This window comes from Watersipora subatra, chromosome 8 (assembly GCF_963576615.1).
Source record: "Watersipora subatra chromosome 8, tzWatSuba1.1, whole genome shotgun sequence".
NCBI lineage: Eukaryota > Metazoa > Bryozoa > Gymnolaemata > Cheilostomatida > Watersiporidae > Watersipora > Watersipora subatra.
The window spans coordinates 32,805,536-32,877,624 of record NC_088715.1 but is presented as its reverse complement, the minus strand read 5'-3'; the positions used below and the strand labels follow the sequence as shown (position 1 = coordinate 32,877,624).

Below are 72,089 nucleotides of genomic sequence, written 5' to 3'. Positions count from 1 at the left end.
GAGAATTCCATAGGCAAGCCTAGGAAAACAGTCAGGTCGAATGCCAAGGCGCTTGTCCACACGACAGCCTGAACACAGCGACACTCAACGAACTTAATCGCGAGTAGCCGGCTAACAGAATTCTAGCTGAAGCATACAAGCCTTATGGTATCAACGCTCGATTGCCCCAAAATCTCAATCTGTATATAAGTAGGCATCAGGAGCAGGACTAAGTGATGAAAAGGAAAATTACACTGAGCAAGCTTCTTATACGGGATATTGAAGAATAGTGGCGTATCCAACAGAATCAATGAAGCGAAAATAGTAAACAGATTTTCGCGAAATTGAATTTCGCGAAAGTGAATTTCGCGAAATTACACATTATATATATTATATAGTCAACTTTCGCGAAATTGAATTTCGCGAAAGTGAATTTCGCAAAAATTACACATTATATATATTATATAGTCAACTTTCGCTAAATTGAATTTCGCGAAAGTGAATTTCGCGAAATTCAATTTCGCGAAATTACACATTATATATATTATATAGTCAACTTTCGCGAAATTGAATTTCGCGAAATTAAATTTCGCGAAAGTGAATTTCGCGAAATTACACATTATATATATTATATAGTCAACTTTCGCGAAATTGAATTTCGCGAAAGTGAATTTCGCAAAAATTACACATTATATATATTATATACCCTAGGACACTTATATTTCGCTAGTATTTAGTTTCGTGAGTAGCACACAGACTAAAATTTCGCTGCAACTTAATTTCGCAGCTCTGATGAGTGCGAAAATATAGTGATGTGAAAATAAATACAGTGGAACAAACAAATTAGATTCCTCAGGTCCGGTCCTCTAGTAAAAAAAGTTTTTATATTTGCGACTAGTTTGTATTTGTAACCCGCAGGTATAAATGTATGGCAGAAATCGATAATTCAACGTGATCGCTTGCTGCCATTTGTTTCTTGGACTATCAATGACGTCTCGGCCCTTTCCGTCGTGACCGATATGGTACCGATATTATATCTCAAGTATTTATAGCAAGCGATGGCCATGGCACGTTTTGAGTTCACAATATTTCAAATTTAAAAAAATCAAATACAGTACATGTCTCATAAAAAAGAAAATAGATAACAACCAACATCACAACCAGAACTGTATAACATGGTTGGACCTGGTGAGGGTTGTTATCGTTTTTGGTTGGCAGTAAAATTCATCACTACAATAAGTATTATTTAATTGTATGACTTCACCTACCAGACTTTCATCCTCATCAGTTACAAATTCGGTGACTAAACTGATATCATCATCTTCTTCGTTTGTCTTGGCTTTTCCAAAAAAACTTGTTATCTTAATTTGCTTTGCCATGCTGCTCATTCGGTGTATTAACGAATTTACTAGAAATTTCCCAATGAGCTCAATCACACACAAAATTATCTGCATTTCTAATATCACGATTTTGTTGTGGATATCAATGAACTACAGGGCCGTATTCCCTTGGACAGCTGGCCGGCTAAGACGCCCCAACTTTTTAGGAATTTCATAGTCCAACGGCTATAGAAAGGTTTTTATCGCTGTAGAATATCACTTTATTCGAAGCCATAGATACAAACATCAACTTTTAGTAGTTCTTAGGCGTCATTATTATCTTCATCAGCGGCAAAATATTCTTGTTAACGACTTTTATAAAGGTTTGCAAAATATCAAGTTTTAGCAAACATCTGCTTGCCCATATCCTACTTAATGAACTTAAAATAAAATCGGCAAAAATGATCTTTGTTAAAACGCTTAAAAGAAAAATATGTCTTCTTTCTCAGCTTTTTAACTGCATACAAGTTTTGCCTGTTTTAATTTTAAAATGTTTTGTCAGTCACATCAGCTAAAACAAAGCAAATCTCAAAAAATAGAAAAATGTTGATACTTGCCAATAAAATTTTTTAAAACTTCACATGAGAGGCCCGGCTGAGGCCCTACATAAGAGAAACCTGTTGGGAGCTTACAGCACCCCCCTCCTTCTCCACACCCCAGACGTTCATAACTAGTCGTCTAACATTAGCCCCCCAACTTGCAACCAGTGAATACAGGCCTGTGTAGAACATAGCTATTTAATTTCGAATTTTCGCTAGTTCGTTATGATAGTTTAGTTTCGCGCATGAATTTTTCGCGTGATGATGACTCCGCGAAAACGCGAAAGTTAGATGCCGCGAATACTTAAGTGTCCTAGGGTAGTCAACTTTCGCGAAATTGAATTTCGCGAAAGTGAATTTCGCGAAATTGAATTTCGCGAAATCTGTTTATATATATCATTAGGTCACAAAATTAATGAACCACAGATATTCTAATTGATTTCAAATTATTCTACAGAGGAGAATTATGTGGATATAACTCTACTCTTTCAATGTTGCAATGTCCTCCAGGATCGAATTTTCAAGATATTGACTTTATCTGTAATCTTCAGCCTATTTCAAATTCTACTACACCTAAAGATACCTTCATATATGATAATATTGGAAATAATGAAGGATTAGATTTGTTACTTCCTGTTCAGTTTCTCAATTCTTTGGGAAAATCAACTCTTATTTTAGTTCTTCGATGTGACACAGAAATTGATGAAAGATGTATTCCAAAACTTTCCTTTTTAAAACGAATGACAGAATGATTTTGAATTTTTTGTAACATTTATAGTTTATATTTTATAATAAAAACTTATCTCTCATTCAACCAAATATATAACATTCTCCGGAAAATCAACCCCTCGGTGTCCCAGATATTAACCCCCTCACTCATCCGGTAATCTCTCGCTCTCCTCGATAATCCACGAGATCCACTCCGGAAAACCAACCAGCCCTCGATGTCCCAGATATTCACCCCCACTAATCCACCGATAATCCGCGACGATTCGGCCGACTAATCCGCAACGATTCCCCCGACTAATCCCGCGATAATCCACGTTTAATCGGATGACTCATCCTCCACTAATCGGATGACTCATCCACAGATAATCCGCCGATTACGCCAGGAGCGGATCCATACCCCCTCGAATTCAACCCCCTACTCTACACCACAATTTCCCCCCAAACCCCAACATCTCATTCAACTCCACGCAATTCAATCTACACCCCTAGCCAATTTAATTCGCAGCCCCCTTTTTCTATCCCCCCGCTGGATCCGTCACTTTTTTGTGTAGATCTGCTCTCTACATACTACTACCGAATATGATTTTTTTCACTAATAAACACTGATAGGAAATTGAATAACTTGCTACTGATGTATCTAAGTGACATCATTTCATACAAATACTCTTGGATTTCTATTCTCTTCATTCAAAAAGTATTAAAATGTAACCCGGATGCTTTGATGAATAACTTTGTCATTATGTTAAACACTACAATTAGTCCAACTTGCAACTCCTGCACTATAGTTAAATGTCTTTGTAAAAGAGTGTACAACTCTCAAGTTTATTGCTTATTAGTACTATTTCTCTAAATCAGAACTACAATAACTAAAACATTAGATATTAAAATAATTAAACATATTTATTATTGGTAAATAAACACAAATATACACTGCTTTTGTGAATAAACAGTTGTTTTTTGAAGTTTGTTCGTTAAAACTCTGAGAAAATACAGTACATTTATATAAATAAAAGTCAAAGTCATACAGTGGGATAAACTTGGGAAAAAATTTAACTTAGCGTACATTTTAGCAGAAAAATGCATTCTTTGAGAAGCTGTGACTGTATATCAGTATTTATATATAAATAAATGTTTCTTTTCGCATTGTCTTTTATTCAAATCATTGTTTGATATCACGTCTGCTAGCTGTGGGTGCCGCCTGTCTCCTGGTGGAAATCTTACCGATAGTCAGTCCTTGGTATACTAACACCGCTGGCGCTTGCCAAATACTGGTCATCGTCAACCTAAAGAAAATAAATTGCATTTTAAATTAACAGGAAAAAGATCTTTGCACAGCAAGATCGCTTGCTTGTATGTTGAGAGCTTCACAAAAGTATTTGCTCTATGAATGTTTCTCTGAATTTTGCCAAAATCATAATGGAAATGCTGCTCAAGCTCATTTTGATATTGATTTATCAAATTATCACAGTGATCATGCGCTGCAGTTTTTTTTATCTAGTATTGTATGAAGCTCATTGATATATGCAGCGCGAGGTGGATGTAAAAAGATTAGCATAGCTGCAGAATTGAACATTCACCTACAGCTATGAGACTTAGAAGCTATACTTGTCTATATGTGGGAAAAATCATATAAAATGCACATTATATCGATTTGGTTGTCACTGATTTTTAGATATCCAGATTTCTTTGGATAAAAAAAATAATTGAGACAAAAATAAACAATGACAGTGCTGAATTTTTCTAAAGACAAGAATTCAAACCATTGTAGGAATATTTACTTTGTGCAATGTGAGAAAACTCCAACACACGGATATGTACTTTTTGCATGAAGATAAAATCCACAAATCGGCCTATTAGGGGATGAAGAGGGTCAGTTTGGCACCATTAGACATAACGCTTACATTATTGGCACTACTTACGCTTACAACCTGGCACTAGGATCCCAAGCTACATCCATGCTTGCCCCAAAACCCGGTAGAAGACAACAGGTAAAGTAAACTAAGATTAAGAAATCGATTTGGGAAACTAACACCGCTCAAGATTTCTATAAATATTGAGGTCATTCATAGGCCTTTTTTGGCTGCATGATTTGATTACAACTTTTTGTTCTACCAAAATGGAGACAAGCAAGCCAATTTAGGGCTGGCGTATTATTTTATCAGCTTTTGCGGAGGAGTTGTCTGTAAAACTGGATGAGGGGTTGATACAATTTTGTCACCTTAGGATTTTGCTGTCAATGGTAGTCGATGTTTTTAAATGAAGGATGACTGTATGTACTTCATGTGTTCAGTTCTGTTCAAGCGCATAAGCACTTGTTAGCAGTGTCATTTACCACTGCATTATTATTTTCAAAACCAAAGCAATGTTAACTTATCAAGATAACTTACATAGGCTGGGTTTCTTCCGTCTGATGGTACGGGTACTTCGGGAGCATAGGCTAGGGCATAGGTCAATTGGCGGCCATTTGACTTTATCGGATCGGCAACCGGTCGGATATTTTGACGATCAATATTCTTGGCCCGAGGAATCCTCTAAAAAACACAAGTAAAGTTATTCTGTTGTATTAAACAACGACCCATAACAGAATATACCGTATCCTACTTGCAACCGTTTGTCATTAGATCTTTCTTCTGACTAAATGTGTGCATTTAACCTTGTTAGTTGGAGGCTGTGAGCCTCCATTGTCGGTGGTTCCTAGTTGTTAGCCTTCATCCTAGTTGTTAGCCTCCATTAAAGTTGGTGTAAGTCATGTATAAGTGTGTTATTAACATTGCTAGTAGCATAATATGCTACTAGCATAATTATGCCTACTAACACTAATTTACACTATATATGCTGACTGTAAGTACATATATTACTAACATTGCTAGTAGCATATGTCTACTAACACTATATATATACTGTCTGTAAGTATGTTACTAACATTGCTAGTAACATATGTCTTCTAGCGCTATATATACTGTCCAACAATCGAATGAACCACTCTGTAAATTAAGATATGCTCTGCATGACCAGCTATGTAATACGTATATATAGACTAGCTGTGCTACTCGGCGTTGCCCGAGTAATAAAAAGTTTTTGGACAGAAAATTGATTTGTATTTAAAATATACACTATAATAACATTTGGCATTCTAACTTTCAAACTACATATCATGAAAGAAGTGTTTTGTATAGTTGAAATATATTAGGATAGAAAATGAAAACAACTGAAAAGGTTTTAAAACTTTGTCAAACAACAGTAATTTTTAAACTTCAAGTCATGAGGAAATAATTTTGTGCAGGACAGGATCTTTTCTTTGGAGGCATTAGACAATGTGTAACTTTTGAGAATACATGTGCTTAACAGATTAATAAAAAAATATGGTAGTATTTTGTAGTTGAAATTTTATTAGAATGATGTCTGCCAAAAATGGTTGAACGAAAAAGTAATATTAATAATAAAGAATGGAAACTAAGTAATAATAACCGTGATAGAAAAATAAATAATGTTTAAACTTCAAACACGATACTCAAATTATGTTTAACAAATGCAAGTTGAAATAAAAACGAAAATGCGACAAACTTTAAAAACTTAATTACTAATTGGCTAGGTTTAGAAGAAAATATGTAAATGGTAATACACAAAGGGAGCACTGATAGGAACATACAAACAAAGTTGTTTTAATTTGAACTAAAAGAAATAACATAAATAGATTTTTTAAACGAACAAAATCTTTGTTCGTATTTAATGATTGTGGAACACAAGGTACCAAATCAGAATAAAAAACATACTGTAGCTGGAAAAAGTCTTCTGAGCAGCTGGAATAACTTGGTAGAGAACTAAATGTAGATGTAAAATAAATAGCAAGTATGTAAACTACGAAATGTCGATGCAATGTATATATTTTGGTAATGTTTATAATCAGTACCAAAATCGCCAAATTTCAAGTTGGAGATAAATTCTTAGCTATAACGAAAAAAGACGAAGAAGCATCGCGATGCATATACTTTGGTCTCAAAATATTTCAATGTAATTGTCCGCACGAGAAGAATTGGCCTTGACCCCAGATATATAGTAATTGAACCATATGAAAAATAATTCTTAACAGGGGCTTCGTAACGAGTGGCCCCATCGGTAAAATAATCAGCGGGGGCTATATCTATAGCGCTATCTGGACGCACACACCAACACTTAGAAATTAACATATGATCTGCATGACCAGTTATGTTATATATATAAATAACGAGCATTCACAAGCCTTACACTAAACTACTAACCCTTTGGTAATATCAAATTGCTTATAATTCAATTCGTGACTATATTTATTAATGGCTGTAACAGTTGATTTATCATAACAGTTAGTTATGGTTTCCAGCGATTACAAATTTTATTGGTTAGAAACATTGATATAAAACTGCATGTACTCCCATGTGCACTTTGAAATCTCCCAGACTTTGTGCCCTTTAAAAAGCTTTAACATTCTGTAGTTGACTATCGAAAGTAATAAATATCTATTTAAAATATTTTACAAGGACAAACCCTCTTTTAGTAAATGCCAGTTTTGTATTTACAATTTTTTACCGTGTAAAGCTCTACAGTTTTCTACCGTGTAAAGGTCTACAGTTTTCTACCGTGTAAAGCTCTACAGTTTTCTACCGTGTAAAGCTCTACAGTTTTCTACCGTGTAAAGCTCTACAGTTTGCTACCGTGTGAAGCTCTACAGTTTTCTACAGTGTAAAGCTCTACAGTTTTCTACCGTGTAAAGCTCTACAGTTTGCTACAGTGTAAAGCTCTACAGTTTTCTACCGTGTAAAGCTCTACAGTTTTCTACAGTGTGAAGCTCTACAGTTTTTTACCGTGTAAAGCTCTACAGTTTCCTACCGTGTAAAGCTTTGGGAATATCTAATAGGAATTAATAGTCCAATCAACTTGAACTTTTAAAATTATGTAAAATCATGAGACCGATTGGTTTGTGCAGAATGTTTTCAGCATAAGTAGGCAGTACAGAAGTGCAAAAAGAGTTGGTGTTCTTTTGGCAACCAATTTTAATTTTTCATTTGGATAGAAGTGTCGTCGGTATTTTGCTATATCTCAGGAACTGACAGTCCAACGGACTTTGAATTTTGCTAAAATCTTATATCCCACAAAGCTATCAGAATTGTTCAAGCTTCTGTGACCTGAAAGTACGTACAAAGAAATGAAACTACGAGTCGGAGTTTATTCGGGTGGATATTCAGATGAAAAAACATATGGGTCGCGATCTCAGAAACCATGGTCAAGTCGCAAATCACGAAGTTGAGTTATCCGACTTTGAAGCTGCACTAACTGAATTTATAATATTGGTAACGATTTTTGCAACACATGCATCCTGACCAATCGAAGAGTGAGCTTTCTGAAACTGATGTCAGTTTAGCCAATAGAAATCTCCAGCAATCGAAAAAAAACCTTAAAACCGTCGTTACGCTAACAGGAAGTGCTGAAAATGGTGTCTGGTAAACGTAATCGATCCTTTTTTGCCGACTTTAAAGATAACTCTGATATTTTGGACACTTTGAATGAGTACTTTGAATTCCAACTGATGTCAAAATCAGTGACATCGAAGGGAGTGATGATGATATTTTCCTAAAGATTCTTATTAGATTATTATAAGATTTAATTATAAGATTAATTATTCGATTTAACAAGATCGAAGTTTATAGTTTTCGAATAATACTGTTATTATTTTCCTAAATATTCTGGTAAAGCCATAGGTGATACTATGGCTGTGCTCAAAATCGACAACACTTCTAAGCCAATATCTGCAAAATTAAAAATAAGTAATACATTTTGTGATAGATATACAGCTATTCCCATAGCAGCCAGCTGAAATCTGGTTAGATATTTGAGTTGAGCATAGTTTTTGTCTGTAAATACAAAAATCTAGATAAATATCACAAATCTTTGATATTGGTCGCTATGACGTTTTGAAATGTAAACAAAGTTGTGCATTGGTTTTCGTTTCTCAAATTTCAACACCAGTTTTCTCAGAACTTTGTTTTACCACTAATGGTGAACGTACATTCAGTTTATTGACCATAACATCTGCTATATTTAAGATAGAATCAAAAAAGATTTTTTGCAAAATAACTGAGAATTTTTTTCTTCTGCTAGTGTAGATAACTCCAAATGTTACACACCCGACTTAACCATGGTTTCTGAGATCATGACCCATATCATCAAGTTGCCTTCGGCCTAGGCTCCAGTCTTTAAAAAGATTCTTAATTTTAATAAATTCATTCTGACAATATATTTTAATGTATTAATATATTGTCTTAATTTATATATATCATTTTAATTAATATATTTTAATATATTCATTAAAACGATTCTATTTACCATATTCCTAACACACTCTACTATTGTCTTTCAATGAGTCAACTCACCACATCAAGGTCAGGAGGGAACAGCATGCTGATCCTCCTTGCATTTTTATACTCTACGCTATCAATCAGATTGAGCTCGAATGATCTCTTGGACCCCTCTTCGTCATCTTCACTCTTTTCTAAAATGTGTACAGCGTTGTTTTCTATTTATTTCTGAGAATAACCTGTAGGGACCGGCCACTTCTCTTCGCATTTGCTTCTAAATTCTGGTGTGTTGACAGGACTTCATTGAAGTTAAAATCAAGCTCTCCATTAAGGTTTGATACCATGTTACAAATTTAAATAGTTTGAATCTTTAAATGAATGTAATGGTTTTGCTATTGAGTCGTTTGAATACAATTTTAAAATATAATTTGTTCACTTCCAATATGTTGATCCAAAGAAACTTTTATGACATCAGTTCTGATCTAAGATTGAGACCTGACCGCGAAACCTAGACCTTGTTTACAAATCGTGGGCTGTACACAATTGTTCAGTCATATAAATAAAATAGCCACCGTGTTGTCACTTGATAAAACCTTGCCACCATGTGACACTTGTGTGACCTTCATAAATCAAATGCAATGCACAACTAAAAATATTTAATAGTGCAAGAAGCACAGTTGTTGGAAACATTTTGAAAACAACATTGCAAACATGGAGATGATGGGATATATCAGTATATCAGAGCCAGTGGAACAATAGCGAGCTAACTTTATGTAAATAAATTAGGATTTGTCTCCTCTATATATCAAGTCGTACACATTAATCGCTCACTACTTAACGCTCTAGATTTCATGGCTTCATTACTTTAAAGAGTAAAAAATTTTCATCAAATAAAATAAAAAATGAAAGAGAAAACTACGGTATATAACTCTAAATCTGGCCTGGTGTGATCCCTAAGTGTGCATCATTGTTATGTTTTGTGAAAGCGCAAAATACCTAAGATACGCTTTATCATGCTTTTTAACCGCTGTCGACCCTCAACATGGTCTAATGAACCTACGAATAAGAGGATAATGTTTGCGATAATTGAAAAAGTCACTTCATTAGATATGATTTTATTATTATAATATATATTATGCAGATTTTCACTTTTCGCTGGGTTGCTGCCCCGATCAGCTGCGAAAAAGGAAGATTACTGAAAATCTGATTTCAACCCACCTTTTGAACTTGTTTTGTTGCGTTGATAGGCATATATGATAGCACTTGCTATGAGTAGAACTGCCACTCCTCCACCAGCAATTGCTCCAATGACCTCGGGTGTATCATCCAGCTGGTTGCACTCAGGTCCTTTGAGCCCCCAAGGGCACCTGAAACATGGTATAATCATTACTATATGGAGTCAAATCTGGTTCTGCATCTTTAAAACCTACTTACAACTGAGAGAAAGGCTGTGAAGGTCGGTGCTTGGCACTGGCATGTTTGGCACTTGTTTCCTACAGCAACTAAACTATGTCAATGGTGTTGGTTTTTATGTGGAAGGCTTTCGCATTGCAAGAATTTTATTGGCTAGGATTATGCATGACTTGTCTCTCATTGGCTGAGACATATTTGGACTTTTTTAAAGATTGCAGAAAAACCGAGTGACTATAGTTTTAAAGGTTGACTTGCAACAAAATTCACATTACAGCTATTTGGTATCAAAAGATTCACCATGTCTTACTTTGCTGTGTTGTAGGTGCAAAATATGTGGAAATGTGATTACAAGCTCTTGAAAGCTAAAAAACGAACAGTTAATCGCCACTATCACGAAACTGCAGTAGTTCGGAATCAGGTTATTTCTCTGACGTAGTCATTCTATTTGGTTTTTGTTTTGACACGTGATGTTATCACGTAAATTGAAAGGCCAATAACAGGCTCAATATAAAACATCTCGTAGCACTAGTTTATGGCAAACACTTCGGGTTTTAATGATGACCCCTTATCAAACATAGACGTTCGCTACTTTACAGTTTTGTTTCGACTTGGTCTAATCGTCTAGTCGTAATCTGATCATGTGACCCATACTTCCTGCCAAACAGCGCGAATAGTTTCTGCAGTATTTATCGATTATCACAGGTCACCAACAGGCTCGTCATGTTTGTCAGACAATGATATGTACACCTTCGAGTTAAGGTTAAAAAATTTAACGAACTTTTAAGGTGGGTAATAAGATATCAATGCTGAAAGTGACAGCATTACAATGATGATGAAACAGACGCATAAGAACAATAGACATGGTTTTATTGAATGCTTTGAATATTTTGACGAATGAGGTTGCATGAAAGTGTAATTAAGCCATCTCGTTCATCTCTGTCTCATTTGAGTTCTTTTGGAAAGAGATTCTAATCTACGACGGTTTTGGGATGGCGACGATTAACTGTTCGTTTTTGAGTTTTTAAGAGCTTGTAGTCACATTTCCACATATTTTGCACCTACAACACAACAGAGTAAGACACAGTGAATCTTTTGATACCAAATAACTGTAATGTGAATTTTGTTGCAAGTAAACCTTTAATGTAAATAGTAAAAAAAGAACTTACTATATATGACCTTTTTATATTATATATATATATAAGAAGTTATACATAAATATTTAACTTTATAGAACACTTATAATCTAATTACAATCAACCACCCTTTATAGTAGTGCCATTTCGAAATAAAGTTCATATTCTCAAGTAAGTGTAACACCTTTAATCTTGCAAATACTTACCTGGTATATAATCTTCTTGGTATATTGCATTTATGGTATGAAATACATAGAATAAACAGGTGAATGCTTATCATGACTTAAAGCTGCGCTGATCCTGTAAAATCTGCTCAGTTGACAACTCGACATAATCCTTTCAAATTCACCAAGGTTACAGGTTTCAAAACAAGATGAAATGGAGTCAAGTTGCTAGTGGCACAAAAAACCAATCCAAACCTATTTGTATAAAAGTAAAAAATTTGTCTTCAACAAATTAACTTATGCTAATTTGGATTTGTAAATATTGTTTTATGATCGGTTCATCGAATGTCAAATTGATTTTAGACAGCCAATGCAATGGTACAACAAACTTTCCAAATAAGCTCAGAATGTGGTTTAAATACAAGTTTTTCTAGTAATAACAAAAATTTAAATGCTCAAATCATGACTTCTATGTTTACAGTGCAATACATTTAATTTTAAATGAAATTGCAAACTAAATTAAATGTTCATGCGTTTGAATAATGTTCAGAGGTTTAGTCTTTAAAAACTCTGGATCATAAAAAACTCCTACCCCAATAAATTTTGTAATTTTGTAAAAATGAAGCGAGGTTATAAATTTCAAAAATACAACAAAGTGAAGTAGTTAGTAACACTGAACATTATTAAAACTAATTAATGCATTAAATTATTAAATCCTAATAAATCTACTAATACAATATTTTTTCCTCAGTATTCATGAGTTTTGGACAAACAACGTTGCAGCTCAATAATAAAAGGCTAAAAATCTAAAATAAAAGGCTTTTTGATTAACAGTTTAACACATGAACTAGATATTTACATGGTTCTGCTCTGGTCAAAATTAAATAAAAGATTTTATCTAAATTAAACTCGATTTTAAGCTTTAGACACAATAATTCTGATCACCTGTTTGAGTAGCATGTTACATCTACAGTAATGGCTGTTAATGTAAGTAGCATTACTCATATAACCATGTTGCAGGTTATAAGATAACTTAAACAACATTTTTACCGAAAAGTATAGTCATTTTTCTATCACTTGCTATGGTTTTTGATGGTTGATGCAATCTGACTGCCAGGATGTTTTAAGATTAAAACTTGATCGTGGTTAAACTGCTCAGAAGAAAAATACGAGTTATAATGACATCACTAGTTGCGAGGCTGCTTGTCTCTCTAATTATTAATGTCGGCTATTGTGTTCAAGATGAAACATTATAAGTCTCTATTGAGTCAGTCACATTGCTGAAGCGCAACAATAGATGTAATGATCACACTTTTGTTTGAATCTGACCGTTTTACCTGCGATCAAAATTGGTAGATTTTAATCTTAAAACACGCTGGTTGCCGAGTCACCTCAAACATTAACAACAATCTTATATGATACAAAATACCAATACTTTCTGATAAATACTACTAAGATTTGGTGTAAGTTTATCTCCAAGCAATGTCAAAGTGTCAGAACCGCTACAGCTTGCTTCCACACAAAAAAGTAAGAATAAATCTGAAAGTTGATGGGTTATTGCCTTACATTTTTGTTGGGACAGCGCTTGTAGTTGTGGTCGATTCGGCTGTAGAGGTAGTAGAGGCGATAGAGGCAGTAGAGGTAGCAGCGCTGCAACACAAAGTTGTTAATTACAAAAGCGAGACATGAATCTTTCTAGAAGTTCATACATATTTAATCATTCTGATTGTCTCTGATTTAGGAGAAACATCAGAAACACTCTGCAGTTTTATTTTGTATGGACAAGAGTATTGGCATGAAAATACACAAGCTCGTAAAACAATTAAACGTGAAAGAAAACTTTGATGCTTTTTGAAAGCTAAAAGGGAAATGACGGAACAATAACATATAATTTGGTTGCAGTACTTAAGCTTCTTAGAAGAACTGTAATCTACCTTCAACTACCGTAAAACCTCTATTTGAATGCCATGACACTCGATTTTTCAAACCTTCTTTCATAGTGGCATTTAATATTAGAAGTGGGCATTCAAAGAAAGGGTGAGACCGTGTTTTTCTATTAGCTTGTCAGAATTTTATGAAGATAAATTTAACCCTTTTGTGCGCGAAGCAATGTTAATGTTGCCTAGATTTTGCACTCTCCTTCAGGCAGATCAAAATTAATGCCATCAGGCTCAGCATTTTTGCTATTTCATATACGTCGAAGAGTCAGAATGAGTTAAACAAAGAACTACTTAGATTATAAAATATTGTCGTGGTATCGTTATTATATCGATGGTGTTGCTTTCAAAGTTTTAGAGAAAAAATCATCAAGCTTCGAGTTAGAAAATATACGTAACATTTTTAATTTTAAATATGCTTTTAACGTTTTAAAGTTAGAATACACCATAATAAAGACTGCTATTACATTGTACAATAATTCTGAAAAATATTCTCTTGTTCATCAATATTCTCCAAAGACTACAAGTAAGATTATAAACCACATGGAATTAGAGTGTAGTTCTGATGATTGTGACAATCGATCTTTTGAGGTGTGCTGTCACTAAAACCATAGCAACCACTGTAGCAACAACAAAACAATAAATTATTATAATTGTTGTGACCAAGCCACTGTTAGTGTTATTTTGTAGACAGTTTCCTGCTGATCACTCACTGTTACGGCTTCGTAATAATCAAAGAATGATGTGATGTGTGTGGTGATGTTCAATTAAAGGGTGGTGCGTATTTTGCTTTTCGCTTTTGACAGAGGCTGGCCCTTCTATTAAACCATAACTATCACTTTTATCGTATTTGCTAGGTAAATCAGACACGCTGATTCCAATTTTTGTACTCAAAATAAAGATTGGTCTACTAACCTTCAAAGTCATTTAGGCTTTTTTAAAGCGTTTCAATATCCGTTTGGAAAACAACACAATCGGCATTACAAGCTCCGCCCATAAATATGTGATGAAAACTAGCTTTTTCAGGAACGGAAGTTAGGAATGTTTAGTCCAATTTAGAATAATAGAGATGGCTGTCTTAAAACCCAATATTATCTAAATCCAGCCTGTAAAATAATCGCAGTCTTTTATGAAAGGTATATAAACTATTTAAAATTGCTCGTAGCTTGTTACATGACGTTTAAATAGGCTGGACGCCGAGAAAAGTGAGCTCAAAAAGCGCGGTTTTATCACAAGCTAGCGCTGTTATCGCGCTTTTTTAAATATGCAATGCTAAATGGCTTATCTACCTTTCAGAAATGACTGAGATTATTTTTAAGGCTGAATTTAGATATTAATGGATTTTAAAACACCCATCTCTATTATTCTAAATCGATCTAAACATCCCTACGTCACTTCTGTTCCTAAAAAACTAGGCTATCTCCCGTATTTATGGGCGGAGCTTGTTGTGCCGATCGTGTTGTTTTCGAGACCGATATTAAAATGCTGTAAAAAAGCCTTCATTACTCTGAAAGTTAGTGGACTAATCTTTATTTTGAGTACAAAATCGGAATCAGCGTGTCTGATTTACCTAGTAAATACAATAAAAGTTGTACATGACAGCTATGGTTTAAGAGTGGAGCATTCAAATAGAATCTTTACAATATTTTAGTTGAGGATAAGTTTCATCCATAAATATTTCAGACAATGTCCAAGCATAACATGACAAACTAGTAATTTATATTTGTGTCAATGCATTATAATTGCTTGTTGAATTGTTGAATTGCTACTATGGGTTGAATTGCTTTAAGAATTATACTCTCCTGTCTGCACAATCGTTTAACGCAACCACGAAATATCGTTTCTTCTTTTATAGTATGATTTGTATTTAAATGAAAAGAAGTTCAATTTAGTGAAGTTTTTTTCCAATCAAATCTACTAAATTTTTGTGTAAGTTCATCTTTAAATATATTTCCAACTTACAGAAACATTGATCTAAGGCTGATGGTAACAAAAGTGACAATGAGATTGATTTGAGAGCTCTCTGTGCTTTTCACGGAGGCTAATACACAACAAAGTTAAACGTAAACAAAACTGAATCCATTTTGTTTATTCTTTTGTGAGACTGAGAAGTATGTATATCATCAGAACCTCACCTGGATGATGTGCTTTTGACCCAATTGTTAAGCGAGTCTTGGTCGATAATAAGTGGTTGTATATTATTCAAGCTGATTGTTTGACTTGTGTTCCATCCGTCAACACGATCTCCGTACTCGCCCACTCCGTTGAATATAGTTGAGTTGATCTGTCTATTCAGCTCGTCTTTAATTATCGTTGCGATGTATGTTATCCAGTCATGATCGTTTTTGGCAATCCAGTAAGAAATGACGGTACAATTATATTCTGTGTCATTAAGCGATCGGCATGTTACATTTTGGGATTCAGAAAAGTTGTTGAACGCCAATTCTAGCTGCAAAAAAAAAAACAACCAAGAACTTAATAATATGCTGCTACAAAAAATTGGAGCAGTTCTCTATTGCGGAAGTATAAAAAATAAAATCTGGTTTTTGAAATGTTTCAATCCAATACCTTTACACCTGATCAAGGACTTGTTCAGAATACTGTCAGCTTCTTGTTTGAAATTAAAAACAATTCAGGAAACAGACTAATAATTTTTCAATCTGTTTAAAGCTTAGTACAACTACAAATGAAAACTTGGTACGCAAGAAAAACTACATATAAGAGAGCAATTTTAAGAGACCATATTATGAATTGCTGTAATTAGTAAAGCAGGTATGTACAACCATGTATTACATAATTGCATTGCATTTTAGCACAGGGATACAATGGTGATAACATACCATGGTATTTTTACCATACAGTACTGTGATTATCATAGTAATGTTATGGTGCAGTACTGTTGCATACCATGGTGATGCCATAGTGCAGTACTTATGCATACCATGGTGATGCCATAGTGCAGTACTGTTGCATATCATGGCGATATGATAGTGCAATACAATAACTCACTGCAATGACACAATTGTACTATATATAATGGTTTTGAGGAATGATAAAAGCTTACCGACTTGATGATAGCCACACGGACTATAACCCATGATTTATCAGACAATTGTGATGCGTTAGTGACAAGCGATGGTATGGTGAAATGGTGACTGTTCAGTTCAGGAACATCTTGTGCAATGCTTAAGCTGGATTTTTGGGTAGTATTGTTTGGAGTCAATCCTTTCTTCTTGATATTTTGATTAATGGTATACCCAATTCTTGGAAGCAAGTTCTGATAATACTCTGCAGCGCGTCGATATCTACTGCCAGGAATTAGTGTTGAAACAATCTTTGGTGTTGAAATAACTTTCGGTGTTGAAACAACTTTGCATTCAAAATCTTCAGCGGTTAAGCTGATGCATTCAACTTCTTGAAAATTATGAGTTGTGTTCCCTTGATCAAGAGTGTCTTGAATCTGAAACACAAGCCCACAGAAATGCAGCTCTCTGTGAGAGTAACTTGATACATGTACACAATAAGGGAAAAATATGATGCCGACTTTGAATTTAAAAGTCTGTATGTATCTTCGGAAACTACCCACTGAAACTCTACTGCAGTTTTTGGCATCAACGAGAAGCAACCAACAGGTGGAATCATGTGCTGGAGATGCTACATGACAGTGACCATGACTAATGACTTCATTACATCTGTACAAGTGCTGAACATTTCCTAGCGTCTTATTTTTTAAAGTTACCTTTACCACAAACATCGTGAGAAATTTACAGATATAATTTTTAGGCTGTGTTTATAGGCTGCGCTTCTATATTTTAAACAAAATTTTAAGGTTCACAGGCACGGTTTCTACATGAGAGTTTAGGGTATGTCTAAATTGCAGGAAATCTTTCGGTATCACTTTGTCGCAAAAATATTATTTCATGACAACCAACCAATCATCTAGTGCAAACCTACTGCTATAGACTTGGTGATGATGACTTGACTCACCGATTTCAGCACTACAGCAACATAAATTTTCATAGACTTCTCATCCATTTCTTTTATTGCTATAGGTAATGTGAATTTGAAGATTTCTGATGATGTTGCCGGAGTCGTAGTTGTGGTAATTGCTGCTATCATGGCTGATTTGGCTGTAGATGCAATAGGGGTAATAGCCCTGCAACACAAAGTGGTTAGTTACAAAAGCGACACAGCAATCCTACTAGGAATTCAAACATATTTAACCATCGTAATTGTCTCTGATTTACAAGAAATATCAAAAACGCTTAGCAATTTTTTTCTTAATGGACAAGAGTGTTTGCATAAAATATACAAAATCATAATATAATTAAATATAATAAAAAAATTTGTTGCTTTTGAAGAGCCACAAAGAAATTGACGGAACAATAACATATAATTTCATTGCAGTTTTAGCAATTTTAAAATGTCAGAACTGCCACGGCTTGCTTCCACACAAAAAAAACCATTTGAAAGTTTACATGTTATTGCCTTACTTTTTGGTAGAAACAGGGGATGTGGTTGATTCGGCCATAGAGACCGCAGGGGCAGTAGCGCTGCAACACAAAGTGGTTAGTTGCAAAAGTGACACAGGAATCTTTCTAGCAATTCAAACATATTTCACCATCCTAAATGTCTCTGATTTACGAGAAATATCAGAAACACTTGGCAGTTTTATTCTGAACGGACAAAAGTATTAGTGTAAAAATATGCAAACTCATAACCTAATTAAATATGAAAAAAAATTTGTGCTTTTTGAGACCAAAAGAGAAAATGATGAAACAATAACATATAATTTCGTTGCAATACTAAAACATCCTAGTGAAGCTGTAATCTACCTCCAACCACCATAAAACCTCTATTAAAATGCCATGGCACTCGATTTTTTTTACTCTTCTTCTATTAGTAGCAGTTAATTAAAAGTGAGTGTTTAAATAAAGGGCAGCACCATATTTTTCAACTTGCTCGTCAGAATTTTGTCAAGATAAATTTAACCTTTTCACGCGCGAAGCTATGTTAATGTCGCCTAGATTTTGCATCCTCTTTTAGGTGAATCAACACTAATGCCAGGATTTTTGCTAAACAGTTTTTATATATGTCGAAGTTTTAGACCGAGTTAAACAAGGAACTACTTTGATTATAAAATGTTAGCGTAGAATCGTTATTATATTGATGGTGTCGCTTTCAAATTTTCAAAGAAAAATCGTAAAACTTAAAAGTTAGAGAATGGAAATAACATTTTTAAGGATATTTTTAACGTTTTAAAGTAAGAATACACCATAAAAAGCTGCTATTATGCTGTACACTGTTGCTGAAGTGCCATCGTTCATCCAAACCCTTCAAAGTTTACAAGTAAGACCTTATTATGGACGATTCTAAAAACAATGGATAGGATTTAGACCATAGTGAATTGGAATCAGAGTGCAGTTCTGATGATTGTAACAATCAACCTTCTTGGGTACACTGTCACTAAAACAATGGCCATTAAATTTAACTTATAAATGAAATTAAAAGCTTAGTTTAAATTAAATTTTCATGTGTTTGAATAATGTTCAGAGGTTTGGTCTTTAAAAATTCTGAATCATTAATAAATTGCTAGCCTGATAACACCATATAATTTTGTAAAAATGAAGCAAGGTTATAAATGTCAAAAATACAACAAGGTGACAAAGTGGAGTAGCTATTACGCCTAAACATTTAAAAAACTGAGTAATGCATTAAAAATTAATCAAATCTTAATTGATGCAATTATACAAATTTATCACTTTCTTTATCACCAGTATTTTAACTAATTTTGAAAAAACAACGTTTTAGCTCATAGCTAAAATAACAGGCTATTTGTTTAACAAATTAGCACATGAAGTGAATATTTACATTGTTCTGTTCTGGTCAGGCTTAAATAAAGAATTTTGTTTAAATTTAACCAAAATTTGAGCTTTAGACACAATAATGCTGATCACCTGTTTGCAGTAGCATGTGACATCTACAATACGGATACTAATAAAAGTATCATTACCCATATAGCCATGTTAGAGGCTATAAGATAACTTAAACTAAGTTTCACTAATAATCACTTTTTCTATCACTTGTTACTTTTTTAAATGTTTGATGTAATCTGACTGCCAGGATGGTTAAAGATTAAAACTTGATCGCGGTTCAACTGCTCAGAAGAAAAATACGTGCTGAAATGATGTCACAAGTTGCGAGGCTGCCTGTCTCTCTAGTTATTAATGTCAGCTATTGTGTTCAAGATGAAACGTTACGAGTCTCAATCCTGTCTGTCTGTCTGTCTGTCGAAGGGCAACTATAGATGTAATGATCACACTTTCATTTGAATCCGAGCGTTTTAACCCTGATCAAGTTTTGTTAAGTTTAATCTTAAAACATGCTGGTAGTCAGATCACTTTAAACGTTAAAAATATTCGCATATGATGAAAAATACAGATACTCTCCGGTAGAAAATACTAAAATTTTGTGTAAGTTGATTTCCAAGCAAAGTCAAAATATGAGAACTGCTAGAGCTTGCTTCTACATAAAAACTCTGAAAGTTTATGGATTATTGCCTTACTTTTTAGGGGAAACATTGTTGCTAGTGGTGGTTGATTTGGCTGTAGTTGTGCTCGGTTGTGAAGTAGTGGAGGTAGTCGGTTCAACAGTAGTTGTAGTGGGAGAAGCGGTTGTAGTGGTGGTTGAATTGGCGCTAGTTGTGCTCTGTTGTGAAGTAGTGGAGGTAGTCGGTTCAACAGTAGTTGTAGTGGGAGAAGCGGTTGTAGTGGTGGTTGAATTGGCGCTAGTTGTGCTCTGTTGTGAAGTAGTGGAGGTAGTCGGTTCAACAGTAGTTGTAGTGGGAGAAGCGGTTGTAGTGGTGGTTGATTTGGCTGCAGTTGTGCTCGGTTTTGAAGTAGTGGAGGTAGTCGGTTCAACAGTAGTTGTAGTAGGAGAAGCGGTTGTAGTGGTGGTTGATTCGGCTGCAGTTGTACTCGGTTGTGAAGTAGTGGAGGTAGTCGGTTCAACAGTAGTTGTAGTGGGAGAAGCAGTTGTAGTGGTGGTTGAATTGGCTGCAGTTGCGCTCTGTTGTGAAGTAGTCGAGGTAGTTGGTTCAACAGTAGTTGTAGTGGGAGAAGCAGTTGTAGTGGTGGTTGAATTGGCGCTAGTTGTACTCGGTTGTGAAGTAGTAGTGGTAGTCGGTTCAACAGTAGTTGTAGTGGGAGAAGCAGTTGTAGTGGTGGTTGAATTGGCTGCAGTTGCGCTCTGTTGTGAAGTAGTCGAGGTAGTTGGTTCAACAGTAGTTGTAGTGGGAGAAGCAGTTGTAGTGGTGGTTGAATTGGCTGCAGTTGCGCTCTGTTGTGAAGTAGTGGAGGTAGTCGGTTCAACAGCAGTTGTAGTGGGAGAAGCAGTTGTAGTGGTGGTTGAATTGGCTGTAGTTGTGCTCGGTTTTGAAGTAGTGGAGGTAGTCGGTTCAACAGTAGTTGTAGTGGGAGAAGCAGTTGTAGTGGTGGTTGATTTGGCTGCAGTTGTGCTCAGTTTTGAAGTAGTGGAGGTAGTCGGTTCAACAGTAGTTGTAGTGGGAGAAGCAGTTGTAGTGGTGGTTGATTTAGCTGTAGTTGTGCTCTGTTGTGAAGTAGTGGAGGTAGTCGGTTCAACAGTAGTTGTAGTGGGAGAAGCAGTTGTAGTGGTGGTTGAATTGGCGCTAGTTGTGCTCTGTTGTGAAGTAGTGGAGGTAGTCGGTTCAACAGCAGTTGTAGTGGGAGAAGCAGTTGTAGTGGTGGTTGAATTGGCTGCAGTTGTGCTCAGTTTTGAAGTAGTGGAGGTAGTCGGTTCAACAGTAGTTGTAGTGGGAGAAGCAGTTGTAGTGGTGGTTGATTTAGCTGTAGTTGTGCTCTGTTGTGAAGTAGTGGAGGTAGTCGGTTCAACAGTAGTTGTAGTGGGAGAAGCAGTTGTAGTGGTGGTTGAATTGGCGCTAGTTGTGCTCTGTTGTGAAGTAATGGAGGTAGCCGGTTCAACAGTAGTTGTAGTTAGAATGGCGGTTGAGGTTGATCTAACTGTAGAGGTAGTAGAGGTAGTAGCGCTGCAACACAAAGTGGTTAGTTACAAAAGTGACACAGGAATCTTTCTAGCAATTCAAACATATTTAGCCATCATATTTGTCTCTGATTTACGAGAAATATCAAAAACATTTGGCAGCTTTTTTTCTGAATGAACAAGAGTGTTAGCGTAAAAATATTTGATGCTTTTTGAGAGCTAAAAAGGAAATGACGAAACAGTATCATAAAAAATTGTTGCAATACTTGAGGTTCCTAGTGGTTTGTAATCTACCTTCAATTACCGTAAAACCTCTAATTGGATGCCATGGCACTCGATTTTTTAACTCTTTCTTTAAAATGGCATTTGATTAAAAGTGGGTGTTCAAATAAAGGGTAGCACTGTATTTTTCAACTTACTCATCTGAATTTTGTGAAGATAATTTTAACCTTCACGTGTGAAACAGTGTTAATGTGGCCTAGATTTTTCACTCTCTTTCAGGCAGATCAATTTAATGCCATTGGCCTCGGCATTTTTCCTAAACTGATTTTTACTTAGTACATCAAAGTGTCAATGCGAGTAAAAAAGAAACTACATTGATTATAGAATATTAGCTTAGAATCGTTATTATATCGATGGTGTCGCTTCCAAAGTGTTAAAGAAAAAATCGTAAGGCTTATGAGTTAGAAAATGTTTTTATAACATTTTTCATAACATAACGTTTTTAATTTGTAAAAATGTTTTTTTAACGTTGTCAAATATGTTAGAACACACCATAATAAAGGCTGCTATTACGCTGCAGAGTGTTTCTGAAGAGTATTCTCATCATTCATCAAAATGCTTCAAGCCTTCAGGTCAGATTGTAAAACACATTATGGACGGTTATAAAAGCAATGGATAGGATTTAGGCCATAGCGACTTTGAATCAAAGTGTAGTTATGATTGAGAGAATCGATCTTCTCAGATGCAGTTTCACTGAAACCACGGCAACCACTGCAGTAATAACAAAACAATTAATTGTTATTGATGTAACCCAGTCATTATTAGTACTATTTTGTGAAAATTTTTCTTTTGATCACTTTCTATTCGTAAAGATCAAATTTCTGTTATGGGTTCTCAAAGATCAAAGAATGCCAAAAGTGGCCGTCAAATAGTAATGAGGTTCAATTAAAGGGTGGCACTTAATTTTGCTTTTTGCTTTTTATAGCTACTGGCACTTCTATATTGACATTCTATTAGGGTTGGAGGTTCAAATAAAGGTCGTATTCAAATAAAAGCTTTACGATATTTGATTTGAGGATAAGTTTTGTCCATAAACTTCTTAGACAGTTTAGACAATGTCCAAGCATAACGTGACAAACTAGTAATTTATATTTGTTTAATGCGTTATAGTACGGGTTTAATTGCTTTAGGAAATGTCCTTTCCTGTCTGCACATCTTGATCTTTTACAATTAAAAGCATTTACCTGAGCAATCATTTTTACCCAACCCCAATATATAGTTTCTCTTTTTTTAGTATGATTTAATTTTATAAATGAATTATATTTTATAAATAAAAATGAAAAAAAAATTAAGTTTAGTTAAAGGTTGATTTGCAACAAAATTTACATCACAGCTATTTTGTATCAGAAAGTTCACTACGTCTTACTCTGCTGTCTTTTAAGTTCACAATATGTGGGAATGTGATTACAAGCTATTAAAAGCTCAAAAATGAACAGTTAAAAAAATATGTAGGTTGGAATCCCTCCATTTTGATGACATACTCAACTCGACGTGGTTATTGTTTTGACACGTGCTGTTATCACGTGAAATGAAAAGCCAATCAAATCAAATCAGTTCACATCAAACATCAAAAAGCGATAGCAAATATTAGAAAAATACTTTCAGATAAATTTACAAACGTTTGTGTAAGTTCATCTTTAAATATATTTCCAATGTTACAGAACTATAGCTCAGAGGCTGATGGTAACAATGATATTAGCTGAGAGCAACTGAGAGCTCACTGCGCTTATCATAGAAACTAATACATAACAGGTTTCTACATGTACAAAACAGATTCCAGTTGTTTATCCTTTTGTGAGACTGAGCAGGATGTATATCTTCAGAACCTCACCTGTATGATATGTGTTTGATAATGTTGTTAAGCAAGTTTGTGCTGATAATAAGAGGTAGAGAAGTATTCACGCTGCGTTGGGTTGCGTTTAAACCGTCGACACGATCTCCGTACTCGCCCACTCCGTTGAATATAGTTGAGTTGATCTGTCTATTCAGCTCGTCTTTAATTATCGTTGCGATGTGTGTTATCAACTCATTATTGTTTTTCGGAATCCAGGAAGAAATTACATTACATTCATATTCAGTGTCATTCAGCGATCGGCATGTTACATTTTGGGATTCAGAAAAGTTGCTGAAGGCCAATTCTAGCTGCAAAGAAAAACAACCAAGAACTTAATAATAAGCTAATACACCAAATTGGGATAGTTCTCTGTTTGTGGAAGTAGAAAAAATAGAGTCTGATTTTTAAAAGTTTCATTTTAACACCATCACGGCTAATCAACCAGTTACTCAGAATATTGGTAGTTTCTTGCTTGAAACTGACAAGATTATAGAAACAAACTAGTGACATCTGAATTTGTTTAACAATTTAAGACAATTCCAAGAGAAAACATGTTACACAAGAAAGAGTACAAGAGTACACTACAATAACTCACTAATGCGACACAATTGTACTTTATATAACGATTTAGTGAACTGAATTATTGCAGTGTTAACACACCTTGCTGCTAGAAAAAGCTTACCGACTTGATGATGGCCACACGGACTATTACCCATGATTCATCAGTCAACTGTGATGAGTTGGTGACAAATGGTGGTATGGTAAAACTGTGATATTTTAGTTCAGGAACATCTGGTCTAGTGCTTAGGTCAAATTTCTGGGTATTATTTGTCAGGGTCAATGTGGTATTCGTGATATTTGAGATAATCTGCAGATTTTCCTTTAGCTTATCATTTAATAGTTTGGAAAAGTTTTGCGGTAAGATACTACAAACTGCAGCGCGTCGATATCTAGATCCAGGATTTGTTGCTAAAACAGTCCTCCGTGTTGAAACAACCCTGCATTCAAACTCTTTCGCAGTTAAGCTGATGCAATCAACTTCTTGAAAATTATGAGTTGTGTTCCCTTCAGCAAGCGCATCATGAAGCTGAAACAAAACCCACAGCAGTGTAACAATCTTTGTGAGAGTAACTGGATATATTATACTCTCAGTAAAATCATATTACCAGGCAGTAGCAGGCAGAAAGTCCTAAATAATAGTTTTCTGTGTTTTCTAGTGAAAACAACCTCAATAACAGGGGTGTGTGTTCCTTGTCTGCAGTACAGTGTTATAAAATGAATAAACTGTGAGAGGTTTCATTGACATTACGACTGAGACAAGCGTATGATAAAAATTCCATCGCCCTACAAGTTACCACTTCATGCTACTGAAATACTGTAATTCCTTGCATGCAACTTGCCACCATATATAGGTCTCAAGCCAAACTTGAAGAGTTGCTTATTGAGTTACAGGTACACTACGTGTATCAGCTGCCGTGCCTACCAATTTAATTTAACCATCTCGGTCTGTCGTCACATTCATGCACTAGGTTGAGGCTGGCGTCACTATATCAGTGTATCTCAGTGTTGATACCACACTACTTCGGTGATCGTCAATGATAACCATGTTCAAACTATCACAAACCCATCCACGTTTGCATCAGCAAATACTCCGTGACATAGTGTTATCATTTTTCATTTTAATTTCTTTCGAAGAAATCTCTTTGTGAATCGTGCTCGAATGTGCTGGAATAAAACTGGTTCCATAGCAACTATCACAAACCCATGTTACATGTCAGCGAGCAGGGAAAAATATGATGCCGACTTTGAATTTGAAATTCTTAATGTCACGTCAGAAACTACCTACTGAAATGCTACAGCAGTTTTTAGCATCAATGACAAGCAGCCTGACAAATGGATCAAGTACTGGAGATGTCACATGATAGTGACCATGAATAATGAGTCCGCGATGCCAGCACAAGTAACAAATGTTGCCAGCATCTTACTGTTGAATAAATTTTTTTAGCGTTTGCCTTTTCAGCGTTACCTTCATGCAAACATGGTGAGAAATTTAAAGATGTAACTTTTAGTCTGGGTTTATAAACCGCACTTGCAACCTTAAAACAAAATTTTAGGTTTACAGGCACGGCTTAGATACGAGGATTTACGGTATGTCTAATTTAAAGGAAATGAACATCACATCTTGCAGTATCATCTTGTGGCAAAAATGTTATTTCGTGACAACCAACATAGTTGAGGTGAACCTAACTCAGGAGAAACAGAAAACACAGGGTTTTACCCAACAGTTTCCTTAACCAAAAGGTTGACTCCCAGTTGCAACAACAATTCATTTTAATTCAGTTTTAAACATACACATTTCAAGTTTTGCAACTTGATATTAAAACCATAATACAAGTATGGGAAATTTTACTCCCATTAAGTCTATATATATATTTCTCAGAGTCCGTATGTCGTTGTACGTCTGCATTCCGGCTATAGATCTTAAAATCTTTGTATTAAAATGATGTTACCTGATGGATTTGAACGCAGGACGAATGCATCTATAAGTTCCTTACAGGTACACTCTAACACTGAGCTAGAACGCCATAGTAATCAGTTGCGTTTTTATATAAGGGATAAATCATGTGCGTGCTAATTATTTAGCCTTGCGTCCACGAGTTATGATGCTCCTGTTCAGAAATCATAAATTATTTTTGGCACTCAAGTATATGCAACGCAATGCTTATTCGTCTTTTTTCGTTAGGGCTAATAATTTATCTCGAACTTAAAATTTGGCAAATTTTGTACTGATTATATACGTGAACAAAATATATATATATACGTTGAATCAAAATTTCGTAGTTTACATACTTGCTATTTATTTTACATCTACTTTTAGTTTGCTACTAATTTATTCCAGCTGCTCAGAACACTTTTTCCCAGCTACATTATGTTTTTTGGATTCTCATTTGATACCTTGCATTCCACAATCATTAAACAAAAACTAAATCTATGTTCATTTAAAAATTTTACAATATTTCTTTTAGTTAAAATTAAAACATCTTTGTTTGTATTAATATTTTTCCATTGGTTATTTAACGTTTATTTTAATAGCGATATCGTATATTAACGAGCATAATTTCTTTTCCTTAACAGACGAATAAAGCGAAGTTCGTTAAAAGCGCGTTTCACAAAAGTTCCTATCAGTGCTCGCTTTGAATAATATATATCTAGATTTACATTCTCTTATTACATTCATAAACTTCTTATAATTTTTGAAGTTTACAATATAAGTTTTTAAAGTTTGTTTCATTATCGTTATTATTTCAACTTGCAATTTGGAAACATAATTTGAGTATCGGGTTTAAAGTTTAAACATTATTCATTTTCCTATCACTGTTATTATTACTTAGTTAGTTAGCTTCCAGTATTTATTATTAATATTTATTTGAACCATTTTTGGCCGACATTGTCCCAATAAAATTTTTGTCAATGTGTCATTGTAACTGTCATTTTTTTTATTAATATGTTAAACATATGTATTCTCAAAATTTACACACAGTTAGAATGGCAAATGTTGCTATATATGTTGAATAAAATTCTATTGCATATAAAAAACTAGTTTTTGCTTCAAACTGAAGCAAACATATCAATGAGTTGCAATGAGCTTTTATGCAAAAATTGTTAAATATAGATATGAAATAAAAATATGTCTTCAAATTTAGAATGAAACAAAAATTGAAAGTTTCAACAATGTGCCAAACAGGACGCAGGTTGAAATATCATCGCAGGTTAATTGCAAGCAATATATATATCAACTGATAGAGACATTTTTTGGTTTCTCAATGCATATTTACTAAGAGATTTTTGGTACGTTGGCAGATTTATCGCATCAAAAGGTTTAATATCGCTCTACCAGAAAAAAGCGGGCAAAATATTGTTGTGGAATGTGATCCACAGAAAGAGCTGAGCCTAAGGCTGAGCTAAGCCTAGCTGTGCTCAGTCGGGCAGAATGACGAGGTCAGAGTTTAGCCAAGCCAAAGCCAAGCCAGAGCTGTGCTGAGTCAAAACCGAACTTATGAACTAAGCAGAAAATATATGTATAAACTCATGCACCGAGTCTTGTGCTAATGGAGAAAAGTGAAGGTCGCACAAAACCTTTACACTGGCGGCAGCAGTGGGATCGCTAATGATCTTAAGAACTCCACCACAAGACTCGCATCAGGATCACTGGACACTGGGAAGATTACTGGACTCTGGATGAACTGGGCTGCCTGAAAAACAGCAACACTGCTCCTACTGGAAGAACCTCCTGACAACAGGAAGAAACCCAGAGAGAGCTGTGGACAGCCCTGTGGCATCGGACCCAGTAGATGCACTGCCCCGGGAGCAGAAACCTACTAAAGGCTCTGAAAGGAATTACCTGAGGAGGCAGCGAGATCCTACCGGAAGAACTTCTTACAAGAAGAAACCCGAAAAAAAGCCGACAGCCACGGACACAGTAAAAGCACTGCTCTGAGAAGAGAGCAGAAACCTACTGGAAGCCAGACATGGCCAATAGGACAGCAAGAAGTGCTGACCCGGGACCTGACCGACTAGTTGAGGCACTAGAAAGGGTACTACTGATGCCAAAGGTACAGTACATTCCAAGTACACTGGAAAGGGAGATGTGGAGTACTTCATCACTCGCTTCACGGAGGTAGTCGATGCCAACCAGCGGAGAGAAGGAGCAACCCTATTGCACCTCTGGGAAGCATTAGGCGAACAGGCTGAGGACTGCGGACGGGCCGAGGACAAGGAGACCATTTTTAATGCCCTTCGGCAAGATTTGGGCTATCCGCCAGACAGGCGCTAAACCAGCTCAACGCCCTTAGGCAAGAGGAAAGGACGATATTTGAGGAGCATGCTATGGAGGTCGAGAGGTTAGTACACATTGCGTACCGGGACCTGCCAAATTGACACCAAAATAGTATGGCTATGAAGACCTTCTGCAGCTCACTAAGGGACTCTGCTCTGCAGCGACATCTGTTGGCTGAACGGGCCGAGAACGACTACCTTAAGATCCAAGGAGGCGAGTGTAAATTCACCGGATCTTCGGTACAAACCCTGGAGGGAGGAACCTCCGACCAGGTGAACTCGGCCGAAACTGATGTTATAGGATGACTAGCCTGGCTGGTACAAACTCTCACGGACAAAGTGGAATGGCCCCAGGAGCAGGTTCGCACTCCAACCAAAAGAAGGAGGCAGCCAGCTACCCTTTGCTGAGGATGTGAGCAACCGGGGCACTTACGGAAGAATTGCCCTCGCTACACCAAAGCGGCTTCGGGAAATGAAGAACGGCCACAGCAGTAGCTCCTACTACTGGCTGTACCAAGGCCAAACAACCCTGGAAACACATAAGGACTACATGGGAGTCAGTGACAGCCGACAGTTGGTCTCAACCAGCAAGGACTAAGCCAAAGAAAATTTGTGCACAAGAAAGGCCTGTGGAGATACGAAACTACTACAAGTCTTTGAGTGAGGCCAATCTGGACATTCCCATTGTTCTGGACACCCCCTATGCCCCTCCGTGCGCACGGCAGGGACGTAGCCTGAAACAAAAAAGGGTGACCCCAAAATCCCCTCCACCCCAGACAGCGAAAACCACCCCCACTGGACCGGATGATTGGAAGCCTGCCTTAAAGGCGGCAAGGCCGACCTCTTCTCCGCCTTGAGGATGGCAATCACAGGAGCTGCGGGTCCACCCCGGATGTAGGACGGCCCGAGGGACCTACCCCGCCCCGCCACAGAAAGGAAGACGCCCCGGCCTCCCGGAAGAAGTCTTGGAAGACATCACTAGGGCGCAAACCCTCTGCCTACCTTCCTCCACCAGCTATTTCCTCCAAGGACGAGTGGAGGGGCGGCGCAACCAGTTTCTTTTAGACACAAGATGCACCACAAACCTGATCAATGAGCAAGTCTTTGACCGATTGCCAGCAGCCGTACGGGACCAACTCAATGAGGGTGACAGCCATGGACTATTGGCTGACGGAACACAGCTCCCCTTCGGGATTGCCCCTACGGGACAATCCGTCTGGCCATCCGCCTGAAAGATGTAAAGACAGAAGAAGTTTTTGTGGTTAGCTGTCTGAGCGAGGATGCCATACTCGGAATGCCATTCTTCATGGCCCATCAGTGCTCTCTCGAATTTGAGACACCGGTGGTCCGAGTGGATGGCAGACAGCTAGTCTGCACGGATTGACATGGGCGGCTGCTACAGAGCAAGGTACAGGTGATAAGGGGGTAGTGGTTCTTGCCTGGACAGAGATGGCAATACACTATTACATCACCACGCGAAATTACTGCTCCATAGGACTGATCGAAAGATTTCCCGACAGACCTTCGGTAGCATGTAGCCTGAATCAGCCGGGATCCAAGGGACAGGTTATCACCCGCTGCATGAATGTTACGGAGCTGCTATTGACTTTCCGGTCCGGAACCACTATCGACACTTACACGGGAGTGGAAACCCCGCAGGTCGAAGAGGACGATCCATTACTGTGTGACGCCGGTCTGACTTCAATCAATGGCATGCCGGCTCACCTTGAGGAATTGTTCCAGGCAACGGGGCCGAACTGTGAGGGGACGGGTCAAACGGCGAGATCGGCTTCTTTGCTGAGTCGATATGCCACTGTGTTTAGTACGGGTGACGACGACGTAGGAAAGACCACCAAGGTGGAACATTTCATTTCACTTAAGAAAAGCACCCGGCCAATCTGGCAACCCCTCCACAGACTCGGACCGGAGAATGAGGCCGAGACCAAAAGGCAGGTCCAGGATCTGCTCAAGCGGGGGTTTATCGAGTCAGCCAGAGGAGCTTGGAGCTCCATCTTGTTGTTGGTCAGGAAGAAGGATGGGAAGTGGCGCTTCTGCATCGACTATCGGCGTCTAAGCGCCGTCACCGAGCAGGATGCTTACCCTCTACCCAGGATTGACGAGTCTAGACACCCGGTCCGGCAGCCGCTATTTTAGCATGCTCGACCTGGTGAGCGGGTACTGGAAGGTACCCCTGGATGCAGAGGCGCAGGAGAAGTCGGCTTTCTCGACACGGCCGGATTATGGAAATGGAAAGTGTTGCCTTTCGGACTGACGTCCGCCCCGCCACCTTCCAAAGACTCATGGGACGTGTGCTACACGGGCTCCAATGGAGAACGCTGCTACTATATCTGGATGATATTATAGTCATCGCCCCGGACTTCGATCCACATCTGCATCGGCTAGAGGAGGTCTTCCAGACTTTACAAGGCTGGACTGAAGTTGAAGCCGTCCAAGTGCAAACTACTGAAACCCCAGGCCCGCTACCTGGGCCACATAGTGAGCCAGGATGGAGTGTCTACAGACCCTGACAAGGTGAAGGCAGTCACAGAATGGCCGAGCCAGCGCGGAGTGAAAGAACACCAAGGATTTCTTGGGACGGTTGGCTACTACCGACAATATATCCTGGAGTTTGCCACTATAGCGCATCCTTTGCACCAACTGGCTGCAAAAGGAGAGCTCTGGAGATGGACGGAAGGAGAACAGATCGCCTTCAACGCAGTGAAAGATGGTATCAGCACCGCCCCGATCTTGGGCTACTCGGATCCCCGGAGGCAGTACATCCTGGACACAGAGGCCAGCGAATGTGGAGTGGGGGTCGTGCTGTCCCAAGTACAGGAGGGCTGCGAGAGAGTCATTGCCTACTACAGTAAGACCCTCAGCCCCTCGGAAAGCAATTACTGCATCACTCGACGGGAGCTGCTTGTGGTGGTAAAGGCAGTGAAGCACTTTTGGCCGGATTTGTATGGCCAAGACTTCCTCCTACGGACGGACCACGCCTCACTCCCATGGCTATGCAGGAGGAAGAAACCCTCAAACCAGGTAGCCCGGTGGCTAGAGATCCTGGCTGAGTTCTGCTACGTCCTGAAGCATCAGTCAGGGACTCACCATGGGAACGCAGATGGGTTGAGCAGGCAAACCTGCGAGGACTGCCAGCAATGCGTGAGCATTGAGAAGAGGGACGGGGACCTCTCACGAAAGGAGTTGGCAAGGAACAAGGGCCGTTAGCCGCGTGGGTACCGACCAGTTGCCTGGATGGAACTCTTGCTCTCGACAAGGTGGGATCAAACCTGGGCAACGTCGCATACCCCAGAGGGCCGCTCGGCAATTCGCACGGGACTCCCGCCCCAACAGTGGCGGGATTGAACCTGGGCGCCGGAGGTTCTTCGGAGGGGCTACCAGCTACACCCAGGATAACAGGACTAAGGGGCGAGTTGTCAAAGACACAGGCCAAAGGACAAGGCGCAGTGGCCATCATGTATCGTGCCATCACCACAGGGGAAGAGGTACCAGCGGAACACCTAGAAGTCGGAAGCAGAGAGCTGGATATCCTCCATCATATTCGAGGCTCTCTGCGCATATGACAGGACGACATGCTGGAAGCATGCGTGGCCCCGCAGGGCCACGCTAGATGGTGCGCCATCTGCCCCCGGCCATGCGGGAGACAATGGTGTGGCAAACGCACGCCGCCCTGGCTCACTTTGGGGTGAGAAGAACGATAAGCTGCCTTCAGCTGACTTGGTACTGGCCCAGACTGACAGCCACGGTCAGACGGCTCATCAAGAGTTGTGAGGTGTGCCAGGCTGCAAAGCATGGAGGGACAAAGGTGGCTGGAGGGGAAAAGAAGGCTCTATGCTGGACGATCCTGGCAGAAAGTGGCTGTGGACCTGGTGGGGCCATTTCCGGTCACGCCTAGGGGGAACAAGTGGGTGCTGATCCTCATCGACCACTTCACCCGATGGCAGGACGCACTGGCCCTACCTGATGCCACCGCCCCGGTGGACACAAACGCACTGGATAAGCGGGTCTTCTGCTACCTGGGGTTACCCAAGCAGATCCACACGGATCAGGGGGCACGGTTTGAGAGCCAACTGATGGCCGAACTGTGCTAACTCTGGAACGTGGCGAAAACCCATACGACTCCTTATCACCCACAGGCCAATGGAATAGTTGAACTGAACAATCGGGGACTCAGAAATTCCTTGAGGGCACTACTCCTGGCTCGGAGACAAGATGAGTGGGACCTGCTGCTTCCCTAGCTGATGAGGGCATACCGAGGCACCCCCCCACTCCGCAACTGGAGAGACAGCCAACATGTTGATGTTGGGACGGGAGCTAAGGTTGCCGGACCAGCTGGAAAGCCACTCACCACTAACCGAGTTCTTTCCTGCTCACGAGCATGCCCTTAAGGTGCAGCAGAGGCTGCAGATGGTGCACGAGGCGCTACGACAAAGTCAGATAGAGGTGAGACAGGAGGACCGAGAGGAGCCACCGCTGTACGCCCCAGGCGACTGGGTATGGTTCACGAATAAACGCCGGAGAGGGGGATAAAGTCCCAAGCTACAGGCGAAGTTCGTGGGACCATACCAGGTCCTAAAGGCCTGGGGGAATCACACATATCTGGTGGAACAACAGGGCCAGTCTTTCATTCAGAGCGAAGGAAGGCTGAAACCTTATCATGCTTACTCATAAAGGTTTGGGGCAAGTCTCGGCCACCCTGGAGCCAAAGAGAGGTCCTAACATGAAAGGAGTTCGACCCAGCAGGCCGGAGAGGAGGCAGGAGGAGGTCAGAATAGACCCTGCACCTATAATGCCACCCCCTAGCTGAGAAAAGTTGCTGTTACAGGCTGCAGAAAAACGAGAGCAGGAGATAACTCCGGGGGAAAATCCGGCCATACCGGAAGGAGGAGAAAGCCAAAGATGCCCTCTGAGTTTCGAGAAAATCATTCTGGCCACACAGGAAAAAGTTCCAGGAGAACTTGAAGCAAACCCGGTGGAGACTGAAGAGACCACAACACCAGATCCTATCCACTCTGCAAACCAATCAACTCCATTCCGGCACAATCCGAGGCCAGCCCGGACCCCCAGGAAGCCGGAACGGTACGGAGAAGGAGTATGCTACTCCATTTAATTGCCGGCAAACGGTCCAGAGGTTGAACAGGAAGGCAGCAAAACGGTCCTCACGGATGCGACCAATGCTTTCTTTTTAAAACACTCGTTTTCTCTGGACGACGTTAGAGCACTCAAGAAGATGGACAGCGATGGTAACACCTCGCTACAGGATATATTGACTTCGGTCACAACTAGCTTGAAAGAAGCCGAGGAAGCACTTGGTGCACCGGGGCCGGTAGGTGTGGCAGCACCCAAGGGAGATCAGGTGTGGAAGGAGGCGACTGTCAAGGCCAGCATAAGCTGCCCCGAAGAAGCTGTCTCCGAAGCAGATGCCGAGGACCTGGACAGAACACTGACAGGAGAGGAGGAGGTCTGCCAAATGGCTATCATAAGCTCTCTCCCAGGGTCTGGGAGGGGGAGTGTTGCATCAATAGAGGGGAGAGTGTTGTGGAATGTGACCCACTGAGAGCTGAGCCTAGGGCTGAGCTAATCCGAGCCGGGCTGTGCTCAGTCAGGCAGAATGACGAGGTCAGAGTTTAGCCAAGCCAAGCCAGAGCTGTGCCGAGTCAAGACCGAGCTGAGTCGAGCTGAGACATGCTGGGTCCAGCCAAGTAGAACGGAGGCGGAGCTTCCTAGCTATATAAGCTTGTGATTTGTGTAGAAGAGCATAGCTGTTCTGGGCCTGTTCATTGAGCATTCTTGTACAACTTATTAACTAAGCAGAAAATATATGTATAAACTCATGCACCGAGTCTTGTACTAGTGGAGGAAAGTGAAAGTCACACAAAACCTTTACAATATAGGCAATATTAGCTTCCGCCTGTCAAAGGGATAAATTTATTTTCCGAAAATTCTGAAAAGCCATTTAAAAAATACAACGCCAGCTTCTATTTGAGTGCCACCTTCTATTGACCGCCACTATAACGGAAGGGTTGAAAAGTAGCGCGCCATGCCATTTTAAGTTTTACAGTATTTGCGATACTATAGAATACTTGTATACATACTTATAACATTAGTCAATCTTTAATGGCTATTGGTTTATGCTTCATGCCTCAACTAGCACGCATGAAGGATTAAAAGAAAAGTACATGCCCAGACTTCCCCATAAATATATGTATATACAGTCAAACATGGATAACTCGAACTTCAAGGGACCGAGCAAAAGTGTTCGAATTATCAGAGCGTTCAAGTTATCAGAGCACTGTCACAAGTCCATGTATTTACTTATTTATTAGTAGATACATGTACATATGCAAACTATAATATAAATCAAAAGCACAAATGGCTAGTTTCAAATTAAATGCTTCTAATGTAAAGTTTAAAACGTTTTTATCAAAAAGTATAGAGATTTTTCTATCACTTGAGATTGGTTTGTTGTTTGAGGTGATGTTATTGCCAGGACGTTTTTTTAGATTGACATTGGCAAAACTTGATCGTTGTTGAAATGCTCAAAAGAAAAGACATCTTTTTCTTTTGAGCGTTTTACCCACGATCAATTTTGCCGACTTTTCTTGAAGTTTATGCAACTTCAAGAAAAAGTTACCAAAGAAAAATCCCTTACTTTACCTGGGATTCGTTAAGAGCAACACTCCGAGGCAGTTCAATTAAAAGTTTTACGAGGTTTAACGGTACATTGTATATCACTCACGCTTTTTGAATGGATACTTATTGAATATACACACGTATTCTGTGTTTAGGTCAAACGATGAAAAGTTTTTTAGCTAAGACAACGTATACGTTTAGTAAAAACAATTTTAAGGCGTTTTAAACATTCAACATTCCGACGTTGATTAAACACGGATTCAACGTCGGAAAACTATTCGTCACGGGCTAGCCGGGTCACGCACTCAAGGATTTTCGCCACGCACATGCAAAACAACATGCTGTTTTTGTTTTGTATGTGCGTGGCGAAAATCCTTGCGCGCGTGACCCGGCAAGCCCGTGCTATTAATCGTATAGCAGTGTAAATCAAATTTGACCAAACCTTTAGAAAAGTCGTTGACAAAATTATTTTGCCGATGGTGGTAATAACAACACTTATGAATTACGAAAATATGAGGTTTACCTCTATGGCTTTGATTAAAGTGATTTTCTAAAGCGATAACAACCGTTTCGGTAGCCGTTAGGCAAAAAAACAGTTCGAATTAACAGTGTTGAGTTCGAGTTATCTATAGCAATTTATCATTACGTGGGAACGGACCAAAGAAACTGTTCGAATTAACCATGTTTTCGAGCTATCCGTGGCCGAGTTATCCATGTTTGACTGTATTTATGTATATGTCATAAATATATGTATACATGCATAAACTTGATTAAACTTATAGCACACACAAAAATAAACAAATTTCTTCATTTAAAAGTTAGAATGGTAAATGTTGTATATGATGATTGTGAAAACGTTTTTTGAACAAAAATCATTTTATTATCTGGACCATGCTGGTATTCAGCTAGTTTTCATTATGCACAACATGAGCTAAAGGTCATTTAAAGGTCATTTCTTAGCTTTGATATTTCTCTATTGATTTATTTCCTTCCACTTGAAAATATATATCAATACTTTTGACTGAGTTAAGTTGTCCTTTTTCAGTTATAAATGCTGAGGATCATTTATATGTAAAATGTATAAAGAGCTTTCCAAGTCTTTGCATCAATATGTAACTATGTCTGATCTTCTATTTATGTGTTTGATGTATTTTATCAATGTTTCAATAGTCACTTTTGCGTGGTATTGATTCCCTCAACTTTCAAAGTCCATTGTCATGTTGAGTTAGCTAAGTTTGAAAAACCTGCAAATATCTACCAAAACTAAAAACCTAATAAGATTATAGCATCAGCCTACTTCTCAATACAGACGTTTTCAATAGAAAAAACTAGTTCAGGAGCAAAAAAATCTGTTAATTTAATTAAGGATGTTTTTTATTCTGCACACAGTTTAGCTAAAATCAAAAAAACAGAAACTCTGTAAAGTTTAACCCTAAAACTATTGGTAAGTTAAAAATTGCTTTAAATCTATCAAGAAATCATCAGCTAGTGTAAACCTACTGCCAGATTGGTAAAGTTAAATTGACTCACCGATTTCAGTACTACATCAACGTAGATTTTCAAAGAGTTCTCGTCTGTTTGTGTTATTTCCATAGGTATTGTGAATTTGAGGATTTCTGAAGATGTTGCTGAGGGTGTAGTTATGCTCCTTCTAGCTGCCGTGGTTGGGAAAGTTGGTGTAATAGCTGTAGTGCTGGTTGAGGTAGTTACTGTAGTAGTTGGTTTAGTGAATGCGGTAGTTGGTGCAGTCATTGGTTTGGTTGGAGCCATCTCTGCAGCATAAACGAAGGTAATATAATACAATGATGTTTAAGAGTTATTTGCAATATTCTTTTTGTTCCAAGTTTTGCAGACCTACCATGCCTGTCAAAGTTACAACTACATTTTGTAAATATTCAGGGAACTTTTTTGAGTTGCTCTCCTATTGAATTTAAGATTAACGTAACATAGATACTACAATGCAAGTGAAACGCTCACAATCACTGGCCGCACTGCATCTCCATAACGACATCATAATGAACACTTGGGAGGAAGCGAACAATACAAGGGAGAAGATTAGGATCAGCTGCATGGATAGCTACTCCAATTGCTAACATTTTTGGCTAAAACAGTATCTATTTTTTTCATACCGTTTATTTTTACTTAATATTTTTTTCAATTCTTGCTCCATCTTATAATATAACGATACTTTTTATATTCTATCTTGGCTAGGAATCCAATTATTGGGAGCACTTTTTTCGTCACTGTTGATCAAAAATTTTCTGTTTTCCTTATGACCTTAACAGGAAAAATTTGCTAGGCTCTCCATTGTTGAATTGACTTCATAATTTGTCCAAAAGGCAAATGCTAGTCCCAATCATTATTTATAAACTTGGAATGCTCAAACTCGACTTGCAGTGATTTTGGTTCTTTGGCGGGCTGGCATATTCCTGTAAGCATCATTTTCAAATCAGTGGCATAAAAGTAGTTGGTGTAATTCTTTCGCTAGAAAATGACTGAAAATTTCCATAATTCTGTAAAATGGCTGAGTGAATCAGGCAATTTGTAAAACACAGAAAGATGGAATCATTTTATAAGTTTACTCATTGACTACAAATATAACAAATATTGTATTAATTGTATTATATATATAATATTTATTGTACTACTGTGTTATATTCTTTAAATATAGCAGCCTGGGCTGTTTAAATGTGTTCTAGGAGAATCAAGTTAATTTAGCCAAGTTTCTAGAAAACATGGGTTTTCATGAGTTTTGTCAAATAAGACTTACAGTTTAAATTTATTATTAAAATAAAATATTGTTGTGGAATATGGTCCACTGGGAGCTGAGCGTAGAGCTGAGTTAAGCCAGCCAAGCTTGGATGACGCATGTGATGCACCTTTGCCAGAACTATTGGCTTCGGTCACCAGGAGCTTGAAAGAAGCTGAGGAAGCCCTAAGTGCACCGAAGCCAGTCGGTGTGGCAGCAGACCAGGAGAGATCCAGAGTGGGAGAAGGCAACCGCCGAGGCCGGCTCGAGCTTCCCCAGGACAGCTGCCTCAGACACAGATGTGGAGGACCTGGACAGAACACTGACAGGAGAGGAGGTGTGCCACGTGGCTACCATAGGCTCTCTCCCAAGGTCTAGATTGGAGACCATGGTCACCAATGGGGGGAGAGTGTTGTAGAAGATGGTGTTCAGCTGTGTTCCATGCTGTGTTCAGTCAGGCGTGTTAATGAGGTCAGAGTCCAGCCAAGCCAAGCCAAGCCAGAGGCATGCAGGGTCCAGCCAAGTAGAACGGAGGCGGAGCTTACTAACTATATAAGCTCAAACATTTCTGTAGAAGAGCAGAGCTGTTCTGGGCCAGTTCATTGCCTGTTACTTGATTCTTTTTTGTACACCTTGATGAACTAAGCAGACATATATGTATAATTGTACTCATGCACGAGTCTTGTACTAGTGGAGGAAAGTTAAGGTCGCAAAAGCCTTTACAATATCATATTTTGTTTTATTCTCAATCCTCTTTCTTCTATAGTATTGAGTTACCAATTTGAACTCAAGATTTTGCACATTAAAATGAGAATCTAGCTTTCCTGATAAATGCTTTTGTGACAAGTTGGTTTTCTGAACGAGGACCACGACTATGATATAATAGAAATCTGTATTTCTTACTTTTAAAGGTTGACTTGAAACAAAATTCACATAACAGTTATTTGATATCAAAAGGTTCACCATGTTTTACTCTGCTGTGGTTTAGGTGCAAACTATGTGGAAATGTGATTACAAGCTTTTGAAAGCTCAAAAGAACAGCTAATTGCAGCCGTCACGAAAACGCCGTAGGTTGGAATACCTTTCAAAACAGCTCAAATGGGACACAGATGAACATAATGGGCTTCTGTTTACACTTTCAAGCAGCCTCAATCATCAAAATTTCCTTACACGTCTATTTCATCACCATTGTAATGCTGTCATTTTGAGCACCGTTATCTCAAAATCTAGCCTAAACATTAGGTTATTTTTGTAACCTTAGCTCGAAGGAGTGCATATCGTCCTTCGATTCCCTTGAGGAGCTTGTTGGTCACCTGTGACTGTTGAAAAGTGCTGTGGAAGTTTTTCACGCTATTTGGAAAGAAGTAAAATTCACATGATCAGATTACGACTAGATGATTAGACCAGGCTGAAACGAAACTGTAAAGTAGCGAGCGTATTTGATCAGGGATTTTGGGTCGAACCCGTAGTGTTTGTCATAAACTAATACAACGAGACATTTTATATTGAGCTTTTAATTAGCCTTTAAAATTCTTGTGGTAACACCATGTGTCAAAACAATAACCACATCGAGTTGGGTACGTCATCAAAATAAAGAGATTACAACCTATAGTGTTTTTGGGATGGTTGCAATTAACTGTTATTTTTGAGCTTTTAAAAGCTTGTAATCACATTTCCACGAATTTTGCACCTACAACACAGCAGAGTAAGATATGGTGAGCCTTTTCATACAAAATAACTGTAATGTGATTTTTGTTGCAAGTAAACCTTCAATGTATGCAATAGTTCAAAATTACTTACATCGCTAGCTTTCATGATTCTGGTCAATTAGAGAATTCTAATAAGTTTTGAGTCCATCTTTTTCATGAGTATTTTATGGTTTAGATAGAAAACACAACATTAGGATAATTTCAGAATCATTTCCTTTCTTTGAGTCTGCCTTCTTTGGGTTTAACGCTGAACAGTTATTTTGAAGAATTTTATCAGAAAATTTTGGTACTGTTCTTTCATTAGCATATGTTTGTGATGTTTGAGGTGATCTGACTTCCAGGATGTTTCAAGATTAAACTCGTTAAAACTTCATTATAATTAGAACGTTCAGAGGAAAAATACACGCCAAAAAACATCATCCAATAATGTCTGCTATTGGGTTCAAGTGGAAGCATTACTCGTCTTTATTCTGTCAGTCTCCTCACAATCATAGATGTCATAATCACACTCATTATCTGAGCTTTTCATCGCAATGAATTGTTATCGCCACAAATCTTTAAACAGCCTAGCAATCAGAGCACTTGAAACATCCAAAGCATATACAAATGATAGAAAAATACAGATGCTTTATGATATATTCTACAGAACATTTGTTTAAGTTCACTTATGAACATTTCTTGGCTGTCAAAAAAAAGTGTTTTTGTACATGTTTAAAAATTGTGCTTCTGTCTCCCCATTGATGTCACGAACTCTACATAGAAAAGTAATGAAATGAACAAACAAACTCTTCCAAACAAAACTGAGCGGTTAACATATTTAAGCATACAAAGGAAGTTTCCATAAGCACGGATAAAGGAAACTGCCAACCCTTTTGCTGCTTCACGAGAGTCAAAACTACCAAGGGGAACGCAATAAAACAAATATTTCAAGAATATTAATTCAGTGTGTGTGCAGACAACAGAACAACATGCAAGAGAGTGCCAGTAATCCCTGTTTTTCTTGGTTTATCTGGCAACCTTATAAATCATTTCTCCCTTCACAGGCTCGACCTCCGTTACCCTCGGTTGGTCGTAACTACGTGAATAGGCCCCAGTATACAAGTCATATCGTGGCTGGCGGTGCCGAATACAGCAGAGGTAGTCAAGCTAATCTTCACCACACAAACAGCTTGTTTCTATCAAGCTGATCATGTGGCTCATTATCAAGCATATCTATAAGCTTTCACGTAAGGCAGTTGGTATGGTTGATTAGTTTGCATTAAGTCACCATTATATAACTAACTAACACTATAAGACTTGAAAGAACTTGAAAACAGGACTTAACATGGTTAGTAATTTGAATTATGTTCCCATGTTATAATTAACTAATACCTAAACACAGTCAGACTAACCTGTACAGCTTGTCACTCCATCTCCAGTGAATCCTTTAGGACATGTACATGTAAAGCTACCATCAGTGTTGGTACAAATTGCATTCTTTCCTTTGCATGGACTTGACTGTTTACACTCATCAATATCTACAATAATATTATATATAAGACTTGGAAGAACTTGAAAACAGGACTTAACATGGTTAATGATTTGAATTATGTTACCATGTTATAATTAACTAACACCTAAACACAGTAAAACCAACCTGTACAGCTTGTCACTCCATCTCCAGTGAACCCAGGAGGACATGTACATGTAAAGTTACCATCAGTGTTGGTGCAAGTTGCATTCTTTCCTTCACATGGACTTGACCGTTTACACTCATCAATATCTACAATAATATTATATATAAGACTTGGAAGAACTTGAAAACAGGACTTAACATGGTTAGTAATTTGAATTATGTTCCCATGTTATAATTAACTAACACCTAAACACAGTAAAACTAACCTGTACAGTTTGTCACTCCATCTCCAGTGAATCCTTGAGGACATGTACATGTAAAGCTACCATCAGTGTTGGTGCAAGTTGCATTCTCTCCTTTACACGGTGAACTTGACTGTTTACATTCATCAATATCTATAATAATATCATATATAGGAGTTTGAAAGACTCAAAAAGAGGACTTAACATGGTTAGTAATTTGAATTATGTTTCCATGTTATAATTACCTAATAACTAAACACAGTAAAACACACCTGTACAGTTTGTCACACCATCTCCAGTAAATCCTTGAGGACATGCACATGTAAAGCTACCATCAGTGTTGGTGCAAGTTGCATTCTCTCCTTTACATGGTGAACTTGACTGTTTACACTCATCAATATCTATAATAATATCATATATAGGAGTTTGAAGAACTCAAAAAGAGGACTTAACACGGTTAGTAATTTGAATTTTGTTTCCATGCTATAATTAACTAATAACTAAACACAGTAAAACACACCTGTACAGTTTGTCACTCCATCTCCAGTAAATCCTTGAGGACATGTACATGTAAAGCTACCATCAGTGTTGGTGCAAGTTGCATTCTCTCCTTTACATGGACTTGACTGTTTACACTCATCAATATCTATAATAATATCATATATAGGAGTTTGAAGAACTCAAAAAGAGGACTTAACACGGTTAGTAATTTGAATTTTGTTTCCATGTTATAATTAAATAATAACTAAACACAGTAAAACACACCTGTACAGTTTGTCACTCCATCTCCAGTGAATCCTTGAGGACATGTACATGTAAAGCTACCATCAGTGTTGCTGCAAGTTGCATTCTCTCCTTTACATGAACTTGACTGTTTACATTCATCAATATCTACAATAATATCATATATAGGAGTTTGAAGAACTCAAAAAGAGGACTTAACACGGTTAGTAATTTGAATTTTGTTTCCATGTTATAATTAAATAATAACTAAACACAGTAAAACACACCTGTACAGTTTGTCACTCCATCTCCAGTGAATCCTTGAGGACATGTACATGTAAAGCTACCATCAGTGTTGGTGCAAGTTGCATTCTCTCCTTTACATGAACTTGACTGTTTACATTCATCAATATCTATAATAATATCATATATAGGAGTTTGAAGAACTCAAAAAGAGGACTTAACACGGTTAGTAATTTGAATTTTGTTTCCATGTTATAATTAAATAATAACTAAACACAGTAAAACACACCTGTACAGTTTGTCACTCCATCTCCAGTGAATCCTTGAGGACATGTACATGTAAAGCTACCATCAGTGTTGGTGCAAGTTGCATTCTCTCCTTTACATGAACTTGACTGTTTACATTCATCAATATCTATAATAATATCATATATAGGAGTTTGAAGAACTCAAAAAGAGGACTTAACACGGTTAGTAATTTGAATTTTGTTTCCATGTTATAATTAAATAATAACTAAACACAGTAAAACACACCTGTACAGTTTGTCACTCCATCTCCAGTGAATCCTTGAGGACATGTACATGTAAAGCTACCATCAGTGTTGGTGCAAGTTGCATTCTCTCCTTTACATGAACTTGACTGTTTACATTCATCAATATCTATAATAATATCATATATAGGAGTTTGAAGAACTCAAAAAGAGGAGTTAACACGGTTAGTAATTTGAATTTTGTTTCCATGTTATAATTAAATAATAACTAAACACAGTAAAACACACCTGTACAGTTTGTCACTCCATCTCCAGTGAATCCTTGAGGACATGTACATGTAAAGCTACCATCAGTGTTGGTGCAAGTTGCATTCTCTCCTTTACATGGACTTGACTGTTTACACTCATCAATATCTATAATAATATCGTATATAGGAGTTTGAAGAACTCAAAAAGAGGACTTAACACGGTTAGTAATTTGAATTTTGTTTCCATGTTATAATTAACTAATAACTAAACACAGTAAAACACACCTGTACAGTTTGTCACTCCATCTCCAGTGAATCCTTGAGGACAAGTACATGTAAAGCTACCATCAGTGTTGGTGCAAGTTGCATTCTCTCCTTTACACGGTGAACTTGACTGTTTACATTCATCAATATCTATAATAATATCATATATAGGAGTTTGAAAAACTCAAAAAGAGGACTTAACATGGTTAGTAATTTGAATTATGTTTCCATGTTATAATTACCTAATAACTAAACACAGTAAAACACACCTGTACAGTTTGTCACACCCTCTCCAGTGAATCCTTGAGGACATGCACATGTAAAGCTACCATCAGTGTTGGTGCAAGTTGCATTCTCTCCTTTACATGGTGAACTTGACTGTTTACACTCATCAATATCTATAATAATATCATATATAGGAGTTTGAAGAACTCAAAAAGAGGACTAAACACGGTTAGTAATTTGAATTTTGTTTCCATGTTATAATTAACTAATAAGTAAACACAGTAAACACACCTGTACAGTTTGTCACTCCATCTCCAGTAAATCCTTGAGGACATGTACATGTGAAGCTACCATCAGTGTTGGTGCAAGTTGCATTCTCTCCTTTACATGGTGAACTTGACTGTTTACACTCATCAATATCTATAATAATATCATATATAGGAGTTTGAAGAACTCAAAAAGAGGACTTAACACGGTTAGTAATTTGAATTTTGTTTCCATGTTATAATTAACTAATAACTAAACACAGTAAACACACCTGTACAGTTTGTCACTCCATCTCCAGTGAATCCTTGAGGACATGTACATGTAAAGCTACCATCAGTGTTGGTGCAAGTTGCATTCTCTCCTTTACATGAACTTGACTGTTTACATTCATCAATATCTATAATAATATCATATATAGGAGTTTGAAGAACTCAAAAAGATGACTTAACACGGTTAGTAATTTGAATTTTGTTTCCATGCTATAATTAACTAATAACTAAACACAGTAAAACACACCTGTACAGTTTGTCACTCCATCTCCAGTGAATCCTTGAGGACATGTACATGTAAAGCTACCATCAGTGTTGGTGCAAGTTGCATTCTCTCCTTTACATGAACTTGACTGTTTACATTCATCAATATCTATAATAATATCATATATAGGAGTTTGAAGAACTCAAAAAGAGGACTTAACACGGTTAGTAATTTGAATTTTGTTTCCATGTTATAATTAAATAATAACTAAACACAGTAAAACACACCTGTACAGTTTGTCACTCCATCTCCAGTGAATCCTTGAGGACATGTACATGTAAAGCTACCATCAGTGTTGGTGCAAGTTGCATTCTCTCCTTTACATGAACTTGACTGTTTACATTCATCAATATCTATAATAATATCATATATAGGAGTTTGAAGAACTCAAAAAGAGGACTTAACACGGTTAGTAATTTGAATTTTGTTTCCATGTTATAATTAAATAATAACTAAACACAGTAAAACACACCTGTACAGTTTGTCACTCCATCTCCAGTGAATCCTTGAGGACATGTACATGTAAAGCTACCATCAGTGTTGGTGCAAGTTGCATTCTCTCCTTTACATGGACTTGACTGTTTACACTCATCAATATCTATAATAATATCATATATAGGAGTTTGAAGAACTCAAAAAGAGGACTTAACACGGTTAATAACTTGAATTTTGTTTCCATGTTATAATTAAATAATAACTAAACACAGTAAAACACACCTGTACAGTTTGTCACTCCATCTCCAGTGAATCCTTGAGGACATGTACATGTAAAGCTACCATCAGTGTTGGTGCAAGTTGCATTCTCTCCTTTACATGAACTTGACTGTTTACATTCATCAATATCTATAATAATATCATATATAGGAGTTTGAAGAACTCAAAAAGAGGACTTAACACGGTTAGTAATTTGAATTTTGTTTCCATGTTATAATTAACAAATAACTAAACACAGTAAACACACCTGTACAGTTTGTCACTCCATCTCCAGTGAATCCTTGAGGACATGTACATGTAAAGCTACCATCAGTGTTGGTGCAAGTTGCATTCTCTCCTGTACACGGTGGACTTGACTGTTTACATTCATCAATATCTATAATAATATCATATATAGGAGTTTGAAGAACTCAAAAAGAGGACTTAACACGGTTAGTAATTTGAATTTTGTTTCCATGTTATAATTAACTAATAACTAAACACAGTAAAACACACCTGTACAGTTTGTCACTCCATCTCCAGTGAATCCTTGAGGACATGTACATGTAAAGCTACCATCGGTGTTGGTGCAAGTTGCATTCTCTCCTTTACATGGACTTGACTGTTTACACTCATCAATATCTATAATAATATCATATATAGGAGTTTGAAGAACTCAAAAAGAGGACTTAACACGGTTAGTAATTTGAATTTTGTTTCCATGTTATAATTAAATAATAACTAAACACAGTAAAACACACCTGTACAGTTTGTCACTCCATCTCCAGCGAATCCTTGAGGACATGTACATGTAAAGCTACCATCAGTGTTGGTGCAAGTTGCATTCTCTCCTTTACATGGACTTGACTGTTTACACTCATCAATATCTATAATAATATCATATATAGGAGTTTGAAGAACTCAAAAAGAGGAGTTAACACGGTTAGTAATTTGAATTTTGTTTCCATGTTATAATTAAATAATAACTAAACACAGTAAAACACACCTGTACAGTTTGTCACTCCATCTCCAGTGAATCCTTGAGGACATGTACATGTAAAGCTACCATCAGTGTTGCTGCAAGTTGCATTCTCTCCTTTACATGAACTTGACTGTTTACATTCATCAATATCTATAATAATATCATATATAGGAGTTTGAAGAACTCAAAAAGAGGACTTAACACGGTTAGTAATTTGAATTTTGTTTCCATGTTATAATTAAATAATAACTAAACACAGTAAAACACACCTGTACAGTTTGTCACTCCATCTCCAGTGAATCCTTGAGGACATGTACATGTAAAGCTACCATCAGTGTTGGTGCAAGTTGCATTCTCTCCTTTACATGAACTTGACTGTTTACATTCATCAATATCTATAATAATATCATATATAGGAGTTTGAAGAACTCAAAAAGAGGACTTAACACGGTTAGTAATTTGAATTTTGTTTCCATGCTATAATTAACTAATAACTAAACACAGTAAAACACACCTGTACAGTTTGTCACTCCATCTCCAGTGAATCCTTGAGGACATGTACATGTGAAGCTACCATCAGTGTTGGTGCAAGTTGCATTCTCTCCTTTACATGGTGAACTTGACTGTTTACACTCATCAATATCTATAATAATATCATATATAGGAGTTTGAAGAACTCAAAAAGAGGACTTAACACGGTTAGTAATTTGAATTTTGTTTCCATGTTATAATTAACTAATAACTAAACACAGTAAACACACCTGTACAGTTTGTCACTCCATCTCCAGTGAATCCTTGAGGACATGTACATGTAAAGCTACCATCAGTGTTGGTGCAAGTTGCATTCTCTCCTTTACATGGACTTGACTGTTTACACTCATCAATATCTATAATAATATCATATATAGGAGTTTGAAGAACTCAAAAAGAGGACTTAACACGGTTAGTAATTTGAATTTTGTTTCCATGTTATAATTAAATAATAACTAAACACAGTAAAACACACCTGTACAGTTTGTCACTCCATCTCCAGTGAATCCTTGAGGACATGTACATGTAAAGCTACCATCAGTGTTGGTGCAAGTTGCATTCTCTCCTTTACATGAACTTGACTGTTTACATTCATCAATATCTATAATAATATCATATATAGGATTTTGAAGAACTCAAAAAGAGGACTTAACACGGTTAGTAATTTGAATTTTGTTTCCATGTTATAATTAACTAATAACTAAACACAGTAAAACACACCTGTACAGTTTGTCACTCCATCTCCAGCGAATCCTTGAGGACATGTACATGTAAAGCTACCATCAGTGTTGGTGCAAGTTGCATTCTCTCCTTTACATGGACTTGACTGTTTACACTCATCAATATCTATAATAATATCATATATAGGAGTTTGAAGAACTCAAAAAGAGGACTTAACACGGTTAGTAATTTGAATTTTGTTTCCATGTTATAATTAAATAATAACTAAACACAGTAAAACACACCTGTACAGTTTGTCACTCCATCTCCAGTGAATCCTTGAGGACATGTACATGTAAAGCTACCATCAGTGTTGGTGCAAGTTGCATTCTCTCCTTTACATGAACTTGACTGTTTACATTCATCAATATCTATAATAATATCATATATAGGAGTTTGAAGAACTCAAAAAGAGGACTTAACACGGTTAGTAATTTGAATTTTGTTTCCATGTTATAATTAAATAATAACTAAACACAGTAAAACACACCTGTACAGTTTGTCACTCCATCTCCAGTGAATCCTTGAGGACATGTACATGTAAAGCTACCATCAGTGTTGGTGCAAGTTGCATTCTCTCCTGTACACGGTGGACTTGACTGTTTACATTCATCAATATCTATAATAATATCATATATAGGAGTTTGAAGAACTCAAAAAGAGGACTTAACACGGTTAGTAATTTGAATTTTGTTTCCATGTTATAATTAACTAATAACTAAACACAGTAAAACACACCTGTACAGTTTGTCACTCCATCTCCAGTGAATCCTTGAGGACATGTACATGTAAAGCTACCATCGGTGTTGGTGCAAGTTGCATTCTCTCCTTTACATGGACTTGACTGTTTACACTCATCAATATCTATAATAATATCATATATAGGAGTTTGAAGAACTCAAAAAGAGGAGTTAACACGGTTAGTAATTTGAATTTTGTTTCCATGTTATAATTAAATAATAACTAAACACAGTAAAACACACCTGTACAGTTTGTCACTCCATCTCCAGTGAATCCTTGAGGACATGTACATGTAAAGCTACCATCAGTGTTGCTGCAAGTTGCATTCTCTCCTTTACATGAACTTGACTGTTTACATTCATCAATATCTATAATAATATCATATATAGGAGTTTGAAGAACTCAAAAAGAGGACTTAACACGGTTAGTAATTTGAATTTTGTTTCCATGTTATAATTAAATAATAACTAAACACAGTAAAACACACCTGTACAGTTTGTCACTCCATCTCCAGTGAATCCTTGAGGACATGTACATGTAAAGCTACCATCAGTGTTGGTGCAAGTTGCATTCTCTCCTTTACATGAACTTGACTGTTTACATTCATCAATATCTATAATAATATCATATATAGGAGTTTGAAGAACTCAAAAAGAGGACTTAACACGGTTAGTAATTTGAATTTTGTTTCCATGCTATAATTAACTAATAACTAAACACAGTAAAACACACCTGTACAGTTTGTCACTCCATCTCCAGTGAATCCTTGAGGACATGTACATGTGAAGCTACCATCAGTGTTGGTGCAAGTTGCATTCTCTCCTTTACATGGTGAACTTGACTGTTTACACTCATCAATATCTATAATAATATCATATATAGGAGTTTGAAGAACTCAAAAAGAGGACTTAACACGGTTAGTAATTTGAATTTTGTTTCCATGCTATAATTAACTAATAACTAAACACAGTAAAACACACCTGTACAGTTTGTCACTCCATCTCCAGTGAATCCTTGAGGACATGTACATGTGAAGCTACCATCAGTGTTGGTGCAAGTTGCATTCTCTCCTTTACATGGACTTGACTGTTTACACTCATCAATATCTATAATAATATCATATATAGGAGTTTGAAGAACTCAAAAAGAGGACTTAACACGGTTAGTAATTTGAATTTTGTTTCCATGTTATAATTAACTAATAACTAAACACAGTAAACACACCTGTACAGTTTGTCACTCCATCTCCAGTGAATCCTTGAGGACATGTACATGTAAAGCTACCATCAGTGTTGGTGCAAGTTGCATTCTCTCCTTTACATGGACTTGACTGTTTACACTCATCAATATCTATAATAATATCATATATAGGAGTTTGAAGAACTCAAAAAGAGGACTTAACACGGTTAGTAATTTGAATTTTGTTTCCATGTTATAATTAAATAATAACTAAACACAGTAAAACACACCTGTACAGTTTGTCACTCCATCTCCAGTGAATCCTTGAGGACATGTACATGTAAAGCTACCATCAGTGTTGGTGCAAGTTGCATTCTCTCCTTTACATGAACTTGACTGTTTACATTCATCAATATCTATAATAATATCATATATAGGAGTTTGAAGAACTCAAAAAGAGGACTTAACACGGTTAGTAATTTGAATTTTGTTTCCATGCTATAATTAACTAATAACTAAACACAGTAAAACACACCTGTACAGTTTGTCACTCCATCTCCAGTGAATCCTTGAGGACATGTACATGTGAAGCTACCATCAGTGTTGGTGCAAGTTGCATTCTCTCCTTTACATGGTGAACTTGACTGTTTACACTCATCAATATCTATAATAATATCATATATAGGAGTTTGAAGAACTCAAAAAGAGGACTTAACACGGTTAGTAATTTGAATTTTGTTTCCATGTTATAATTAAATAATAACTAAACACAGTAAAACACACCTGTACAGTTTGTCACTCCATCTCCAGTGAATCCTTGAGGACATGTACATGTAAAGCTACCATCAGTGTTGGTGCAAGTTGCATTCTCTCCTTTACATGAACTTGACTGTTTACATTCATCAATATCTATAATAATATCATATATAGGAGTTTGAAGAACTCAAAAAGAGGACTTAACACGGTTAGTAATTTGAATTTTGTTTCCATGCTATAATTAACTAATAACTAAACACAGTAAAACACACCTGTACAGTTTGTCACTCCATCTCCAGTGAATCCTTGAGGACATGTACATGTGAAGCTACCATCAGTGTTGGTGCAAGTTGCATTCTCTCCTTTACATGGTGAACTTGACTGTTTACACTCATCAATATCTATAATAATATCATATATAGGAGTTTGAAGAACTCAAAAAGAGGACTTAACACGGTTAGTAATTTGAATTTTGTTTCCATGTTATAATTAACTAATAACTAAACACAGTAAACACACCTGTACAGTTTGTCACTCCATCTCCAGTGAATCCTTGAGGACATGTACATGTAAAGCTACCATCAGTGTTGGTGCAAGTTGCATTCTCTCCTTTACATGGACTTGACTGTTTACACTCATCAATATCTATAATAATATCATATATAGGAGTTTGAAGAACTCAAAAAGAGGACTTAACACGGTTAGTAATTTGAATTTTGTTTCCATGTTATAATTAAATAATAACTAAACACAGTAAAACACACCTGTACAGTTTGTCACTCCATCTCCAGTGAATCCTTGAGGACATGTACATGTAAAGCTACCATCAGTGTTGGTGCAAGTTGCATTCTCTCCTTTACATGAACTTGACTGTTTACATTCATCAATATCTATAATAATATCATATATAGGAGTTTGAAGAACTCAAAAAGAGGACTTAACACGGTTAGTAATTTGAATTTTGTTTCCATGTTATAATTAACTAATAACTAAACACAGTAAACACACCTGTACAGTTTGTCACTCCATCTCCAGTGAATCCTTGAGGACATGTACATGTAAAGCTACCATCAGTGTTGGTGCAAGTTGCATTCTCTCCTGTACACGGTGGACTTGACTGTTTACACTCATCAATATCTATAATAATATCATATATAGGAGTTTGAAGAACTCAAAAAGAGGACTTAACACGGTTAGTAATTTGAATTTTTGTTTCCATGTTATAATTAACTAATAACTAAACACAGTGAAACACACCTGTACAGTGTGTCACTCCATCTCCAGTGAATCCTTGAGGACATGTACATGTAAAGCTACCATCAGTGTTGGTGCAAGTTGCATTCTCTCCTTTACACGGTGAACTTGACTTTTTACACTCATCAATATCTATAATAATATCATATATAGGAGTTTGAAGAACTCAAAAAGAGGACTTAACACGGTTAGTAATTTGAATTATGTATCCATGTTATAATTAACTAATAACTAAACACAGTAAAACACACCTGTACAGTTTGTCACTCCATCTCCAGTGAATCCTTGAGGACATGTACATGTAAAGTTACCATCAGTGTTGGTGCAAGTTGCATTCTCTCCTTTACATGGTGAACTTGACTGTTTACATTCATTAACATCTACAATTAGTTTGTATACTTCAATATAGTGTTTTTTCAGTGCATAGTTGCTCATTTAATTATGTGTGGTATCAGTTTACAGATTATATGAACTAGCATCACAAGAGAGAAATTATGCCATTTTTGCCAATTAATGGTATAGACAAGAATAGCTAAAATACTCTTCAGTGTGAGTATTATGAAACCTGGTAAAAGCTTGCTAAATATTGCAAAACACATTGTCGTGTATTACCAGCTCAGCAAACCATCAAATATCAAAAATGAAGGTGCTGAAAAATGATACTGATAGCAATTGGAGTGTGTGGGACAATATCAAGCAACCTTGTCTTATATCTTACTGATGTCTGTGCTTAAATGTTTTCAATAAACAATTCAGAAAAGAGCGCTACTAGAGACTACACAGGTTTCAAAAAATACTCTTCAACAAAAAATAATCCTATGGCTTCAAGCTAAGATTTAGGCTAACTTGCTAGCAACCGCATGGTTGGGAAGACAGTTTTTATAACAATAGTAACAATAATAATAACAATAATACTAGCAATTCTATTACTAGTATACTAGTAATGCTAGTAATACTCACCTCTGCAACCAAAAGCACCGTCTTGTTCATATCCTTCTAGACACTCGCATGTGTAGCTACCCTCAGTGTCAACACATTGTGAACCAACTCCCCCACATGGAGACTTTTTATTCAGGCATTCATTAATATCTGAAAAGAAACGGTGAGAAATTCGATTGAAGAAACAAAAAACGTGTTGCATTGCAAAACCAGAATTCAGATATCAGCCAAAATATTACTTGAGTGTGTTAGCTTTTGAAGTTGTTATTTAAATGTTAAAACCAAATAATCCTTTTATACTAGTTGATAATTGATTATATTTGCCTAAAAATTACATCCTTCATAGCAAACCAGTTTGCTATTTCATAACACCAACATGTTAAATCAATCATTAGATTTTCAGGTTGTAAACTCTCTGTTACTATGACCTAGGAGGATTTATAGCAAAATTTGATTATCAGTTTGTTGTTTCGTATGTGCTATATCAGTCATTTTATGTTTCAGGTTATAAACTCTCTAGTATCACAACCTAAATTTCGCTATCCGGATTCTTTCTCGATTCCTCTGCAAAACTGTCAGAATGCCAACTTTAAACATTTTTTATATATATATTCATATTATTTCACGTTCATATATACATGTACATATATATATATATATATAAATGTATATATATATACATGTACATATATATATATAAATGTATATATATATGTACATTTATATATATGTACATGTATATATAAACGTGAAATAATATGAATATATATATAGAAAATGTTATATATATACATGTATATATATAAAATATTGTTTCATCACCCCGGATACCCGTATGGATGGTAAATTCTGCTCTAACTCGGGTCTCCTACCAGAGACCTGGAAGTTTGAGCACTCGCCTCAAGATCTTAGCTGTTCCCAATAGCGCACTTTTCTGCAACTCACCTGAGTTGATTGTTGTTGGTATTTGGGCAAGCCACAGTTCATTTCGCTTATATATATATATATATATATATATATATATATATATATATATATATTTATTTATAAGGAAGGGATGTAAGAACAACTGGGATGTAAGAACAACTGTAATCCCAGTAGTCATTGGGGCACTGGGCGCAATATCACTGGCGCATAAAATGTGGCTTGCCCAGGTACCGACAGCAATCAACTCAGGTGAGTTGCAGAAAAGTGCGCTATTCGGAACAACTAAGATCTTGAGGCGAGTGCTCAAACTCCCAGGTCTCTGGTAGGGGACCCGAGTTAGAGCAGAAATTACCACCCATACGGGTTAACCGGGGTGAAGAAACAATTATATATATATATATATACATATACAATTCTCGCTGTATATACGGTGTATATATTGTGTATATGTGGCCTGACCACATATATATTTGGTCAAGCCTACTGCTAACAGCACTCTACGCTCTAAAATTAAGTGTTATAACTAACTACAGTGTTGGAATAGGTTAATGTTACTTATCTTTTTTCCATATTGGTGTTTTTCTTTGGAATCACGACAGGTCTGTTTCGTGACCTTGTCGAAACAGACCTCAAAGACCAAAGTCGTGACCCCAAAGAAAAACATCAATCTGGAAGAAAGATAAGTAAAATGAACTTATTCCAACCTCTAGTTAGTTATATATAAATTATATAATTTATATACGGTATAATATATATACATGTATAATACATATAGACAGCTACCATAGTAGGGCAAGATGGCCATGTGGCACAGTAGTTAATGCACCTGTCTGCAGAACTGGTTCCGAGTTCAATTCTACTGCGAAGTTGTTTTTTCATTCATATTTTAGTTGCTATAACTGGACATATGACAGATCAATAACGAAAACAATAAGAATTATGTATATAGATGATATATATTATATATATATTTAATTATATATTATATGCTACCAATGCGCTAGCACTACACTCCTCTCAAACTAACTTCATCTTTAAACATGCAAGACTAAAAATCGATTTTGTCCACATTCATTCTTTATTCTGATGATATATCTAGCCAAATAGACTTTATACCTAACAAAGGTTTTAGTAAAGGTTGTTGTCTGTTTGTAACATATCAACATGATAACTGATATTGTGTATTTTACTTACTACTACAATTGTAGCCGTCACCGGTGTACCCAGGATTGCACGTACACTTTAGACCAAGCGTGGTCGAGTCAAAGACACACTTTCCATCTAAGGAACAGCGGTGTGTATCATTAGGGCAGACAACTCTCGCATCTACAAAATATCTATATTTTGTACATCTCTAGTCTAAAGGTTATAAGAGTATAGGTTCTCCAACATTGTAGAGAAAGGGTAAATTATTTTATTAGATGTTGGATATGTCTTGTGTGAGTTATATGCAGACCAGCAAAACTCTATTAAACTGGTTGTGCTTAATATAATACTGCTAAGCTGAGAAATAGACCTCAGAGGTACAATCCTTACTATTTTGTATAGAACCAACATATAGCTAATGTTCCCTGTAATAAAAAATGAAACAATATTTCCCTTCGTCATCCAATTACCTTTTATACTTACAAACTTGACTGATAAATTGGCTCTCCGAAACAATTGGCTCTCTGCTTTCTAAGGTGAGTGCTAGTAAATGGTAGTAGTTAAAACTGACTAATATAATATATTCAACATTTATCTTACAAATGAACTTAAAAAAAACTTAATATATTTTATCAGAAAATATTTTCTATCATTTGCGATTGTTCTTGATAGTTGAGGTGATCTGACTGCCAGGATGTATCAAGATTAAAATTTACTAAACTTGACCGAGGTTGGAATGCTCAACTTACGCAAAAGTACAAGTTACACAATTACAAATTACAAACAGACTAACAGAACAGAGACTAGTAACTTTGCTACAAGAGCACAATAGCCGATGTCAACTATAGCAACGAGTGGCACCATTTTGAACTTATTTTTCTTCTGAGCATTTTAACTACGATCAAGATTTGCCGGTTTTAATCTTGGATCATCCTGGCAGTCAGATCAACTCAAACATAAAAAAATCCCAAAGGATAAACAAAAATGATTATATCAAAATCTACTAAAATTTATTATGAGCACTTCCTTAACACAACGATAGAGTTTAAATATCTACTTTAGTTTAAGGTGTACGGTGCCTTTAGAGCTTTTTGTTCATGAGTAAAACAATTTCATTGGCCTAAATACTATCTAACCTCATCAGCTGCTAAAAACAGGAATCTAGTCTACCAATCAAAAGCATAGATATATCTTTGAAGGTGATAGCTCACCAATCACAAACATTGATATATCATGAGAGCTAGTTCACCGATCACAATTATTGACCATCATAGTAGAAGCTAGTTTACCAATCACAAGCAGCAATATATCATAGTAGAAGCTAGTCCACCCATGACAATCATGGGTATATTACGCAATAAGCTAGTAGACCAATCACAAGCGTTAATATATATCGCAGCAGAAGCTAGTTCACCAACCAAAAATAAAGAGAAAAACAAAGAACAATTTGATCCATCTATGAATACAAGAATTTGAAGTTTTTTTTTATCAAAAATACTGTGGTGGACGGTGGGTCAGTAAACACACTGACGACTAACTCAACTCGGGTCAGCGCAGCCCAACAACCGACCTGAGACTGACTCAAAAAATGATGCGGAGCCAAAGCCCTTGATAAACTATATAAAGACCAGGCAAAGACAAAGATACTCAGAGTTGTTTTGCACTACTCTGCTAATGCATGTTCTCTACTGTACTTTAAGTGAAGCGAAATATATGCTGATTTGAAACATACTGCTTGTTTCTGCTAAGTTTGGCGCAGAGCTAGTGAAGCTAGCACTTTTACTATAACAAGAAATAAAAAAGGAAGTGTTAAATAGGACTGAGATAAAATACAAAATGTTTACTATAATAAGATCCGTGGCCATCCATTTGTCTGACGCCACACGAAAAGCATCAAGAAAAATATTACCTCGCATGGGAACCAAACCTTGGATGACCGATTCCAAGATAAGAAAACTACCAATAAACCACTCAGCCACCTCAACACCTCGGTATGTGATTATTATACTGATTCAATGCTGAATTAAATAATAATGACATACTGGGCACTCTTGCTGAGCCCTCACAGAGCACAGACTGACAAGCATACTATAGTACTAGTACTATAGTACTATAGTACTAGTACTATAGTACTATAGTACTAGTACTAATAATAAACAGGTTAATGAAAATATAATAAAAAGATAATAGAAACACTCTATTTCAACACAATAATTTAGTCCAAGTTCATACAAACCTTCGCATGCTGCCCCTTTATGACTGATGTAGCCTCTGGGACAATGACACATAAAGTCTCCTTCAAGATTCTCACATGTTGCGTTGGCCACTTTGCACGGAGAGCTCAAGCACTCATCTATGTCTGTTAAAAAAATACACTTTCATTAATAGTTGAAACTCTGAAAAGTTTAATTAAGATAAACACTGCAATTCTGTAAGAGAGTCTTAACTATATTACAAGTCATGTTCTTACATCTGTCTGTTTGTCCAATGCCATGCTTAGAGGTTAAGAAAAAAGATTGCTTCTAAAAGGACTCAAACTCACGACATTCACCTTGGTAGAATAAAGGTTTGGCCATACATGACGATTTGTTCATTGGTTCTGGCCGAAATCAGGAAATGAACAAAAAACACAGAGCTATTCGGTTGAAATTCACAGAATTGTTAGAGCTGCGCACGCACACCGAAATCGTCCACGAAATGCATTTAATTGGTTGAACAAATTGTTAGCGATTGCAATTTCAACAGCTTTTGCAATTGGTATAGTCCAAGAGACGTATTACGACACACAATAAAAGTACAAGCGCAATTCAACATAGTACATACGATGCAATAATGCTTTAATTGTGCTATTGTTGGTTCTTTATCGTTCGGACAGATCGTACAAAACATATCGTTTCTTTTTTAATAATGGCAAAGGTTTATTCTTAACAGCAAAAGGTCCGTTGTAAAAAGAATTGCCATATTTAGCGCAATGAAGTCAGTTGCATCGTATTTACTATGTTAAATCGCGTATTTTTCTTGCGTGTCGCGTTATAAGTCTTGGACTACATAAATTGCAAAAGCTGCTAGAATTGTGCTCACTATCTGATGCCTGTCAGAATTATTTTGTAGTTAATTATTACAACTGTCACCACACAGTGGACTGCTAGAGGACATGTTTTAATAACATTACTAACCCTTATCATCGTATAAATGTCTAGTTAGAGAATAATTCTGGTTCCCTAATAGAGAATCTTAATTCCGACTATCATTAAAGCAACTCGCACAAACTTTCAGTATATTTATTAGAAAGTATCAGTATTTTTCAATCATTTGCGATAGTTTTTTTTGTGTTTGAGGTCATCTGACTTCCATGATGTTTTGAGATTAACATCGACAAGAGCTTGATCAAGGCTAAAATTTTCAGGTCAAGCGAAATTGTGATTATGACATCTATAGTTACCAAGAGACAAACAGAAAAGAAGCATGTAACACTGCAACTGGAATGGAATACCTGGTATTAACCATAGCAACTAGTGATGTCGTTTCTCTCGAACTTTTCTTCTGAACGTTTTGACGGTGATCAAGTTTTATCAATTTTAATTTTGAAGCACCCTGGCAGTAGATCATTTCAAACATCAACACTGATTGCTAATGATATAAAGAATACTGTTACTTTCTGATAAAGTCTACTAAAATGTTGTGTAAGTTTATCATTAAACCCTGTGATGCCCGGGATGTATTTCATTTTTAATCAGATAACTTATAGGTGGTTGTTTAAATGGCTGGTATTCAAAAATCAGATCCAGACTTGAAACCAAATATTTTAGCGAACTCGTAGAAGACGTGAAAGAAACACGTGGTAAGTTTGCAGGAAAACAACAAAAATTGTAGAAACATAGTATTTATGCAGATTAACAATATGTACTGTGACATTCTGGGATTATTTATAGATATTTAAAAGCATTAAATAAATCTAAAAGTTATATAAAAAAACATCAACTACATGTATGTTAAAATTCGAAGCTAACGATTATTTTTAGTTATTGTTCTGTATCTTGTACTATTGTTATTGTTTTAGTTATTGTTTCCTTAAACTACTAACTGAGATAACAAATAAAAATGTACACATAAAATACTATATAAAAATACGCATGTTGTAAAACTGTTTTGAATGAAATATAACAGGTCGCACTATTGTTCACATTGACACTGTTCAGCTGATCAAATCAGCTGATCAGCTGATCAAAATAGCATTAGCATCATCAGTGCTATCAGAGTTAACAACTAGAACATAAGTGTTAAAATATTACATTTAAAAACCAGCTAGTTTGTGCAGGTAATCTTGCCTCATTATCCACATTGGCACTGATCAGCTGGGGCTAATACACATGGGAAGAAAGTTGCCTCACCTTTGCATCTGAACTCTCCATCCTTCTCAAACCCCTTTCCACACTTGCACTCGTAACTACCTGGTGTGTTCACACATGACACATTAGTTCCTTGACATGGTTGGTTGTTTACCGAGCATTCATCTATGTCTGGAGAAAGAAAATGACACGCGGTGTATCGAACATTTAAAAAGTAATGGAAGTGCCCTTACATGAAAGAATTGCTTACTTTACAAGAAATATGATGTGTTTCTGACTACAAACTCACAATCTAAAGTTCCCAATTGCGTAGGTGAGTGTTGGAGTCTATTTCACCTGCTATTCACATTTCACTATGTCATTATCTTGTCAGACCGGCTTGGATTTTCCACTAGCAATTTATAAGTGTAAATTCCAAGGGGAATAAAACGCTTTAGCTCTAATGGGTCTCGTTTCTTTGCAGCCTTTGATAACATTGATTTTTCCCGAGTATGAATCTAAGGCTAAGAATTAGAAGTTATATAGTAAATATATACAATTTAACTCAACTCACAACTAGTAGTTGATATGAAATAATGAACAATAATAATGAAAAACAATAATAATGGGTTATCCTCATTTGTAATTCACCAAGACTGAAAGTAGACATTACCTGTACAGTTGGTTCCATCTCCAGTAAATCCTTCCTTACATTTACAGTAGAGGCTAAATTTCCCTTTACTGTTAGAGACAGCGCATTGACCATTCACAGAGCAGTGACTCTTGCCACACTTTATGCCTTCTATAAGTGAGAGACAGCACTTCATTGAACTAATACTCTGACAATTATAAAAGACCACCAGAGCATTAACAAAGTTAATAGTGAAATGATAATTCAAGAGTTATCTTCCACTCAACAACATGAGATTCATCAGGAATGAGATGAATCTATTAGAGGAAAACAAAAATGGTTTAGTGTTGTATCAATTATTATTTAAGAATTAAAATACATTAGTTCATAGACAGGCAATCAGTTATAAATGACCACTAGAATATTATAAAATTCACATTTTATGCCTTCAAAACCATGAAATATTTTTAAATGAATCTGATCATCAGACAGTTATAAATAGATATCGTTACATGCACTCTTAAATAATGAGTGACTGAGTCAGAATTTAGGAGTTGTCTTCCATTCACCCAACAGTATTATAGGGATCTACAAAGTGAATCAACTTTTCATACTGGACATTTTCAGATTTCGAATAACAAAAGAACTGATTCGCAATCAATACATGTACAATCTTACTCCAAATGACATAATCTAACGATGTGTGTCTAAAAAAATAGCAAATAAAACCAGCTTACGTTCTAGAAACTTTTGGTAATTTTGTGGCGAATAAAATTTTACTATTCAAATTACTCTAAAAGTCGTCCGGCTGTCAATGTCAGGATACAAAAATATTTACTAAAATTGCCAAAAACACAGCACTGGCAAACTGAAAGGAAAATAAGATGCTGAAGTCCATAATTGCAGTCTTATAGCAGCATGTGCAATGGCTCATATTTACCGATGATGCATCACTAGTATACATGAAATAGCAAACACGCATATAATAGGGGAGAATAATAGTTTTTAATTGATCGATAACAAACAGATCTCGCAATGCGTCAACCAACTCGGTATATAAAACTTGGCTTTTAGTGGGAGTTATTCAAAACACTTAAGTACTTCTACGGTTGATCATCCCTTTTTCAGATTCACATTTCCTGAACTTTCAATTGTCCTGACAACATCTATAGTTCAAACAATTGTTCCATGTGAACGCTTCGGTCTGAAGAGCGGTACAGTGAGTTTCAACAGTATTGTAATTTTTCGTTATTATTACTGTTATTGATATTACGCTGCACCCTATTTTATGTACAACCATATGTTAATCTCATATATAGTCTATACGCATTCCATACCATCTTGTAGCCTATTTGTACGTATGTGAGATTATATAGGCTGTTTAATGGATAGAACAAACTCAATTATTACTGTCCAGACTTTTTCAATGTTTAAACCTTTTGATGTCCTGACATTTCCCAGTCTGCATGAGCCAGAACAAATAAAGGCTGTTCATATAGTGAAATATACAGACATTATTCACGAACACATATTACATTTTAAATTATTCAGATATAAAACTTTGCAATCCAAGATTCGACAACGACTATTGATAAGTAACATTTTGTTACGGGGCATTCTCTGAGTATAGTAAATTTTCATTGCTGACTCAAAAGTTTGGCTTTTTGTTAGACTTCAAATAAACTTTGTTGCGCCATCTTCAGATGCCCAGCATCATGATGCCGACTGACTGACTTGCGCTTTTCAAGAAATATAATTTTCATCCAATGTGACAAATCAATGGGTCGGCATCAAAAAACACAAGTTCTCTAGATCGCTGAAATCCTCAAAAAGAGGGACGTTTCACAAAGCCAGTTTTTTATGCAGACCAAGCAGGTCCTTTTTAAAAAGTAGTAGAATGCACCTACGATGTCTGTGATGGGAAGACAGCGTTTGTATTTAAAATGGCTAAAAATTATTACCTTTAAAAAAGGAAAGAATATTGATAGTACAATTGCTGAGCTTACTGCTGTAATACTTAATTTCCTTAGTAACATACAATATTATAAACCAGTATAATAATACTATAATAAATTTTTAATAAAGTAGTATTGTGGTAGACCCCGTGCCATGACTCCGTAATTCGTGTAAATATTTTGATATGTTATATATTGCCTGCTGTGTTGTTCTTTTTATTATAACGTTATTAATTTGTCCATATACTATATCACTATAATGTCTTCGTTTATCGTTTTATCATAACCATGCCAACGGATTTGCGATACTGTTTATTTCTAATGTTATACGGTTTTTACTCGGTTCCGTTAGCCGGAATAGGTGAGTTTATTGTATATAAAGGAGCGCGCCCACTCAGTTGGGCAGAGCAGATAGCCGTATGCTCCTCGGCTAGTAGAATTTCCTTCTGTAATAAAAACTGAATGAAACTACACGCATTCTCTTCTCTTTATTTAATAGGCTAGATAGGCTACTTGTAATTTCATGCTAAGTAAACGCTGGCAAATTCCTTTACAATATTACAGTATTATTATTAGAATTAATAAATAGTTTTATTTATACTCTACTGTTAATTTATTATAATTTTATTTATAATAAACAAATGATAGTAGTATTTGTCATTATTAATAATAATAAAGTTGCATTACCAATAAGTACTACAATAATATTATAGTATTGTTGATAATACTATCAACTTCTTCAGTGTTCTTTTCTTTAGGGCTAATTTATTCCGCCCCACGATATCGACAATAATTTATCTCGAACTTAAAATTTGGAGATTTGTGTACTTATTATATACAGTGGAACCTAGGTTCTCAAACGCTTTGGTCTTCGACCAACTCGGTTTTCGATAAAAGATTTTGAGATTTGTTCCTCTCAGATCTCGAACATGAATTCGGTTCTAGACGAAAACAGAGCATGCGCATTATTTTGGAACAACTCTGGAAACCGCATAGAAAAACTGTTAACAAAGGGAGAAGCAATTTACGCCTCATAATTTTTTTACAAAAAGGGAGGAACCATATAGGATGACATCTCATCTACTGAAGAGCTTTGCTAGGGAGATAACCCCTCCAGTCGAGTTACCCTAACTCGACTGGATTTCGGAAGATGATACTCCTTCGAAGATATGAAGTAAACGTGCCATTGCTGTATATATTTTCTTTTTCGTACGATTTTTGATGTAACTGATCTGTTGCATTTTTGTTGCTGTTTTCTTATCAATTTCTGCAACCTTTGTTATTGTATCTAAACTTTTAAATTTTTTGATGTTTTAAAAGCAAAATATACAAAACGTTTACCTTTGTTTTCTTTTTTCATCATCTTGAAAAAACAAAATTTTTTTTGTTTTTTCAAAAAAAAAGAACACTAAATTTTGTATGAGCTCATCCTTAACACACCGGTAGAGTTTTGATAATGTATTTTAGTTGAAGGTATGATGCCTTTAGAGCTTTTTGTTCATGAGTGAAACAGTTTCGTTGGCCCAAATATTATCTAACCTCATCAGTCGCTAATAAACAAGAAGCTAGTCTGCCAATCAAAAGCATGGATACATACTTGAAGGTGATGGCTCACCAATCACGATTATTGATTATCATGGAAGAAGCTAGTTTAACAGTCACAAACAGAAATATATCATAGAAAAAGCTAGTCCACCAATGACAATCATGGGTATATTACACAATAAGCTAGTAGACCAATGTCAAGCGTTGATATGTTATAGAAGAAGCAAGTTTACCAGTCACAAGCATTAACATATCGTGGACGGAGCTAGTTCATCAATCTCTCATAGGAAGAAAAACAAAAGAACAATTTGGCCCATTCATGAATGCAAGAACATTTTGTGGTCTTTGTATCAGATATATTATGGGTGGAAGGTGGGTTAGTAAACACCTCGACGACAGACTCTACTCAAGTCAGCACAGCCCAACAATCAATCTGGGACTGACTAAAAAAAAAGGTGGAACTTAAGCCATCAATAGACTATATAAAGACCAGGCTAAGGCCGAGATACTCAGAGTTATTTTGCACTACTACGTTAAAGCATGTTTTCTACTGTACTTCTAGTGAAGCAAAATATATGCTGATTTGTAACATACTGCTTGTTTCTGCTAGCTTACAGGCAGAGCTAGTAAAGGTGTCACCCAAGAATCTATTACAATACCAAGAAAGTTTTAAAAAATTAAGTGTCAAATAGAACTGAGATAAAATGCAAAATCTATACTATAATAAAAGCAGTGGCCGTCTATCTATCTGAAGCCGCACAAAGAGCATAAAGAAAAGTAATACCTCGCATGGGAATTGAACCTAGTGCGTCTGATTCCATGGTAAGTAGACTACCATTAAACCAAGCAGCCACCTTAACACCTCAACCTGTGCTTATTATACTGATTTGAAACATAGTGCTTTTAAGAAAATAAGTGCCAATTTGAACTGCGATAACACACAAAATATTTGCTATAGTACAAGCTTTGGTCGTTCATTCATCCAACATTTTACTAAAAGCAATAAGAAAAAAATTACATCACAAGAGAATCGAACCCGGAGTGTCTGATTCATAGGCAAGCAGACTACCAATAAACCCCTCAGCCACCTCAACATCTCCACCTGTGATTATTATTCTGATTCAATGATGAATCAGAATAATAATAATAATAATGAAATTCTGATTATTCATGACAAACTCTCACAGTGCACAGACTGACAAGTAGATTATTGCACGAGGGTTGATAATGTACAGGTTAATGGAAACATAATAAAAATAAAATAGAAAAACCCTATTTCAACACAATTATTTAGTCCAAGTTCATACAAACCTTTGCATTCTTCTCCTTTTTCGCTGATATAACCTCTGGGACAATGACACATAAAGTCTCCTTCAAGATTCTCACATGTTGCGTTGGCCACTTTGCACGGAGAGCTCAAGCACTCATCTATGTCTGTAAAGAAAATATACTTTCATTAATAGTTGACATCCTGAAAGGTTTTATTAAAATAAACACATAAACTCTGTAAAAAATCTTTACTATATTAAAAGTCATGTTCTTTCATCTGTCTGTTTGTCCAATGCCATGCTCAAAGGTTAAGAAAAAAAGATTGTCTATAGTAGGACTCGAACTCACGACTTTCATCTTGGTAGACCAACACTCTACCAACTTGTTGCCGGTCGGGATAATTTTGTAGTGAATTATTACAACTGTCACAGCACAGTGCTGAGTTGACTACCAGGAGACAAGTTTTAATAACATAACCAACAACTATCACCATATAACTGTTCAGTTAAAGAATTATGCTGGTCATCTAAATAAAATTTTAGTTCTAACGAGTATTGAAGATAAACTTACACAAAGATTTACTGCATTTTATGAGAAAGTATCAGTATCTTTCTGTCATTGCTGCCATTTTATGAGAAAGTATCAGTATCTTTCTGTCATTGCTGCCATTTTATGAGAAAGTATCAGTATCTTTCTGTCATTGCTGCCATTTTATGAGAAAGTATCAGTATCTTTCTGTCATTGCTGCCATTTTATGAGAAAGTATCAGTATCTTTCTGTCATTGCTGCCATTTTATGAGAAAGTATCAGTATCTTTCTGTCATTGCTGCCATTTTATGAGAAAGTATCAGTATCTTTCTGTCATTGCTGCCATTTTATGAGAAAGTATCAGTATCTTTCTGTCATTGCTTTCATTTTGTCAGAAGGTATTTTTTATTAAATCTTCTATCATTTTCTATAATTTTTGATGTTTGAGGCCATTTGACTGTCAGAATGTTTCAAGATTAACATCAGCAAAAGATTGGTTGTGGCTAAAATCCTCAGATCAAGCGAAAGTGTGATTATGGCATTTATAGTTGCCACAGAAGAGACTGACAAAATAGAGACGTGTAACACTGCAACTTGAAGGCAATACCTGGTATTAACTATAGCAACGATAGAAACTAGTGATGCCATTTCCCACATATTATTCCTTTGAGCGTTTCAACTCTGATAAAGTTTTTGTGGATTTCTATTTTGAAGCTTCCTGGTGGTCAGATCATTTCAAATATCAACACTGATTGGAAATAATATAAAAAATAAACAGGAACTCTGTTAAAATTTTGTGCTTACAATGCCTTTTAGATAGTTCTGCATTTAGTATTATTTTTATTGTTTTCTTAGACTACCAACTGAGACAACTATACAAATAAAAATATACACATAAAATACTATATATACTTTACTTTTGTGAAGACCATCATAGATCCGTTATATATATAAGGTTCCATGTGAAAAGTGAAACAATAATAGCTTTTGTCATGAAATTACTTTTTATATTTAGAAATTTCTTGACTAATAAATTGACTCTCTGAAGTTTCAAACTGTCAGTGAAAACATGAGTAGAATGCTACTAGTTAAAACTGACTCCAATCTATTCAACATTTAGCCTAATGATGAGCCTACACCAAATTTTAATATATTTTATCAAAAAGTATTGTTCTATCACTTGCGATTGTTTTTGACTATCAGAATGTATCAAGATTAAAATTCACTAAACTTGACCGAGGTTGAAATGCTCAATTTAGAAGTTGATTTGCAACAAAACTCGCATTACAGTTATTTGGTATCAACAGATTCACCATGTCTTACTCTGTTGTGTTGTAGGTGCCAAATATGTGGAAATGTGATTACAACTCAATGGACAGTTAATCTTAAAAATAGTTAGCTTAATCTTAAGTTAGCTTTTAAGAGCTTGTAATCACATTTCCACATATTTGGCACATACACCACAACAGAGTAAGACATGGTGCAACTTTTGATACCAAACAATTGTAATGTGAATTTTGTTGCAAGTCAACCTTTAAAGTGAAAGTACAAATTACAAAAAGACGGACAGAACAGAGGCTTGTAACTTTGAAACAAGAACACTAAATTTTGTATGAGTTCATCCTTACACACCGGTAGAGTTTTGATAATGTATTTTAGTTGAAGGTATGATGCCTTTAGAGCTTTTTGTTCATGAGTGTAAGAGTTTCGTTGTCCCAAATATTATCTAACCTCATCAGTCGCTAATAAACAAGAAGCTAGTCTGCCAATCAAAAGCATGGATACATACTTGAAGGTGATAGCTCACCAATCACAATTATTGATTATCATGGAAGAAGCTAGTTTAACAGTCACTAGCAGCAATATAACATAGAAAAGGTTAGTCCACCAATGACAAACATGGGTATATTACACAATAAGCTAGTAGATCAATCTCAAGCGTTGATATATTATAGAAGAAGCAAGTTTACCAGTCACAAGCATTAACATATCGTGGACGGAGCTAGTTCATCAATCTCTCATAGGAAGAAAAACAAAAGAACAATTTGGCCCATTCATGAATGCAAAAACATTTTGTGGTCTTTGTATCAGAGATATTATGGGTGGAAGGTGGGTTAGTAAACGCTTCGACAACAGACTCTACTCAAGTCAGCACAGCCCAACAATCAATCTGGGACTGATTCAAAAAAGGAGGGGGAGCCTAAGCCATCAATAGACTATATAAAGACCAGGCTAAGGCAGAGAGACTCAGAATTATTTTGCACTACTATGTTAAAGCATGTTTTCTACTGTACTTCTAGTGAAGCAAAATATATGCTGATTTGTAACATACTGCTTGTTTCTGTTAGCTTAGGCACAGAGCTAGTAAAGGTGTCACCCAAGCATCTATTACAATACCAAGAAAGTTAAAAAAAATTAAGTGTCAAATAGAACTGAGACAAAATACAAAATCTATACTATAATAAAAGCAGTGGCCGTCTATCTATCTGAAGCCGCACAAAGAGCATAAAGAAAAGTAATACCTCGCATGGGAATTGAACCTAGTGCGTCTGATTCCATGGTAAGTAGACTACCATTAAACCAAGCAGCCACCTTAACACCTCAACCTGTGCTTATTATACTGATTTGAAACATAGTGCTTTTAAGAAAATAAGTGCCAATTTGAACTGCGATAACACACAAAATATTTGCTATAGTACAAGCTTTGGTCGTTCATCCATCCAACATTTTACTAAGAGCAATAAGAAAAACATTACATCACAGGAGAATTGAACCCGGAGTGTCTGATTCATAGGCAAGCAGACTACCAATAAACCCCTCAGCCACCTCAACATCTCCACCTGTGATTACCATTCTGATTCAATGATGAATCAGAATAATAATAATCACACACTGATTATTCATGACAAACTCTCACAGTGCTGGACTGACAAGTAGATTATTGCACGAGGGTTGATAATGTACAGGTTAATGGAAACATAATAAAAATAAAATAGAAAAACCCTATTTCAACACAATTATTTAGTCCAAGTTCATACAAACCTTTGCATTCTACTCCTTTTTCGCTGATATAACCTCTGGGACAATGACACATAAAGTCTCCTTCAAGATTCTCACATGTTGAGTTGGCCACTTTGCACGGAGAGCTCAAGCACTCGTCTATGTCTGTTAAGAAAATATACTTTCATTAATAGTTGACATCCTGAAAGGTTTTATTAAAATAAACACATAAACTCTGTAAAAATCTTTACTATATTAAAAGTCATGTTCTTTCATCTGTCTGTTTGTCCAATGCCATGCTCAAAGGTTAAGAAAAAAAGATTGTCTATAGTAGGACTCGAACTCACGACTTTCATTTTGGTAGACCAACACTCTACCAACTTGTTGCCGGTCGGGATAATTTTGTAGTGAATTATTACAACTGTCACATCACAGTGGTGAGTGGACTACCAGGAGACAAGTTTTAATAACATTACTAACAATTATCATCATATAACTGTTAAGTTAGAGAATTGTGCTGGTTCCCTAACGAAAAAATTGAGTATTGAAGATAAACTTACACAAACATTTACTGCATTTTATGAGAAAGTATCAGTATCTTTCTGTCATTGCTTTCATTTTATCAGAAGGTATTTTCTATAAAACTTTCTATCATTTTCAATAATTTTTGATGTTGAGGCCATTTGACTGTCAGGATGTTTCAAGATTAACATCAGCAAAAGCTTGATCAGGGCCAACATCCTCAGATCAAGCGAAAGTGTGATTATGGCGCTTATAGTTGCCACAGAAGAGACCGACAGAAAAGAGACGTGTTACGCTGCAACTTGAAGGCAATACCCGGTATTAACAATAGCAATGACAGCAACTAGCAACGATAGGAACTAGTGATGCCATTTCGCACAAATTATTCTTCTGAGCGTTTTGACTCTGATCAAGTTTTGTCGATTTCAATTTTGAAGCATCCTGGCAATCAGATCATTTCAAACATCAACACTGATTGCTAATGATATAAAAATACTGACACTTTCCGATAAAATCTACTAAAATGTTGTACAAGTTCATCGTTACAGCCTCTGATGCCCGGGATGTCTTCCATTTTTAATCAGCTTGTAGGGGGATTTTTAAAAGGCTAGTTTTCAGGAGCCAGATGGAGACTTGAAACCAAATATTTTTAGTGAACTTGTAAAAGACCTGAAAGAAACACGTGGTAAGTTTGCATGAATATGGCAAAAAATGTAAAAACAAATAGTATTTATGCAGACTGACAATATGTACTGTGACAAAGGGTTTATTTTTAGATATTTAAAAGCACAAATTTTATAGTTTCATAGGAAAGAACAGGAACTCTGTTAAAGTTGCCTTTTAGATAGTTCTGCATCTTGTATTATTGTTATTGTTTTCTCAAACTACCAAATGGGACAACTATACAAATAAAAATATACACATAAAATACTATATAAAAATACGCATGTTGTAAAACTGTTTTGAATGAAATATAACAGGTCGTACTATTGCTCACATTGACACTGATCAGCTAATCAAATCAGCTGATCAAAATAGTATTAACATCATCAGCACTATCAGAGTTAACAACTAGAACATAAGTGTTAAAATATTAAATTTAAAAACCAATTAGTTTGTTCAGGTAATTTTGCCTCATTACCCACATTGGCATTGATCAGCTGGGGTTAGTACACATGGGAAGGAAGTTGTCTCACCTTTACATTTAAATTCTCCCTCCTTCTCAAACCCCTTTCCACACTTGCACTTGTAACTACCTGGTGTGTTCACACATGACACATTGGTTCCTCGACATGGTTGGTTTTTGACTGAGCATTCATCAATATCTGGAGAAAAAGAATGACACACAGTGTATCAAACATTTACGTAGGAATGGAAGTGCACTTACACAAAAAAATTGCTTACGTTGCAGAAAATATGATGCGCTTCCTACTAAAAACTCACAATCTAAAGTTCCCAATTGCGTAGGTGAGCGTTGGAGTCTATTTCACCTGCTATTCACATTTCACTATGTCATTATCTTGTCAGACTGACTTTGATTTTCCACTAACAATTTATAAGTGTAAATTTCAAGGGAATAAAACGCTTTAGCTCCAATGGGTCTCATTTCTTTGCAGCCTTTGATAACATTGATTTTTTTAGTATGAATCTAAGGCTAAGAATTAGAAGTTATATAGTAAATATATACAATTTAACTCAACTCACAACTAGTAGTTGATATGAAATAATGAACAATAATAATTAATAACAATAAGGAGTTACCCTAATTTGTAATTCACCAAGACTGAAAGTAGACATTACCTGTACAGTTGAGACCATCTCCAGTAAATCCTTCCTTACATTTACAGTAGAAGCTAAATATCCCTTTACTGCTAGAGACAGCGCATTGACCATTCACAGAGCAGTGATTATTGCCACACTTCATGCCTTCAATAAGTGAGAGACAACACTTCATAGAGCTAATCCTCTGGCAGTTACAAAAGAACCAGAACACCACCAGAATATTAACATAGTTAACAATGATATGATAATTCAAGAGTTATCTTCCACTCAACAACATGCAATTCATCAGGAGCAAGATGAATCTATTAAATGATAACAGAAATAGTTTAGTGCTTTACCAATTATTATTCAAGAATTAAAATACATTAGTTCATAGACAGGCAATTGGTCACAAATGACTACTAGAATATTAGAAAATTCACATTTTATGCCTCCAAAACCAAGAAATGTTCTTAAATAAAGCAGATCATAAGACAGTTATAAATAGACATCGTTACATGCACTCTTAAATAATTAGTGACTGAGTCAGAATTTAGGAGAAGTCTTCCATTCACCCAACAATATTATAGGGATCTACAAAGTGAATCAACTTTTCATACTGGGCATTTTAAGACTTCGAATAACCAGAAAGCTGATTCGCAGTCAATACATGTGCAATCTTACTCCAAATGACCTAATCTAACGATATCTGTTTAGAAAAATGGCAAATAAAACCAGCTTACGTTTTAGTAACTTTTTGTAGATTTAGTGAATAAAATTTTACTATTCAAATTACTCTAAAAATTGTCAGGCTGTCAATGTCAGGATACAAAAATATTTACTAAGATTGTCAAAAACACAGCATTGGCAAACTGAAAGGAAAATAAGATGCTGAAGCCAATCATCGCAGTCCTATAACAGCGACTGCATTGGCTCATGTTTACCCATGATGCATCAGTAGTATACAGAAAGTGGCAGACACGCATTTAATAGGGGAGAATAATAGTTTTTAATTGATCGATAATGAACAGATCAGAGATCTCGCAATGCGCCAACCGTAACCAACTCGGTACATAAAACTTGGCTTTTAGTAGGAGTTATTCAAAACACTTAAGTACTTCTACAGTTGATCATCCCTTTTTCTGATTCACATTCCCTGAACTTTCAATTGTCCTGACAACATCTATAGTTCGAACAATCGTTCCATGTGTACTCTTCTGTCTGAAGAGCGGTACATGGCTCTCGCAAGTGAGTTTCAACAGTATTGTATTTTTTTGTTGTTATTACTGTTATTGATATTACACTGTACTCTATTTTATGTATAACCATATGTTAATCTCATATATAGTCTATATGCATTCCGTACCATCTTGTAGCCTAGTTGTACGTATGTGAGATTATATAGGCTGTTTAATGGATAGCACAAACTCAATTATTACTGTCCAGACTTTTTCAATGTTTAAACCTTTTGATGTCCTGACATTTCCCAGTCTGCATGAGCCAGAACAAATAAAGGCTGTTCGTATAGTGAAATATGCAGACATTACTCACGAACACAAATTACATTTTAAATCATTCAGAAAAAAAACTGGCAATCCAAAGTTCGACTACGACTATTGGTAAGTAACATTTTGTTTAGGGGCGTTCTCTGAGTAGTAACTTTTCATTGCTGACCCAAAGGTTTGGCTTTTTGTCAGACTTCAAATAAACTTTGTTGTGCTATCATCAGATGCCCAGCATCATGATGCCGACTGACTTGCACTTTTCAAAAAATATAATTTTCATCCAATGTGAGTAATCAGTGGGTCGGCATCAAAAGACAAAAGTTCTCCAGATCGCTGAAATCCTCAAAACGAGGAAAGTTTCACAAAGCCAGTTTTTAATGCAAACAAAGCAGGTCCTTTTTAAGAAGTAGTAGAGTGTACCTACGATGTCTGTGATGGGAAGACAGCGTTTGTAATTAAAATGGCTAAAAATTATTACCTTTAAAAAAGGAAAGAATATTGATAGCACATTTGTTGAGTAGTGCTACTGTTATAATACTTATTTTCCTTAGTAACACACAATATTATGAAGCAGTATTAATAATATTGTAATAAAATTTTAATAAAGTAGTATTACGGTATTATCAGTAAAATAAATAGTTTT

General features: G+C 36.3%; 1 protein-coding gene across 1 annotated transcript; it reads right to left on the bottom strand.

Annotated features, from left to right (window-relative positions):
* Window positions 1-39,640: 39,640 nt before the first annotated feature.
* Window positions 39,641-70,104, bottom strand: LOC137402470 (fibrillin-1-like). Its single transcript, XM_068088971.1, has 53 exons — window positions 69,981-70,104; window positions 69,377-69,505; window positions 67,701-67,823; window positions 64,173-64,295; window positions 63,898-63,963; window positions 59,404-59,532; window positions 58,794-58,922; window positions 56,639-56,761; window positions 52,351-52,479; window positions 51,394-51,522; window positions 51,145-51,273; window positions 50,901-51,026; window positions 50,656-50,781; window positions 50,409-50,537; window positions 50,164-50,289; window positions 49,916-50,044; window positions 49,671-49,796; window positions 49,426-49,551; window positions 49,182-49,307; window positions 48,934-49,062; window positions 48,689-48,814; window positions 48,444-48,569; window positions 48,199-48,324; window positions 47,951-48,079; window positions 47,706-47,831; window positions 47,461-47,586; window positions 47,216-47,341; window positions 46,971-47,096; window positions 46,724-46,852; window positions 46,479-46,604; window positions 46,234-46,359; window positions 45,989-46,114; window positions 45,744-45,869; window positions 45,496-45,624; window positions 45,252-45,377; window positions 45,007-45,132; window positions 44,762-44,887; window positions 44,517-44,642; window positions 44,272-44,397; window positions 44,025-44,153; window positions 43,778-43,906; window positions 43,530-43,658; window positions 43,285-43,410; window positions 43,040-43,165; window positions 42,795-42,920; window positions 42,550-42,675; window positions 42,305-42,430; window positions 42,060-42,185; window positions 41,812-41,940; window positions 41,564-41,692; window positions 41,319-41,444; window positions 41,074-41,199; window positions 39,641-39,663 (listed from the first exon to the last, which is right to left on the bottom strand). The coding sequence occupies exons 1-53, from the start codon at window positions 70,102-70,104 to the stop codon at window positions 39,641-39,643; spliced, it is 6,555 nt and encodes a 2,184-aa protein (XP_067945072.1).
* Window positions 70,105-72,089: the final 1,985 nt, after the last annotated feature.

Excerpts from the sequence above, each read along its gene's own strand:
- LOC137402470 (XM_068088971.1), bottom strand. The coding sequence starts at position 70,104 with ATGAAGTGTGGCAATAATCACTGCTCTGTGAATGGTCAATGCGCTGTC. Across the intron at positions 56,762-58,793 it reads TGGAGAGTTCAGATGCAAAG|ACATAGATGAGTGCTTGAGC; the intron begins GTGAGGCAACTT and ends TTTTTTTAACAG. Across the intron at positions 41,200-41,318 it reads TGGAGTGACAAGCTGTACAG|ATATTGATGAGTGTAAACAG; the intron begins GTTGGTTTTACT and ends ATATTATTGTAG.